This window comes from Chionomys nivalis, chromosome 5 (genome assembly GCF_950005125.1).
Source record: "Chionomys nivalis chromosome 5, mChiNiv1.1, whole genome shotgun sequence".
NCBI classification, from domain to species: domain Eukaryota; kingdom Metazoa; phylum Chordata; class Mammalia; order Rodentia; family Cricetidae; genus Chionomys; species Chionomys nivalis.
In genome coordinates, this window is record NC_080090.1 from 36,560,503 (window position 1) to 36,630,176 (window position 69,674).

At 46.4% G+C, this 69,674-nt stretch overlaps 5 protein-coding genes across 8 annotated transcripts in view; 2 read left to right on the plus strand and 3 right to left on the minus strand.

The window, feature by feature from the left end:
- Window positions 1–3,254: 3,254 nt before the first annotated feature.
- On the minus strand, window positions 3,255–13,742 carry Rgr (retinal G protein coupled receptor). Of its 4 annotated transcripts, none has more exons than XM_057770791.1 (7): window positions 13,664–13,742; window positions 12,077–12,233; window positions 11,075–11,196; window positions 7,666–7,819; window positions 6,506–6,623; window positions 3,831–3,944; window positions 3,255–3,377 (listed from the first exon to the last, which is right to left on the minus strand). In XM_057770791.1, the coding sequence occupies exons 1-7, from the start codon at window positions 13,740–13,742 to the stop codon at window positions 3,255–3,257; spliced, it is 867 nt and encodes a 288-aa protein (XP_057626774.1). The 4 variants fall into 4 exon arrangements, with proteins under 4 accessions (XP_057626774.1, XP_057626773.1, XP_057626775.1 ...); XM_057770790.1 differs by having other exon boundaries at window positions 11,075–11,223; XM_057770792.1 differs by lacking the exon at window positions 3,831–3,944.
- A 2,481-nt stretch (window positions 13,743–16,223) lies between these two features.
- Window positions 16,224–23,508, plus strand: Lrit1 (leucine rich repeat, Ig-like and transmembrane domains 1). Its single transcript, XM_057770922.1, has 4 exons — window positions 16,224–16,345; window positions 18,443–18,909; window positions 20,668–20,973; window positions 22,532–23,508. The coding sequence occupies exons 1-4, from the start codon at window positions 16,224–16,226 to the stop codon at window positions 23,506–23,508; spliced, it is 1,872 nt and encodes a 623-aa protein (XP_057626905.1).
- Window positions 23,509–31,110: 7,602 nt separating this feature from the next.
- Lrit2 (leucine rich repeat, Ig-like and transmembrane domains 2) lies at window positions 31,111–35,706 on the plus strand. The gene is made up of 3 exons (XM_057770972.1): window positions 31,111–31,220; window positions 31,511–32,292; window positions 34,949–35,706. Exons 1-3 carry the CDS (start codon window positions 31,111–31,113, stop codon window positions 35,704–35,706), a joined length of 1,650 nt encoding a protein of 549 aa, XP_057626955.1.
- Window positions 35,707–39,687: 3,981 nt separating this feature from the next.
- Window positions 39,688–63,417, minus strand: Cdhr1 (cadherin related family member 1). Its single transcript, XM_057770967.1, has 17 exons — window positions 63,163–63,417; window positions 62,552–62,647; window positions 61,497–61,642; window positions 60,283–60,333; window positions 59,007–59,096; window positions 56,686–56,772; window positions 54,471–54,587; window positions 53,281–53,424; window positions 52,829–52,907; window positions 51,214–51,314; window positions 49,176–49,379; window positions 48,500–48,652; window positions 44,848–45,012; window positions 44,044–44,111; window positions 43,284–43,512; window positions 42,396–42,653; window positions 39,688–41,877 (listed from the first exon to the last, which is right to left on the minus strand). Exons 1-17 carry the CDS (start codon window positions 63,215–63,217, stop codon window positions 41,341–41,343), a joined length of 2,580 nt encoding a protein of 859 aa, XP_057626950.1. The 5' UTR covers window positions 63,218–63,417; the 3' UTR covers window positions 39,688–41,340.
- A 6,025-nt stretch (window positions 63,418–69,442) lies between these two features.
- Gpr15lg (G protein-coupled receptor 15 ligand) overlaps window positions 69,443–69,674 on the minus strand; it is a 5,598-nt gene continuing 5,366 nt past the window's right edge. Inside the window, exon 3 of the mRNA XM_057769168.1 lies at window positions 69,443–69,528. Coding sequence (XP_057625151.1) covers window positions 69,443–69,528 — 86 coding nt within the window. The remainder of the gene's footprint in view (window positions 69,529–69,674) is intronic.

Here is a 69,674-nt window from a genome sequence, read left to right on the forward strand (position 1 = left end):
TGTGTGTGTGTGTAAAAATCAGTATCTCCTTCACTTTTAAGAAGAAATACGAATGCATGTAATTGATATTGTTTTTGCTAAGCACAGTCCTGTTCCTCTTCTGAAAAATTGTTGGTTCCGTGAAAGTCTTTTGGTCTGTTACTATGAAGACAGTCTGATACTTTGAAAATAATTTGCTGGTTTACTTGTGACTATAACTCACATCTATTTGGCAAGGCAGGGAGAGCAATGTTTCCTAGCAAGACGATATGGGTGATGGAAAGTCTTTTACTAGACTTGTATTTGTTAGTTAAAACACACTAAGCACAATGACTCTGTACCTGAGTCATTGTCTTAGGAGGCAAATTTCATATCTCATATCATAAATGCGTATTTTTGAGGATTGACCTAAAGAGTATATACATATATGCTGCAATGTCACACGGTGTGTGACACCGTGCCTGGCTCACACATTTTAGGATAAAAGGAATACAAGCTAGAATTCTGTACGAGTGGCCCTGGTATTCCAGGGGCCTCATTCCAAGCTTTTGTTTGCCTCTGTTATTAATCTCTTTGCAATGAGCTCCAATTGAAAACGATTTCTTGCTAGAGGTACGCTAACAAAAGCTCATAGATGCAGAGGTTCAGATCTCACACCTGCACCTCCCTTGGGTCCTGAGACTGGAAAGCCGAAGGATGTTCCTGCTAGAGGTGGTGTCTGCTGAGGTCTGTGCTCGAGCGTGCAGACAGCAGTTGTTCACTGTGAGCTCACAAGGACGTTACCTGCTGTGTGCGTGGGAGCGAACAAGTGGCCAGAGTCCTGACTCTGTGCTGCCTCCTCTTAGAAAGAGACCATTTGGGGGCATTAGGGTGCTTCTCTCACTTAACCACACTTCCGTGGAGACTTTGTATCCAGGGTGCTTTGGTTTTCGTTGCTGTTAATTGGTTGGTTGGTTGGTTGGTTGGTTGGTTGGTTGGTTGGTTTGGTTTAAGTTGGGAGGAGATAACTGAGCCCACACTAACATTTTGGTTGAGAAAGAGACTTTTTTATAGCCTCAGCACCTTCTGGCCTGATCAGAGTCCACTGAGATCAAGAAGACAGGAAACATGGAGAAAAAAAGTTTCTGCCCCATGGCCACCAAACAAGGGGGCAACACAGACAGATGCTGGTCATGGCACACACACTGGTCATGGCACAAGAGAGCATATACGGAGCCTTTTTCCTAACTGGTCTGCCCTTTAAAGGAAAATTGAGAAACCATGGTGGCATTTAAGTTTTCTGGTTAAACTTCACATTTTTTTTCTATTCAGAATGGGGCAATGGGGCTAACATGGAAACACATACAAATTCCATTGACATGCAGAGCTGAACTGTGTTGACTGAAAATTGGACGACATACTTCTTACCTCATATGGGGTAAGAAAAGCGGTTCCCTTCTGTGGTAGGGACTTAAAGAGAATCGGCAGGAACTCCAGCACTGTCTTTATACTCCCTATATCGTTCTGTCTAATTGCACTTGCATGGGTGCAATTGCTCAGTAATTTCTACCTGGGCTTCCGAGACATGTGCAAGCCCAGCTTAGACCCTGGGATTTCCAGGCTTCTCTCTCTATCCACAGCCTAGGTCAAGCATCCTTTGTGGGCCCTGAACTATGGTCAAGTGTAACCTTATCTGCACAGCACCCGGCTCAGAACATAATCCAGAAAACAGTGTCTTGGGAAGGCTACTCCCATTCTTCTCTTTCTCAGTTCATTCTGCAAAATGACTAAACAGGGCTCATTTTTGTTGTGTTGCTGTTTTGTTTTTCTTTTTTCCAAGTCATGGTTTCTCTGTGTGGCCCTGGCTATCCTGGAACTCAGTATGCAGACCAGGCTGGCCTTGAACTCACAGAGAACCACCTGCCTCTGACCCCCAAGTGCTGGGGTGAAAGGTGTGCACCACCATGCCTGGCTACAGGACTCTGTGTTACGCAAGCGCCTTCTGGATTGTTTTGATGTGTCCTGATTTTGTGCATCTGGAGAACCAGGAGGAAGACCCAAGTCTACAAGTTATTCTCATGACCACCTCTCATCCCCAGAAACTGGCCTGTTCAAATTCTTGGCTTCATAAGATGTGATTTCTATCTCTCACAGTGCCTGGGCCATCTGTTCCTTCCACCATTTGACTTTCTGCATGGGCTCCATCACCCTGTCAATCATCCCCACCTTCCTCCAGGACAGCGGTCTCACACAGGACTTTGCACCTAGTATGTCTTGATCCTGACCTGCTGACTCTGTAGAACATGCAGGTGAACATCCAAAGGTGGCTGCAACCCCTCCGTTAGTGTCACAAACCCAGAAGCACATGGGCTCTACCGGAAACATCTGAGCTGGAACAGGACCCTGTGTGTTCTGGGCAAAGGGCTCGGCAAAGAGGCACCCTGAGCTCTGAAAACTGTCACCGAGAAGAGGAAGGCAGAGCTGCAGGTCCACATCTCCTGACATCTGGACACTTAAACAATTGCTTCCATTTTTTGAAATATTGGCAATGATTTCCAGAACATTTTAAATCAAACTTCAATCCAAATCTCACATAACCGAGGACTCATTTTGAATTCTGGTGCTGGTGACTGACTCAGACAGGATGTAACCTGCATGATCTGCCTCAATCTGTATGGTCAAATCGTCATTACTGTCATCTCACAATACGAATCATGTCTTACAATATGGGACATAGAGCAAGGGGCAGAATAAGCCATCGATACCATTACAATAAGTGTTATTTGAAAGCTGGAAGCCTCAGATGAGTCCCCCCCCACTTCAAAAAAAAAAAAAAAAAAAACAAAAACAACCTCAGGGCTTTGTCTCCTTTTATTTTAAGACTGGGTTCATCTAGAACATGGCCAAGGCTGATTTCAGTAGCTCTGTTTCAGTAAACATTTTAAGTGCTTGGCGAGTATGTTAGCTTGTTCAACCATACAGCATCTTCCTTAGTTCATAATGATGTCTTTGCTCTGGGCTTCAGATATCTAAGTTCAGAGAGAGTTATGTTTCCAGGGCCTCTTTGTCCATGTGTAAAGGGCAGAGACTAGTACTCCTTCCACAAACCTAGTATCTGAATTCTTGGGTCCAGCCTAATTCTGGACTCAACAGGACTCTTAAGGCTGCTGGATAAGGGTCAGCATGTCTCTGGGAATGCTGGGAAGTATGCTAGGGCATCTTCCTGCCAGGGACTCAGCCCAAGCTTGCAGAGGTAGGCTTAACTGTGAGCAGCGCCTGGAAGACTCTCACTGGGCTCAGTTCTGCTTGTTCTTCTGTGGAGAAAGGCACTGCCAGACTCCTCTGTAGATCATCTCACTGGGCAAGGCGTAGCTGATGGCATTGACTGTGGGCATGGTTTTGGCAATGAGGGCAGGCACCTGTTATATTGGAAAAACCCAGGATAAATGCTCTGAAGCCTCTACGTCTCTCCCAGGCTCACTTTATGACTCATCCCCTTGCAACTGCCAATCATTTGATTCTTCAGCCTCTGAGTCTTTCCTGGTAGATGTCTATGTTTCATCAAATGTCACAGAACCCCCTACCACATCCTACCCATGCCCAACCTGGGTGTCAATCCCGGCCCCTGGACTCAGAGCACATGCTCACTCTATGTCTAACTGTCTCTATCATCTCAGTATGGTCCAAGGGTTGAAGGAGCATTTCGGAACAAAAACATTTTCTGTACTTTGCAAACATTTAAAAAAAGAAAGAGGGAGGGGAATGAAAGAGAGACCAAGTGGGTGAGTTAGCAGGAAGTCAGAGGTGTGTTACAGTGAGATAGACAGATGTGAAGATGTAGGGGATTCTTTGGGCTTTGGAAGAGTCTGTACCATCTGTAGCTTGGGAGAGATGAAGCCCACATCTGCGATGGTTGCATATAGATACAGGAGGGCATAGGGGCCCCAGCCCAGCAGCAGCATCCTGCCTGGCAGAGTGGTGTTCACCTAGGGAGGAAACATCATAAGCATCCTTCAGTTTAGGTGGCCATAGTCATGCAGAGACAGGGCTCCTAGGACAGGACAGGCTCTAGGAAGGGGTTGAACCAGCAGAATATCCTGGTAGCATATGAGCTCTTTGCCTTGAAAGGCTATATAGCCTTAAGCCTGGTATTTAAGCCTACCCGACTTCAGTTTCCTTGTCTATAAAATGGTATGATAGAGCTGAGTTGCCAGGAGGTAGGAATTGGGGTGGGATGGATAGTGAGCAACATTCTTTGACATGACTCTATAGCAAAGGAGATTTAACTGGATGAAGACACATTTCCTTCACTGTTGAATCTTTAAACTATGTTGAGCAGTGAGCCTGGTAATACAGCTCAGTGGGTAGAGGCTAGGAGGGAAACTAGCTCCTTACAGTAGACAGTTCCATCTCCAGAAGCTTTGCTCCCAGCTTTGCTCGGAACCTTGGTAGCCAATACCTCAGAAAGATGAGGAAATCATGGTGGTGGTCTTCTGGCTGATGGAATCCCCGATAAGTGTGAAAATTTCATGTGTACAGATCAAAGTTGGGGTGGGAAAGGCCAATGAAGCGGCTGAGTAGACAAATGCACTTATATCCAGTCCTAACAATCTGACTCCGACTCCCGGACCCACGTGGTGGAAGGTGAGAACTGACTCCCGCAAGCTGTCCTATGACCTCCATGTGTGTATGCCCATGTAGACCAGGATGGCCTTGAGCTTGCAGAGATCAGTCTGCCTTTGCCTCCCGTTAATTGTATTGAGTTGCAATGACATTCATTGTTGGAGCAGTGTGAGCTGATGCAGTCACTATGGAAACAGATCTACCGTATGACCTAATAATATTACTCCTGGGCATCCAAAGGACTCTGCTTCCTATCTCAGAGACACATGCTCACCTATGTTCATAGCTGTTCTGTTCACAATTGCTAGGACACAGAAACAGTCGAGAAGACAATTGACTGATGAATAGATCATGAAAACGGATAATAAAAGACAGTGGAATTTTATTCAGCTGCAAGGAAAATGAAATTCATAGGTAAATGGGTTGAACTGGAAAATATACTAAGTGAAACACTCAAGCACTTGTAGAAGTGTAGAAGAAAATGGAACACACACAGAGACACAGACACACACACACACCAGTTCAGGAATTATAGAGGAAAATGGTGCACACACTGTTAAATCCCGGGCTCAGGTAGGATGGGAGTAACAATACCTTCAGGGCATGACATGAGAACTGCACTCATGAAGCCACAGAAGCTGTGGCTGTCTGCATGAAACCAAGCCAATCAACTTTCTGGCATGGAGTGGGAAGTGGTTCATGAGCTCCACCCCTAAGAAGCTATGACCAGTTGGTGGCTTTCAAAGGTGTGGACTCAGGTTGACTGACCATTTTCCAGTTGATGGTCCCATGTGTGTAACTATATGGGCAGCACAAATTGGGGTTGGTGGATTAAGTTATTTAAAAAGAGAATGTGAGCTGGGGATGAAGAAAATAGGGGTGAACCTGAGAGAAGTTATGGGAAGGGGTGTGGATTGAATCAAATAAAACCACACTGTATGAAGTTCTCAAAGAATTAATACAAATAATTTTTAATGTTGAGGTGAGCAATGTGGAAGAGAATCGAGGAGGTAGCACTCTGGCCTCCAGGGTCGGGGTCAGGAGTTTTGTCCCTTGACACTTTAGTTAGACCCACAGATGAAAGTAATGCATAATGTTGTTTTCTAATTCACAGGAATAAATTTCAGTGGCTTGTCGTCTTACTAAAAAGAATATTTTTATGCACTAAAATTGAGCACTTTGTGGAAGAGCTCCAGGTCTGGGATTTGATCCACCTCTGCTGTTACTAAATGTGGGGCATTGGTGAGTCCTTTAGCTCCCTTCTCTGCACCTCATCCCAGTCTGTGACAAAGCTTCCACTCATCAGAAAAGATTCACAAAGATGAAGTGAAAATACATATAATGTCTATAATATCAATATTTGCTTTCCTTAAAAACAACCCTTTGCTGCCAGTTACGGCTCATTTGTTAATTGATTAAGGGGCAGAGCCAAATGAAAATCTCTGGCATGAGAGTTTTAATATCGGAATTCTAAGCTGGCCAGGAGGTCTTATTTTAAAGCATCGTTTTCTTGGACAAATGTGCTTGCAGGTGTGGTTTGATGTGCTGGGTAATAGCCTGTGACTGTGGTTAAATTAAACATCTCAAAGCAATTTAAAAAGCAGCATTTGAAGAGTCCTGCAATTTAATGCCAAGCCTCAAATCCCTAGGGAGACTGAAGCATAACAGCCTGCAGGATGTAATGTGGAGCCTGGATCTCGGGGCTACAAGGTCTGGGCAAATCGGTTGTTTGGGCCCTTGCTGTTTAAGCTTTGGAAATCTGAGCAACAGAAAGGTATTTTCTAGCCCTAACAATATATTATCTAAGCAAGCTGTTTTTTTCTCATGACTTTTGCAAAACCCTGACTTCTGTCGTGCCATGAATGTTGCCAGGGTCTCTGAGAGGACCCAGCGGCCCCCGCTGCTGCAGGAGCTGGCTTCTTACCGGAAGATGACCACTCCTGGAGAGTTTGTGTTCCATGAGCCGGTACGAAGTGAGCGTGATGAAAAGGGGTACCAGAAAGTTGAAAAAGGCCATGGTGAAGAGGAAACTGATTTCGTTTCTACAGGCAGAGGGGAGAAAAACAAAGGTCAACTCACCCAGGATACCAGCAGCTCAGTATGCTACCATGTCGGTGATGGACAGTGAGAGGCGGCATCCCATCTTAGACATGCGCTCATACTAGGTGCTCCTGTGCCCAGATGATCTCTTCTGGGTAGTCAGGAGCCATAGATCTTCCTAAAGTTTGTCTTTGGGAACCAGGAGCTCAGACGAAGAAAGGATTTATTTTCAAGCTCAAATGCTCAGCCCTGCTGTCTTGTTGGTAAAGGGTGGATGGAATTCTTCAATTTGGAAAATATAGTCACTAAATTCTGAAGGTATCAGTGGGCCAAGAAGAAAGAATATCCAAAGTCATTTCTTGATTTGCACAAAAATTCGAAAATAACCCAAGGGTGTTGGAGACTGGGTACTATCTCTTTAAGCAATCAGTGCATAGGTCAGTTTCACATGAGAAGCCTGTTATCAGGGGCAAATGTTTCATGAGTCTGCCTTGTCTGTAAAACACAAATCCAGTAACTGTGCTGGAAACAAGAGAGGGGAGAGGTGGGAGGCATGGAGCTAGAAGCTATTGTGACCAATCCCCAAATTGAACCTGATGGACTCTCTAAGCTCTCTCTCCCCAGAGCCACACAGATGGGATGATAGTATAAGAAGACTGCATGTATTCAATCCAATTTTGACAGGGTTTAGTCCACATTTCGTGCTGAGAGAAGACGGAAAACTTATCTCCATGCTGGGAGGTCCCCACCTACGCAAAGTCCTTATGTGCTTTAGATATGTTTGTCTAAGGGCCTGGGTTCCTCCCCAAATCAATGCATTCTGCACGACGACAACTCCCTGTGCTGAACAGGGCCAAAGGGTAGTGGAGTTCCATAATAGTCATGACTGACACAGACCAATGACCCACTGTGTCATGCTCCTTTGGGTTTCCCCAAAAGTTAACATTGTTCCAGTTGAGTTTTCAACTGAAACACCCTTCTCACAGAAGCTTAAAGTCAAGATCCCTGTAGAAGTGAGCCTCAAAGCTGCAAGTTCCACCTCACCTGTCACCTCTAGAATAGTCCAATGTACAACATGTCCCCAAAGGCTCGTAGTCATAGTGGCCCCAGCCCATCAGGGGCAGGGATGCCCAAAAGGCAGATGATAGCCACACAAACAGCACCAGAGGGATGGCCGTGTTCCATGCCAACTGTCTACCTGCAGAGATAGAGGAAAGAAAGATAGGTTGTAAAGAGATAGCTTGACTATGTGAAAAAGAATGGACTTTGTTGCTGCAGAGTCTCCAAATCCCTAGTCCAATAGTAATAGCATGGGTATCTTTGAACCTCAGTTTTTTCCATATTGAGCATGAAGCTGTCTGTGTTTGAGGACTATGATGAGCAAAAGAGATCATGGGGAGTGATGGTCTCCTCATATATCCTAAATAATCCTTAGAGAACAGAGAGGAGGAGGGAGGGAGTGAAGACAAAAGGCAGATGTGTCACCCAAGGCCAAGGTTGAGGAAGAGATCTATGCAGTAGTTTGGGTAGAGGCGGGGTGCTTGCTGAGAGGCATGTGTCTGCTCTCAGGATGCTCTACAGAAGCTCGGGGACCTGGATTCAATCTCAGGACTGCTGGCGGAAGCTATTGTACTGACAGCCTCTTAGGGTGTGATGTGGTCTAGCCTGACTGATCTGCCATGGTCCAGTTCTCAATCTTCTGCAGCCTCTTTGACTGGCCTGTCTTCAGCACATCTGTCCCAGGTGTCCTCATCTCTCTGTGGATTATTTGTTGAGCCCTTTTGACCCCAGGGTAGAAGACAGGGCCCCTGATAGGACCAGCAAAGAAGAGAAGGTCTACAACCTCCCTCACCCCACACCTAGCTTCTCTTGATAACACATCAGATGAACTTTGTTTGAATGTGCACTTCCCTGCTAAAGATAGGTTGTGTCCTCCAATGCAAGTGCTGAGAGTATAATATCTCGTGTGATGGGTGTTGAAGGTAAAACTTTGGGAGCTCATTCATCATGAATGGGGAGTCCTGAGTGAGCTTCATGCTCCTTTAGTATGGATCTTTCTAGACTGCAGTGTAGTTCACAATTCTCAAATTCATATAAGGACAGACATGAGAGCAATGACCTGTGAAGATGCAGTTTGGTGTGTGGTGGTGGTGGTGGCACACACCTTTAATCCTAGCACTCTGGAGGTGGAGGCAGGCAGATCTCTGTGAGTTCAAGGCCAGCCTGGTCTATAGGAGCCAGCTCCAAGACAGCTGGACTGTTAACACACAGAAACCCTGTCTCAAAACAAACAAACAAGCAAACAAACAAAGACGTAGTTTGGTGAAGATATACAAAGAGGAACTGCACCAAGCAAGCCCAGACATGCTGGCATAGTGATCTCAGGCTTGAGAGAAATAGCATTCTATTGTTTAAGCCATCTACTCTTTGATGTTTTTGTTATAGTATCCCAGGCCAATGAAGGCACCCTTTACACCATCAGAGAGCATGTAATTAACATCCAACTTTGCCCACGTGGGGCAGAAGCCTTTTTGCATGAAAAACATTTCCATGATAGAGTGTTCACTGTCACCCAATAATGGAGCAGATAAGCCTGGCCTCCCTCCTCATTAGTCCCTGTTTTCAGGCTGTTCTGTTGCACTCCCCAAAGCAGAAAGGAATTTGATGCAAAGGCATGGTGGGGTTGGAGGTTAATTGAAGAGATGTTTGTGACTCCCAGAGAAGACTCTCTCTCTCTCTCTCTCTCTCTCTCTCTCTCTCTCTCTCTCTCTCTCTTCCTCCCTCTCCCCTCCCTCCACATATGTGTGTATGCAAGTCTACGTGTGTGCGGGCATACATATGTGTGTGTGCATTGTGCATATGTGTGCATATGCATGTGAGTGTGTGTGCATGTGTGTGTATCTTTGTGTATGTGTTGTGATGATCCTGAGGATATTTGAAAAAAGCAATATGGAAGCCATAAAGAGGGATCCCCAAGGCCATGTTAACAGGAGAAGCTAGCTTATCATCACTCAGAATAAAATCAAGGCAATTTTTCACCAAGAGAGAGGCTCCTGATGCCTAAAGGTTAGGCTTGTGGGGGTCATGAACCCTAAAGGAGCCTTCATGCTGATAAAATCCACCATGCAAGACGTGGACTCAGTTGAGAAAGGAATTAACAACGTCTGGAGACATCCTGGCCGTACTCAATGCCAGCACTAGCTCTATTTACTGGGCTAGTGTCCTGGGGCTGGTTGCTTACCTTCTTCTCTATGCCTGTTTCTTAGGCTGCACACTGGAGGTTTTCTGTCTAGGTCTGTTGAACTACAGTTCCTCAAAATATGCTCACGTGCCTCTCTCTGCTAGTGGTAATGTTGTGTGTTTTAACATGTACTGAAATTTAAGTACACTACACCTGTGATTTCACAGCTATCATTTAGAATAGGACATTAAGAAGAACAAAAATTAGTTTTTTGTTGTTGTTTTGGAGATAAGGCCTTTTGTAACTCAGGTTGGCCTTGAACTCACTAAGTAACTGAAAACAACCTTGAACTCCTGATTGTTCTGGCCTTGTCATCCTCCAAGTGCTGGCATTAAAGGCGTGCACCATCACACCAGGTTTTTGTGGTACTGAGGTCTAGATCCAAGGCCTTGTAGATGCTAAGCAAGGGCCCTACCAGTTGAGCTATATAACCAGATCCTAAATAACTTCTAAAGAGAACTTGGCAAGGCACAGTGATACACACTCATAATAGCTGGTTTGGGCTAGGGACATAGCTCATTAACACAGTGCTTGCCTGGCGTGTGTGAGCCACTGGGTTTATCCCTAGCAGTGCATGAAGCAGGCTTGGAAGGGCATGCCGGTCATCCTAGCACTCATAGGGAGTCTGAAGCCAGCCTGCGGTACATAAGAGCCTGCCTCAAAACAAATAAAACAAAAGACAGCAGAGCAGGTGGCACACTAATGACAAAATCTACAGTGAGGCTTGGGAAATCTAGACCTGGGTTCATCTTCATGTGGCTCTGCCATGACCCATGAAATGAAAGGGTAGGAACACACCCAGACCCCACCTTCTGACACACACACACACACACTTCACCCTCTTTCTGTCCCCCAAATTTACCTGACTTCCAGGATGTTTTCTGTGCCCATGATCTCATTTGATTTTCGAAATGAATCTCTAAAGATTGCTTTTTAAAATAATATTGCAGAGAAGAGAACTGAGGTTTCAAAGTCTTGAAGGAAGACTGTACCAAGGGCAGACAGTCTTGCTAATGAGTATCTCAAAGCAGGCCTTCCCAACCTCCTTCTCCCTCCTCTTCTGTAAGGAAGGTAATATGTTATATGCATGTGCCCTCCCAACCACACTCTCCTGTTTGGAAATCACTGAGCTGAACTGAGTACTGACCACCTGCCCTCTCTTTTATCCTCCTACGCTCAGTGTCTCCACAGTCAGCAGGCCCACAGACATACGGGTGCAGTAGTGGTGGTAGCGACCCCAGGCGATGGCTGCACTGCCACTGATGCTTGCGAGAGCCACTGCAAAACCCTGGAAACCATGAGCCTGGCAGCCTTCTGAGCCATATGGCCAGCGCCTGTGGGAAACAATGGGTGTCGTCAACCTTCCCTCCATCCTTCCCCGCACCCAAACCTGCCCAGAGGAAGCTGGAAGGTTCCTGGATGCTATCCCTGCTCCCACAAGGAGGACCTTATTAATAGTGTCTTCCCATGGTGCACCCCAGGGTTTAGGTCAGTGGTATAATGAACCACCAATGGGCCAAAAGGTCCTTTGGGATGATCATCTGTCTCCATTACAGGTGGGTAAACTGAGGCCAAGAGAAACAAAATTTCTTATCCAGGGTACCACAACAGATGAAGGCAAACCTAGAGGGTAAACCCCCCAAATCTTGGATTCTCATTCCCATGGTGAAGCTGAGGGAGAAGCGCTGTGATGTAAGAGGAGGAATCCTTACTGATGTAGACTCCAAAGACACCTTTGCAGACTGCATGACAAGACCCTGGTGTGCACATGAGCTACTAGACGCTGGTCTAAATCCTGTTTGCTTTAACAAACACCTACTTAGGGCCTACCAGAGAGTATTAGTTCAAGCTGTTTGTAAATAATTAAACCAGTACATCCAACAAAACATATGAATTAGGTTGCAGTATGTAACTGGTAGACGTATCCCAGGACTGGAAATGATAAAGCAAGGACTCAAGGCTCAGCCCCTTGAACACAGGGCTCAGGTTCTGAATCCCTCCAGTCTACCATCTCTTTGGCCAGATCTGAGCAACCTCTGCAATTACAGACACTGGCTAAGTCTTCATCAATAACCAGAAATTTGAGTTTAACTTAATTCTGCCTACTTAACCTCTGACCTTGTGACAGTTTTCTATAGGTAGAAAGAAAGGCTCTGGTTTGCTTGCCCATGACCCTGAGGTGCCAGAGACTATGGAAGGAGAAGAGGCTGATACCGGAGGAGGCTGGATACAGCTGCAACAAGGGCATTCAGGCTGATCCCACTGTCTGCCAGGGCCAGGCTCAGTACCAGCAGGTTGCTGGGAGTCCGCAGATCTGGAGTCTTGCAGAAAGAGAAGATGGTCAGGCCATTGAGGCTGAGGCCAGAGAGCGCTGAAAGGAAGGGTGGTATTGAGGCTGGCACCAAGGTGAGGCCCATGTGGGCATCAGAAGCAGGGTCTGGGGTTGGTGGAGTTTCAGGAACCTCCCAGATTCCACCTCAGCACCCTCTTGCACATCTTTTCAATTGCTACTCTGGTGGGATGACCCAGGACACAAGGCAACAAGGTGAAGCTGCAGGAGGGATTTTTGAGAAGCAGAGATCCAACCTTCATTTTCAGCTTGGTCACTCCCTTGCTCTTCCTTGAACTTTTTAAACCTTAGCTTCTTGTTTTAAAAGAGCAAGAGCTGAACCTGGTGGACAAGATACTGAAGAATTTGAGGCAGGAGAATTGCACATCCAAGGTCAGCCTATCTAGCCCTGCCTCAAAGCTAAAAGGTCAAAACAGGACTAGGCATCTCCTTAGCAGTAGAGAACTTATCTGACTTGTGAAAAGCCCTGGGTTACAGCCTCAGTAGCATCCCACTCTTGCTAAAAGGGGGGGGGCAGGGATGATGGAGAGAGAAAGCTTTTTCCTTTAAAATTGTGGAGGTCAGTGCATGGGAAAGAATCCTAGAAAGAGAAACAATGTAAAGACATGAAGTAAATTTCCTAGCATATTAGAGGACCCGAAAAGCTGGCTAAGTTGAAGGGTTCCTAGAAAATGGGGCCCATTCTACCATGTCCAGGATCTGCAGGGTCTGATGATCACTCCCTCCCCTACTGCCAGTCCTCGCCGTGTGAATGAATGCACGGTTACTCTTCTGGGTCCGGTTTGAATGGAGACTGTACCCCACCAGCCTGGCTTTGGGGAGAACCCCATTTCTGTACTCACTGAGCATCTTAGAGATTCTAGCGTGAGGTAGGCATCTCTTGGACCTAAGTAGCTGTTGCTGGAGAAGAAACTCTGGTTGTCGATATAGACTGGTGGGGGTAGTGACAGACTAAGGCTGAGGTGGCCGGGGGGTAATGAACTTAAATTCCCTGTATATCTATCTAAACCATGGTTTTATACTAATGATTCAACTTTGCCTCTGCACACACACATTTATAGCTAGGCAATGCCCGGATAACGTCCCCCAGTAGGCAGTCAGCTGAACTGTTTATCTCTGGAGACTTCTGAGGACGTGCTCTTATAAGACAGTCTCAGCAAAATTTCTGGGGAAATGGATTAAATTTTCTCTTGGCTTGAGGGACATGAAAAGCACAGGCCTGGTCCAGTTACCTCCTGAGCGGCTATCTCCTGTCCAAGGGCCTCTGTCTTTGACCCTTGCCTGACTTCTTTATCCTGGCTTCTACACAGCATGCTACATCCTAAGGGGGATGAAAATAACCCCTGGATCCAGAGGAGAGGCAGCCAGGATGGCGTTCCCCTTCCACGACTGTAGCCTGGGTTCTGGTAACCACTGGGTCCTCGCCCCACCCAAGGTCTTGCTTAGCTCACCTTCTATCAACAGCACTGTCCCCACAGCCAGCACCTCGAGTTCCCCAAAGCCAGCAGGCAGAGCCCTGTTTGCTGCCATCTTCGGACACCCTCCTCGTTGGCCACCCAGCTCTCTCCTGGCTCTCTGAAGCCAGGCTCCTCCTTTATAAAGGGCTACCCCACCCGCTGACACATGGTGCTTACTCTGGTAGACTTTGAACACCTTCTGTTTTCCGCACCCTTCTAAGTCTTCCTCTTGGCTCACACAGAAAGAATCCTTTCAGTAGAAGGACAGTGGCGCCTGTGTGAAGCTGGAATGAGCCCGGCCTTGTGCATTTCAGCCCCCCTGGGCAGGATTAAGGTCTAGGATCTAAATGGTGTGTGACCAAAAGCCGAATTGGAAACGGGTTACATAACCAAGAGAGGGAAGCGGAAGAAAGGATTTGAACTGCAGCTGTCCCTGAGAATTGGATAGTGACCAGGTCCTTCTATGTGCACAGTTCCTGACAAGCTGAGTGTCTGGGCATTCATGTGCATGTGCGTGTGTGTGTGTGTGTGTCCGTCCATTAACAGGATCATTGGCATATACAGACAAACATCCAGGGAAAGGTGATGCTTTTGACATCATGTGCTGCCATAAAAACAAGTGTTGACAGGTATCAGACCCTCAGCTTCTGGTTTCAAAGCCCACAAGACCCCCAAAGACATCAAGAAAGAAGAGAAGGGACAAAGTTAGGAATGAAGTACAGAGTCAACTAAATGAAGTCTGAGTGAAGGCATTCCAAAGAAGAGGAAAAGGCAGCCTGGGTGTGGCAGCAGGCAGGGACATCTTTGATTTTGAAAGGAGGGTGAGAAGTACTGTATTAACACTAAAAAAATGCTACTGGCTGGATAGAAAGAGAAAGTATGAAAAGCGGGGGAGATGGTCCTGTCTAGATAGGCTTGGCATGGAGTTAGGCACTGTGTTCTGCACTGGGTTCTGTCTTAGTTAGGGTTACTGTTGCTACAACAAAACACCATTACCAAAGCAACTTGGGCAGGAAAGAGTTTGTTGGCTTACACTTCCACAGTATAGTTCATCACTGAAGGAAGTTAGGATAGAAACTCAAACAAGACAGGAGCCTGGAGGGAGGAGTTGGTGCAGAGACCATGGAGGGCACTGCTTACTGGTTTGCTTCACATGACTTGACAGCCTGCTTTGTTATAGAAACCAGGACCACCAGCCCAGGGATGGCCCCACCCTCAAGTAACTGAGTCCTCCCCTGTAAGCACTATTAAGAAAATGTCCTACGGGCTTGTATACAGTCAGATTTTATAACGACCTTCTTAATTGAAGGTCTCTCCTCACAGATGACTTCAGCTTTTGCCAAGTTGACATAAAACTATCTAGCAAGTCCCCAGGTGTCTTCCTGGGTCCAACCTCACCAGCCTAGGCTTGACTAGGCCATTAAGCATGCCAGACTGTGGAATCTACCAGAAAAGCCAGAGGATCAAGTATTCTGAGACAGAAAGCAAAGCCAATGAATGGGTGACTTTTCAGGAGATCTCAAATTCCCTCCTCCTTGGCATCTTGGGAAGGTTTTGTAGGATGGGGTTGGAGAAGAGAAAACAAATAAAAACCTCTGTGAGATCCAGCTCTAGGACCCTTCCTGGTGGGTGACTCTTGAGGAGGGCAGACCCCGTTCCCCTTGCAGTGACCCCTCTTACTGTAAGCATGGGTGGAAATGCCTCAAAAGGTAGCCCACTGATATATGAGACTGAGCTCTATGGAACGCTCAGGAATGGCAGTGTTTACCCTTGTTCATGAGCAAGGTAGACATCACTAATGTCTTCCAGCAATACAGAGTCTTCCCAGCTCCTCGGTGAGCAAGTGCCTGTAAGTTCCAGAAATTTACAGTTTGTGGGAAGGCTCTGTCCCCCAGACAGTCACAGATGGGCAAGCCTGGGCTAATTTTCAGCAGCTCTCAGGTGGAAAAGCTTTGCTTTCCTCTGTAACTGGTGATCTGAGATCTGAGTACAGTACAGAGGTTGTGCCCTGAAGCGTGGACTCTTGCTAATGCTTGCGTTCACTTCAGAAGGCCTTGCTTCCAGTCACTCCTACTTTTTTTCTAGAGACTGTCATAGGAGACAATTTTCAAAGACCTTTATTAGAGACCACAGTTCTGTTTGTTTGTTTTCCTTGAGCCTTGCACCCCAAGGAGACAGATCTGTTACCCATGGCCTGGTTGAAATGAAGTTCTCTGCAAACAGACAGCCCAATCCGCTGATCAGCTAGTCACATGCCTCTGGGCAGCTGCCCATCTGCTTTATCTTGCTGCGCCCCAGCTTCTTCTGCCTGGGGCTGTGGCTTTAGAGGGATTCTCCCCCCTCCCCTCAAGACTGGGTGATTCAGAGAGCAATAAGCTGCTGAGTGCCGGGACTGGGGCTCCCTCCCTAATCCCCAGCCTGTGTTTATCCCATGGCCTTGGGTGGGGGTTGGAGAGTGATGAGCAAGTTGGTAGCTGCTGGACTTACTGGACAAGCAGGACGGAGCATTCCCGGGGACAAGTTCCCTGCCTGGGCCCAAGAGGAGCCAGAAGTCATGTGGGTGGCCCTGGGCATGGTCTGGCTCCTAGCACTTGGGGGACCTCACCAGGCCTGGAGCTTCTGTCCCTCTCAATGCAGCTGCAGCCTGCACATCTTGAGTGATGGCAGCAAAGCCAGGTAGGATGCCTCCAGGTGTGGGATGGGCCATCAAACCTTCACAGATCCACCGGCTAGGCAGAGTTGCGTGGGGTTGGATGTCCGGCAGCTGTCCGCTTACTCACGAGTCTCGTGCTCCCACCTGAGGCTATCTGATACATGTAGACATGCTGGATCAGGGACCCTTGAGACCCAACGTCTTGGGAAAGCAGTGTGTGACAGGTCGTATTCAGTACTCAGGGGATTTACTCTGCCTACGAGGTGTGGGACATGCAGGGGCCAGGGTCTGGAAGTTTTTCCTGAGCCTTTCTTCGTGTTTCTGGTGGGGCGAAGCCCTCTTTTAGAAGTCTAGAGGTTTCTTCCTGCTCTCATTCTTTCCCTTCATCTGCTTCCTTCCGGTTTTCCTTCCTCTTTGTATCTCCCAGCTTTCTTTCTAGGCATCTCCCATTCTCACGCATGACCTCCACAAGACACCCAATCACATTCAGGTGACTTTGCCTCCTACCCCATGGTGGGACACATGCCTCCCCATGTGTTTCCTCCCACTTGATTATCCACAAGGCCAGAGATGCCCATTTCATAGCAGAAATCTCCCTCCTTCCTCAGCCCACTCCTTGATTTTCCATCGTGCTTTCTTCTCCTCTTCACGGACCTTGGAAGCAAAGCCACTGTGGTTGGTGGACTCTTGCCTTTCTCGTGGAGCTCATTTTCTTGCTGTCATCAGAGAACTTTAAGTCATCTTTCCTCAATGTCCTTGGCTTATTCAGGAGGAAACTTATAGTTTCTAATGGGTTCAGGGACTTCAGCCCGTCATGTGGAGCTTTCCTACCAACTTCTCAACCTTGTGGAATTCATCGTCCTTTCTTCTTTGCCTCGCGTGAATACTGGAGAACCACTCATTTCTGAGCATGGAAATGATGTTGTTGGAACTGCCTTCCTCTCGATGTTGGCTTGATTGGGGTTGATGAAGGCTGAGAATAGAGAGAAACCTCCAGAAAAGAGAACTTGTCTGTTCCGGAGGAAAGAAAGCATTCTATTTTTGATGTGTTTGATGACTTAATTCCTATGGGAAGTAAATTTGCTTTTACTAAGTAAAACAGGCTGATGACTAAGGACAGTGTGGTGAGGGTGCTTTTGTCACCCTGGTCACAAAAGTGACACGATCCACAGAGAGCCAGTGCCTCAGTGTCGCATGCCATTGGTGATGGAACCAGTACCAGAATCGATGGATCTAGTTCTTTCAGTTGCTTTTGGTTATTAGAGACAGGGTTACTCTGTAGCTTTGCAGCCTGTCATGGAACTAGCTCTTGTAGACCAAGCTGGCCTCAAACTCACAACTCAAACTCACAAAGATCCATGGATCTAATTTTTAGACTCCAGGAATTCTGCCATGCATGGGGAGCAGGACATTTAGCTATCTGCACATTGTCCTGCGAGGGCAGTGAGGCCATGGAAGGCCGCAGAGAAGCCCCAGTCTTTAGTGGCCACAGGCACAGACTGCACACTGAGATAAAGCTCCTTCTGTATCTCAGATGCCTTCCTCACACCCAGTTCTCACCTTGTAGAGCAGCACCCCAGCTCCCTTCCTGCTTCACGTTCGGATCCTGAACACAATCAGTGAGCCTCTGGGAATTACAGCTGCAGCTGTGCATCCTAGGAGGCGGCTTGGTCGGGGCAACATAGGCACCTAAATAGATGTTTCTCTTTCTCCTAGTGCCCAGTTTTTTAGGGTGACTCATATTAGGCTCTTTTGACCCTGTACGCCCTTCCTTGACCATATCCCTCCCCGGGGCCGCATTAAGGGACAATTTCCCTATGAAGTCTCTTCCTTTACCTGTATCGAAGCTGTCTTCCTTGTTAACATCCTACCCATACACACAGGCACTGCATGTCTATGTATTACATATTAGGGTCTTTCTATGTATGTATCCAGGTCTCTATTCTTTGGCTAGATTATCAACAGCAACGGGCAGGCACTGTGACTTTGATTCCATGTTCTGGGGTGCTCTCTCCCGAACCTACCAGACACTGCGGTTGCTATCTGTGCTAACCAGCAGATTTGGGGCCTCATAAGGGAAGAATGCTTGTTCAAACCTCCGCCCCCATTTCTGTGACCAGGACAGTGGTGTGCAGCGACCCTGACTTGACCCTGCCCCCAGCTTCAATTCCTCCAGACACCTGCAGGCTGCGCCTGGAACGAACCGCCATCCGCAGGGTGCCTGGAGAGGCCTTCAGGTCTCTCAGCCGCCTGGAGCAGCTATGGCTGCCTTACAACGCTCTCAGCGAGCTCAGCGCCCTCATGCTCAGGGGCCTACGCCACCTAAGAGAGTTGCGTCTGCCTGGGAACCACCTGGCTGCTTTCCCCTGGGTGGCACTCAGGGATGCTCCACAGCTGCAGCTGCTGGACCTGCAGGCCAATCGCCTGTTGACCTTGCCACCTGAGGCTGCACACTTCCTGGAGAACCTTACTTTCCTGGACCTCTCCAACAACCACCTGATGAGGCTTCCTCTGGAGCTGCTGGACACCTGGGCTCACCTGAAGACCGGACCCTTCCTTTCCAGCCACCGTGCCAGGCTAGTCCTAGGTAATCAAGATGGCATCAATCATCAAGAACCATCCCGGTGCATGTTGGGTTTTTTAGGCAACTCTTCAAGCCTCTCTGAGTCTGATGATATCATGACCGATATCATGCTCACCTTCTATACTTGAGGGACGATGAAATGATGTCGACATTACTTTCAGGTTTAGTAGTTCCAGGCAAACCGAGCCAGCTCAGATTCCAGAAATCAGAAAACTGAGACTTAGGAGGTCCCTAGTCACACAACCAGTGTGTGGCCCAGTTAAACTCAGTTTCCCAGCTCAGGATGGAATGAGTCAGTGCAATATGTCAGCTAGACCCTCTGCCTCTCTATCCTTCCTTGCTCCTGATAAACCAAAACTTTACCAAGTAAATAAGCAGGCCTTTGCTGCCCAGAGCACCTGCCTGTTCCTGGGGCTGATGGGTAACTGGGAAAGCCATGGAAAACAAAGCAGAGGCTAATGATCTCTTTGTCCCTTTTCCTAGCCTAATCCCTCTTTCAAGGACAGCTGCTAATTATCATGTTTACTTACAAGATTCTTATCTTTTACACCATGTTTACATGTGCATACAAACATATATACACACACAAAGAAAAGCTGTGTATTTTTACAATTTTTGAAGTATTTGTGTATCACATGTGTGTCTGGTGCTCTCGTAGGCCAGAAGAGGCCATTGTATCCCCTGTATCTGGAGTTACAGATGGGTGTGAGCCTACATGTGGGTACCAGATCCTCTTAACCACTGAGCCATCTCCAGTCCCTGCTGTCATTTTTTTTCTTGAAAATCATATTGTATGTATTAAGCAGCACCAATTTTCTCATCCAACAATACATCTCTGAGATCTTCCTAAACAACCGCAACGAGCAGGTTCATTTTCCACAGTAAAGCAGCCATTCCGCCCTTCACAGGTCTTTAGATTGTTTTCACCGTCTCATCAACACCTTCAGTACTGGAGACTATTCTCAGCCATGCATTCTTAGTATGTGTGTGCAAATGCATCTGAAGGATGGATGGTGAGAAATGAACTTGAGAGATAATCCAGTACACCTGTGAAAATTTTTATCGTCAATTTGATCGCTTCTAAGGCAGATGGTACAATTTTCAGTCTTTCCCCTAGTGTGTGAGACTATGATCATATGATCACTAAGTCTTTTTGCATATTTATGTGCATGTAGCATGTGTGTATGCATGCTTGCATGTGTAGGGGCATATGTGTGTGCAAGCAGGTGCCCACATATATGAATGTGCAAACCTGAAATTGATGTCACTTGCCTTTCATGGTCAGTCTCCATTTTATTTATTGAGGCAGGGTCTCCCACTAACCCTCACTGGTTCAGCTGGTTTAACCACAGCTTGCCCTGAGGATTCACTGCTTCTGCCTTCCTAGTGTGAAAACTGCAGGCTTCCACCAGGCCTGCCTGGCTTTTATGTGTATTAGGAAATCCATACTGTTCCTCAGGCTCATCCAGCAAGGGCTGGATTATTATTCACCGAGCCATCTCCTCAGACCCAGGGAGTATTTTTGAGTGTCCTCTAATTCTTGATATTGTAAACAGTTTATTTATGAAGAAAGAAATAGTGGCAGAAAATGGTGCTGTCACAAAACCAAGTCTCAGGTCACATATTAGCAAGGCAAGGAGCTGGAATTGGAGGTCAGTTCTGCTGACTTTGAGCAGAAAAACTGCTTCATTTTCTCAGAAAACATACAGCTGGACCTGGAGATATAGCATGAACCTCTTGCTTGCTTTCTCCCTTCTGCAGGGTTACAAGACAACCCCTGGGTATGTGACTGTCGACTCTATGGCCTAGTTCATCTGCTAGAAGGCTGGGCTTTAAACTTGGTCTTCATCGAGCCTAGACTGAGGTGCGCCAGCCCACGCACCCTGGCTGGGGTGGCCTTCAGCCAGCTGGAGCTGAGAAAGTGTCAGAGCCCAGAGCTCCGTCCAGGGGTGACCAGCATCATATCCCCCTTGGGTAGCACGGTATTGCTACGCTGTGGAGCAACTGGGATCCCAGGTCCTGAGATGAGCTGGAGGAGAGCCAATGGACGCCCACTCAATGGCACAGGTGTGTGACCAACAAGGCCATCTGTGTTGAGTGCTGGGTTCATACAGGTGGGTCAGCTTCCCAAATGGAGAGCGGATAAAATTAGCAGGGACTGGAGCAAGCCAGGTTGGACTCTGATTTGTCCGAATGAGGTTGGTTAGAATCTGCTCGCATGCTGGACATTGGTTGTGACAATGGTTCTCAGTGCATCCTGTCACTTCTCCTTAGTTACTTAATTATCAGAAACTCAGGGCCCATGTTAGGAGCAATACAGAGTTAATTTGTTTTGTTTTGTTTCTTTGAGTCAGGGTTTCTCTGTGTAGCCCTTGTAGTCCAGGCTGGCCTTGAACTCAAAGATCTGCCTGTCTCTGCCTCCCGAGTGCTGGGATTAAAGGTATGTGCTGAAAGCCCAGCACAAAATTGATATTTTTTTTAGGAAGAAAATACTCTTACTGTACTTAACAGTTTAGCAAGTTTTTCCTTTTAAAATATTAACCCAGAAACATTGGGGATAATTAGTGATGGAATTGCCATCTGTTGAGATCTTGTAATCTTATGGGTCTACCATTGTGTTAAGTAAATTATGTCCATAATGTCTTTGATTAAAAAGTCGGTGAGGTTGGTGATCTGAGTCTATAGTCCTAGCATTTGGGAAGTGGGAAGATCATAAGTTCAAGGTCAATCTTAGCTACACAGAGAGTTACGCGTTAGTAAAATGGGCTACATGGGACCGTCTGTCAGAATCCACCCCTCCACCGAGCCAAACCAAACCAAAATTGTAAAAAGCAACCTGATTATCTTTTCTTTTTTCACACAAATAAATGGAAGTGCTGAGAGGTGAACGCTTGCCCCATGTTTCACAGCTCATACATGAAGAAGCTGGGATTCCAGTCAGTCTAGGCCTGGCTTCCTGGTGTGTATGAAGTGTCTATTCTGGCTGAGTGGTGTGGGCAGAGATGGATCATTTCTGTTATGATGACATCAGGGACCAGAGTCACAGCCAGACACAGGCAGAAAACAAGTCGAGCAGAAATCATTTCTTAGCACCTAACTGGAAAATCTCACATCACCCCCAGCTTTCTTCCGGATCCTCAACAAGGCTGACTGCTGTTGCTCTAGGATAGGAATTTTAGGTCAGTTTGGTGTAGAAGGCTTCACTGTGTAACAACACAAAGGTAAAGATGCTAATTAGATGGGTCAGTTGGAGTGTGCAGAGGTGGTTATGGCAATTCCAGATTGTCCTCTCTTCCTCATACTCGCCCCTGAGCCTACCTACCCTCAGGGCACTTGCCTGTGTCCCAATGGGACCCCTTTGCTGTGCTCTAGAACCTGAAGGGTAAACTCTGAGGAGATTAAACTTTGCAGGCAATTCGTCACACTTAAGCAGTTTGTTCTTGAGTAACCCAGTAAAGTGGGCCGTGAGGAGCTTGAGATTTGAGTGCACGCCACTATTTTCTTGGAATGAGTGGTTTTCACTATAGGGTGTGTAGACCACTACACTGTGTGTGACATTGGCCTTAGAAGGGAGCCCGTGAAGATAATTCATTAATTCTTTCATTCCTGCCTCTTCTCTCTCTAGTGCACCAGGAAGTTTCCAGTGATGGCTCAAGCTGGACTTTGCTGGATCTGCCTGTTGTGTCTCTCTTCGACTCTGGAGACTACATCTGCCAGGCCAAGAACTTTCTAGGGGCTTCTGAAACTCTTATCTCCTTGATTGTCACTGAACCCCAGACTTCTACAGAATATAGTGGGGTTCCGGGGGCCCTGTGGCCAAGGACAGGAGAGGGGGCTGAAGCTGCTGCTTACAACAACAAGCTGGTGGCCAGGCATGTCCCTCATATTCCGGAACCTGTAGCTCTGGCTACCAAGCCCTCGGCGCCCAGCGTAAAGGAGGAGTTGGAGCTCCAGCACTTTCAGATGGATGTCCCAGGAGAGTTCTCCAGAGAGCGAGCAGAACACCAGGGGACCCAGATGGTCAGGTCTCTCAAGGTGGTTGGAGATTCTTACCACAGTGTGTTGCTGGTGTGGAAGGCCCCTCAAGCTGGGAACACGACGGCCTTTAGCATCCTTTATGCCGTCTTTGGGCAGCGTGACATGCGAAGGATGACTGTGGAGCCTGGGAAGACTAGTGTTACCATCGAGGGGCTTGCTCCAAAGACCAAGTATGTGGCATGTGTCTGTGTGCGGGGCCTGATGCCTACGAAGGAACAGTGTGTCATCTTCTCTACTGACGAGGTGGTAGATGCGGAGGGCACCCAGCGGCTCATCAACATGGTGGTGATCAGCGTGGCAGCCATCATCGCCCTGCCTCCCACCCTCCTGGTTTGCTGCGGGGCTCTCCGAAGACGCTGCCATAAGTGCCGCACTGGGGGCTCCGCGGAGGCGTCCGGTGCCTATGTTAATTTGGAAAGACTGGGCCACAGCGAGGATGGCTCAGAGGAATTGTCCCGGAGCAGCCTCAGTGAGGCGGACAGGCTTCTCTCAGCGCGCTCCAGCCTGGACTCGCAGCTTTTGGGAGTCAGGGGTAGCAGACGCATCAATGAGTACTTCTGCTGAGCCCGAGTCTCCATTGGCACCTGCCTGGTCACTCTCCCTCTTGAGTCTCACACACTTTCACACCCTGACTCAGCCACCCTTATGGTTCGGGTACTTACATGTACATTTACTTCAACGACAGCTAACACAGCTTATTAAGCCCTTACTATGGTCCAGCAGGTGTCCAAAGCACTTCATAGGTATTAACTTACTTAACTCTCATAACAGCCATTAGTATCTGCAGGCACCATCGTTCTCTCTATTTTCCTGGAGAAGAAGCGAGTGTTAAGTGTTTTGCTTGTATCAGTCAGTTTCTGCTACATAACAAACAAAAGCAAAAACTCTGGTTTGCAGCACTAAGATACTTACTTTTTCACTATGTGTCTGTAGGTTGGCACGACTCTGCTGTGTGTTCCATTGGGCCCCAAGGTGGAGAGTAACAGTGGCTACCTAGGGCAGACTTTTCTCGGATGATGTAAGAGGAAGGAGTTAAATCATGCAAGGCCTCTTTGTATGAGGTTGGTACCTTGCTGCTTTTGTGCTCGTATTGTATCTGCCAATGAGAGTCTCACGGCCAAATGCAACTTTAACCAGTCAAACGAAGTCACTAATCTGAAAGTGATGATGGAAGACAGAACATCTGCAAAATGAATTTACTGCATGGTCCACTGTAGCACTACCACTGGGGAGTAGCAGCTCTAGCTTTGGACTGGGCAGTTAGACGGTTGCACAGGGAAGTCCTTACCTGCCTTCATTGAATTTGAATATTTAACCTTTGGGATGCTTGGGGATAAACATTTTATTGGCAATAAATTATCGGGAATACTGCTCATTTGCTCTCAGCACGGTAGCCTGGAGAGAGCCAAGAATCATCTACAGCAGAGGAAACTGTCATACGCATCCTGTCTCACACCCAACCCATTCCCATGGAGCAGCCTTTACAATGTTTTCTGAACTGTTCTTGGTTTGGGAGAAGATCTAGGAGCTTTCCTGGTCACCCAGCAGGCTACTTCAGAGGAGAATTCCTGCTGAGTTCTGTCCAAGGCAGCAGAAATGTTTGTGCACAGAAGTGGGTCCCTGCTCTTAGCAGGAAACCCCATCCATCCCTTGTCTACAGAGGAGTGAGTGCTCTTAGCAGAAGGCCCCATTCATCCCTTGTCTACAAAGAAGATGGCTATCAAATCTTCAGGTAACAACTGTAGACTTTAGAAGTGATCCAAGGAAAACATTTAACTGGTACCACACAGGACAATTCACATGATGTGAATGTTGACTAGATTATAAATCTCCTTCCTGTTTGCAAAAGACCTCACAAAATGCTCCAGCAGCCCATTTTGGAGGCCGGGATATTTGATTTTACAGAACTAAGAACAAGGTAAAGATGGAGTGTCTTTCAGAATCCATATCTTTGGCAGATTTCTGGACATTATTCCTTTATTCATATTAATCTCTGAAATTCAGTTCACAGCATGTTTACTACAAAAAATGAATTTTTTGGCAGCCACCAAAACCTGGGATCAGAACCACAGGAACATATGTGCACATGATTACAGATTCACCAAACTTAGGTGGGTTTTTTTGGATAACCCCCCAAGGTTGCATTTAATTATAACTTATGAATCATCACCATCAGCAAGAAAAATTGTCTGGTTAGAGAATAATGGCCTTGTCTACATCAGGGAGCAACATAATTTTTTGTAAACAAAACCAGATCATGAATATCAACAGACTTTACCTTTGCTAATGGAATGAATGGAAGGCAAACACAGACCACATTTTCATTAATGCGCATGGATGTGGTCCAGTAAAACGTTGTTTGCAAGAACAGATGACAGACTGGAGACAGCAATGAATTAGCTTTGTTGAACTTCGTGGAAGAAAAATCAGGAACTTGAAACCAAAAAAACAAAATTAGTACATCCAATATTGACCAAGAAACAGAGGAAGAAGAAGGAGAGGAGAAAGAGAGAAAATGGGGGTGGGGATCAAAATCCAATAAAACCACCTTCAGTGTGGGGGTGATCATTGCCTGCAAGGTGGCGGGCCTCTTAATGTCCATGTATCAACTATTCTTTGTATGTTCTGTCTGCCTTGGTTTTTCTCTTGTAGGGAAGAGTCATTCTGGATTGTTCTCATGAGTATTTATCCTACTGAAGCAAACTCCTCTGGCAAATGAATAAATAAACGATGTCTGGTTTACATTTTAACTTTCTAGTATAACTCATCCCCTGAAAACTGGATGTTCTCTACAAAGCCTAGAAAAAGAATTCTTGGTCTTTCTGTCCTAAAGGCCAGCCGCCACCTTGGCTATGGTGATCCTGTAGTCCACGGCCCCTGGATGGCTAGTTTAGGAGCCACAAATCAATGTCAATAAAATTACATGTTTCATGGCATCTCTGTTATACATTTTCCAGAATACAGCTTGACTGTATTCCTCATGCTTACACAGATGGTTTGTCCAAAGTCACTTATTTTCAGTTGCAGGATACAAAAAGGCAAAACCAAGTTATGTGCTGGAAAGAGGATTATAAGCTAGCAAGCTAGTTGTTAGTCTAGGGTCCCACAGAGCTCATTCAGAGGGCTAGAGCTGAATCTACTGAAGATAATCACCAGTTCCCAGGGTTTCGAGCATTTCGTTTACTTGCATGGGTAGGACATATCCAGCAGATGCTATGGCAGCAGCTTCCACATTTCAGCGGTTTGGCACGTAGTGATTCATTCTTGCTCTAACAGTCTGCTCATTGAGTGAGCGGGAATGACGGAGAAAAGGTTCTGTTTCACTTCCTCCAAGACCTAGGCTAAGAGAACCCACCATCCGGAATACCAACAGTTGCCTCAACAAGGAAAACCCAAATGAAACTAGTGAGTTGTGGAGGGGCTTTTCAAACATCTTTGCTTCTAACATCTCAGTAGCCAAAACATAGGTCATGTGGCTTGAATATTTCAAGGGGGCTTTGGAATGTGGTCTTGTGCATTTCCCTCAGTGGCATACTAGCCAGCATGAGTGGCCAAGAGACTATCTCCGTCAAATATTGTCAAAAGTTAGAAAGGGAAGCCAGGCTATGGTGACATGCGCCTTTAATCCCAGCACTTGGAGACAGAGACAGGCAGAACTATAAGTTCGAGGCCAGCCTGATCTACAGAGCAAGCTCTAGGATATCTAGGGTTAAACCTCTGCTTTCAAAAAAAATAGAAATGGAAAAGGCTTTATCTAGAGAAGACAGAGGAGCGTCTATCTGCTACTTAGTAACTCACCCAGTTCTCTGCTCTAGGCTTTCTCAAAGTGACTCACACTGGGGAGTTAGGGGCACTTTCCGATTGAATAGGATATTCTCTTATTGAGAGTCTATTCAGATAAGGCAGGAACTGTCTCCCAGTAGTAATTTATATCTATGCCACAATCCCACAGTAATCCTCCAAAAACTATCTCTTGAAACAATTCTACAATCCAAAACCCTAAAAGCATCCTTCAGGAGGGGAGATAAAGATGAAATACCTCTCTCCTTTGATGTCAGGGTCTCATGATATTTAAGACTGCATTTGGCAACAAGTTAATTAAGCTGAACAACAATGCTAGTCAAGTAAGTCAGGGTTCTCCAGAGAAACAAAACTTGCAGGATGAATCTTTATATCATCTATGTCTATCTAGATTCTAATAAATACCCTTCCTATTGCTATATCCATATCTAGATAGATATAGAAAGGGGACTTATTAGAATGACTTCTAGGTTGTGGTCTAGTTAGTTCAAAAATAGCTGCTTACCAACGAACGATCCAAGAATCTGGTAGTTGTTCAGTCCACAAGGTTGGATGTTTCAGTTGGTCTTCAGTATACACTGGAATCCTGAAGTAGCAGACCAGTGAAGGAATGGGCTTGCCAGGGAGAGTGAGAACAAGCAGGCAAAGAGAACCAACTTCCTTCTTTCATGTCCTGTATATATGCCGCCAGCAGAAGGTGTGGGCTACATTAAAGGTGGATCTTCCTACCTTAACAGAAAGTTAACAGAAAGTTCCAGGTTAAAAGTGGATCTTCCTGCCATCAGGCATTGTGGCACATGCCTTTAATCCATGCACTCAGGAGGCAGAGGCTGGCAGATCTCTGTGAGCCCAGCCTGATCTACAAATCAAGTTCCAGGACAGACAGAGCTGTTACACAAATAAACCCAGTCTCAGAAGAAAAAAAAAGAGTAAGTTTTCCTACTTCAAATAATTTAATGAGAAAAACAACTTCTCACAGGCGTACTTAACTGCTTGGGTTTTAGTTAATTCCAGATTAATCAAGTTGACCACTGAGACTAGTCATCACAAGCCCCCTGCCCCGTCAACTTGACAAGCATTCATACCTCCTTATGTCACGCTTAATTTTCAAATGAAAACAATAATGAGGTCATAATTATGCCTAACACCATATAATTGTTCCTCATATAACTGCAAACACATTATAAATTTTAGAATCGGTGGCAATGTCCCTTGAGGGACACTCTTTTGTTATTTCAAAAATTAATTATGATAACCACTGATATTCTCTTAATTGATGTTACATTATAAAAGAAGTAGAATGTTTGCTGTATTTCCTAGCCATAGCACTCTTGTCCTTGGAACCAAAACTTCTAGGCCATCAGAATTTAAGGTCATGGGAACAGGAAGGAAATATTTTTCTATTGGGTCACTAGGGGTGATGGTGAGTGGATAATGCCCTTTTCCAACTCATGATTCATCCTGGCTATGGAAGAAATCATACCACATATTGAATACTGATTCAGAGCATATATCACCTTCTGGAGAACCCTGCCGAAGTACCTAATAGTTCTGTACTGAAAGGCCAGCTGCTTCAGGAGGGTGGGAATATGGTAGGGCCAGTGGGTTCTATGATCATGGGCCTACGGTCACTCTTCTCCACAGGTGAAGCAAGTTCTTTTATCAGAAGCAATATTGTGTGAAATACCATGGTAGTGGATAAGGCATTCAGTGAGTCAATGGATGGTGGTTTTGGCAAAAGCATTAAATACAAGAAAGACACATCTATAACAAGAATAATTGTCTTTTCTGTGGAAGAAGTGGTCCAAAATAGTTAACCTGCCCCCAAGTCGCTGGTTGGTTGGACAAGCTGGACCACAGTCTGCACTGTCCAGAGTGGATGGCTACAAAATTACAATTTTTTTCTAGGGCAACACTGAAAGACGTGAGTAAAGGGAAATCTTCACAGTGTGAAGATCTTCAGACACTACACATGGCCTTATATTTTGTCTGCAAGGAGAAATAGCCAAATGTATGAGTGTCCACTGGCTCATGGGAAATAGCAGGTGCATGAATGTTCACTGATTCGATTCATGGGTGATAGTCAATGGATTGGCTGTATGATCAGAAGTTTGAAATGAGGGTGATTAGAAAATTGGCAAGAAAGGCATCTAAGGATGAAGCATGTGGATAGATCTCTCCAAAAAAGTGAAGGGTGTGAAAATACTCGTGTCCCGTATAAACACTCATCAAAAGGTGACTTCAGCAGAGGAAGAGTTCAATAACTAAGTAAATAAGGTGACCTGTTCTGTGGGCACACAAACACAGTGCCATATTGGCAGAAATGGAGATTATGCATGGACTTGATGACATGGACTACCACTCACCAAGGCTGACCTGGGTACAATTGCTGCCAAGTGCCAGATCTGCCACCAAGATAGCTTTAATTGTTCTCTCCCCTCCCCCACAGCTACTTCCTATGCCCTTTTGCAAAATGGGGGGGGGGGGGAACTGATGGTTAGAAGAGGAGTTGCAAATGTGAATGATCCAGAAGACTGACATGGCAGTAGGTGTTCTTTACAAGCTCTATGACAACTCGTAGGAAGGTGAGTAGATCTGAATTTATGTTAAGTAGCACACTGAGTAGACATTGTAGGAAAGGGTTCTCTTTTAATTTTTGGCTGCTCTATTTGGATACAAGAGGAAAGAAAGCAACTTACTTGTGCCTTCAAGATACCCACCCATTGAACTGCAGAGTCCTGTGAAGAAAGCCTAACTAAATCTTGGGAAATTTGGCAGAGGGTTCTGGAGAAAAAACATCACTTTTGATTCTTTGAGGTCAAAGTGGCCAGACAGTGCGTCCTCCCCACCTGCCGCTGGAAGCGTGCTGCTTTGGGAAGGAGCTTGCTCTGTGAAAACCCTCCTTGCAACTGTGGGTCAGCTCCTCATCTTTTGAATGTAATGACAGCAACACATCTCACAAGGACTTTGTGTCCACAACACACTCTGTCTTTGTAATTTTTTTTACCTTGAAAGGAATTGCAAAGATGTAGTGACATGTTGAGTTAAATTGGCTAGGAATGCCCACAAATGCCTGTGGCGTGAGTGGGAAGCCCGGGACATAAGCAGCTTAGTTGGTGACCCATTTCCCCTCACTGGTTAGCTACTGAGAGGATTTGTTCTCACAGAAGCCTTTTGTGGGGTATAATTTATATTTGAATTTTTACAAGGACCCATGGAAAGTTGGTATTTTTTTAAGTTCCCCCAATTAATAAGAAATTTGATACATCTGTTCCTCTAAAGACTCTGTCATCATAGGGAGTAGATTATTGGACAACTACTGTGTGCTGGGCACTTTAGTTAATCTAAACATTTCCTGGACAAATTGTGAGATTTTTTTTAAATATTTGGTCCTTCTGTCTATATGTTCCTTTCATTGATTAGTGAATAAATATTCTTATTCTGTAGAGAATAAACATGGATTCACAGGTTAAAAAATACTTCCCAAACCTCCAGACTCAGAAACATAAGCACAAAGAAGACTAAATAAGGAAATATCTATAGCGTTTTTTTTCTCACCACCATCGTGCCTGACAAACATGCCTTACAGCGAATAAACAATAAATATTGGATGAGTGAAGAGTGTAGAACAATATGGATTACCATAGACAACATTTACAAGCTTGAGACTTGATCTTTGTTGTGTGAAACAGTTTTGGATAAGTCAAGGATATGCTATCAAGCTTCCTGCCTCATACCCCCAAATTTTGGCTTTATGTTCTTAAACTGCCACGTGAAGGAGCATCCTGATGTATAGCTGATTCTCATGATGTGAGTTCCAGAAGCAGCTATCATAATGCAATAGAAGTGTGACTAAGTACATTACCCATGGTGTTAGCAGACAACAAGCAAGGGGCACAATCACACAATTGCTTCGTTGCTCACATCTGCTTTCACTTCTATAAAATAGCTGGAATTTGGGGGTTATTTGTGAATTGGGAAGTATGCGATGCATTCTGGCTAAGTCCTGACTCATGGTGCTCAGGATTGCAACATCTGATTATTTCCCTGGATTCTTGGTAAGATGCAGAGAGAAGGTAGACGCAAAATAGAACTTGATGTCTGACCTATACTTCTCTTTCCAATCTCAAGAGCCGGAGCTTGATGGACTTTCTCACTTTAGTTAAGAGGCCCCACTCCTTCCACATGGAAGGAGCTCACATGGCCTGAGCCTGGGAGCTGGGTTGTAACAGAGCCCAGAGCATTTGGGGCCTTAGTGCTGCTGTGCTGACCTACATCTTCATGGATTATCAATAATAGGATTTGCTACTCAGAAGCTGAGACCATACCTACTGAAAACACATGAGGCATTGCCTAAAGATAAATATGGCTTTTGTTTTTTACTGTTTCTTGCAAGTTCTGGTCTCTTGGGATACGCATGCAGCTCAGCCTCTCTGTCTGCCAGGGTGCACCTGCTCAGAGGAGAGTTTTGGCAGGTGCGATGTGCTGAAAGGATTCCAGAAGGTGAACAGGGAGAGGGGGGAGTGGGCCTTCATTAGGAGTCAGATGGAGTGACTCAGGCTTAGAGCTTGTGGGAAATCAGCTAAATCTCCGTGGGATTCAACTTAATTGGTTCTGCAGTTTATCGAGCAGAACATTTTTACCAATATCAATCTCTTTTATTTCAAGTTTATTTTTATTTAATCCCCATGTCTAATGAGAGTGTCCACCCAATACCACCTCTAGGCTCCCTATGCTAATCAAAGTTTTCTGCTTTCTTACACAGGAGTCTACAGTGCATGGCAATGCCTTTGGGAAAGATTCCAGGCAACTTTCCTGACGAATTCAAGCAAGTGAGAATTGAAAACTCCCCCTTATTTGAACTTCCCCGGGGGGCTTTCACCAACATGAGTACCTTGAAATACCTTTGGCTGAACTTTAACAGTGTCGCTGTGATCCACCTAGGCGCCCTGGAGGACCTGCCAGAGCTGAGAGAGCTGAGACTGGAGGGGAACAAACTCCGTTCAGTACCATGGACAGCGTTCCGCGCCACCCCTAGTCTACAGGTCTTGGATCTCAAACACAACAGGATTGACACACTTCCGGAACTGGCTCTCAAGTTCCTAGCCAACCTGACATACCTTGACATATCCTCCAACAGGTTGACAGTTGTATCCAAGGCTGTCTTCTTGAACTGGCCAGCCTATCAGAAAGGCCAGCAGCATGGTTGTGGAGCTGATATTGTCTGCAGCACAGTGTTGGCACTACATAATAATCCTTGGGTATGTGACTGCCGGTTAAGGGGGTTTGTTCAGTTTATCAAATCCATTGGGCCCCCACTCATACTGGTGAGTTCTTACCTGATATGCCAGAGCCCTGTCTCTAAGGTGGGGCAGCTTTTTCATGAGACTGAACTTAGTGTTTGTATGAAGCCGAATATCTCAACTCCTAGTGCCAATGTCACTATTCAGGCAGGAAAGAATGGGACCCTGCAATGCTTGGCACAAGCCAGTCCCTCACCAACCATAACATGGAAGTATCCTCTGAGCACATGGAGAGAATTTGATGGTAAGTCTGGTGTGTCCTCTGGGTACATGTTTAAAGTAGGTACATGCAGATCTCAGAGAAATGGATATACTGGAACTGGTGATTTTATAAGTATGTAAATATGTTCATATGTTAATAAAATTGAATATGAACAAATACATTTTGGGGGAACCTTCTAGATAAAAAGCATAATACTAACATTTTAGAATCCTAAAATTTCTAGTTAAAGGCTATGTTAACAAGAGTCACCAGAATTACACATGGGTGCTTATTTGAAATAAGCTTTATAAGACCCTGCTCTGGATATTTGAACTCAGTGAGTGAGTACAGGGCCAATATATGTATTGTTACATATGTACTTCTGTGGTGTCCCCTTGAGTGATACCCTTAAGATAAGGATAGCAAGTCCTATATATCGACTGACTATATACTCTCTATTATTGTAATCAGACAATATTAGCTCAAAATTATAATAGGGCCTGCAGGGAAGAAATGACTTTCTGGGACCCAAAATTAGGACCCAAGATTGCAACTCCTTTCTTAGAGTAGGTATCAGCATTTTCCAAAATCACGCAAGAGCTCCCCAAAAGCTTGGTAGAGCTGGAAGGACATTCTTACCTTCTTAACTCTTCCTCTGTCTAGAAAAGTTGAAATGGAGGGGGTACAGCCAAGTCACTTGTCATAGTGATAATGAACCCAGGTGGTTAAAAAATACAGAGTTGACTGAATTTCTTCACTTTTTATTTTTTAAGATTTTTGTTTTGTTTTGTTTTTTGAGACAAGGTTTCTCTATAGCTTTGGAACCTGTCCTGGAGATAGCTCTTGTAGACCAGACTTTCCTCAAACTCACAGACATCTACTTGCCTCTGCCTCCCGAGCACTGTATTAAAGGCATGTGCCTCACTTTTCTCTTTATTTTGCTCTTACCCTGTTGACTGGGGGTTAAATGTTAACAGCAGAGAAAGACATGACTCATCAGCAGAGAAAGACATGACTCATCATTGTAGTTTTCTTTTAAAATGAAGAAATATTTCCAGAGATGCACTAGCATCATTCAGCTTTAAATTTGTATTTGTTTATTTGATGTCTACGGCATCTTACTCCAGGTTCCTTCTGCTGCACCATGACAAAAGCAGCTTGGGGAGGAGAGGATTCATTTGGCTTATGGTCTCTCATCACTGCTTCTCAATGAAAGAAGTTAGGACAGGAACTCCAACAGGGTTTGAACGCACATGGAGGCAGGAGCTGGTGCAGAAGCCATGAAGGGGTACTTCTTACTGGCTTGCTCCATGTAACTTTCTCTGTCTGCTTTTTTTTTTTATAGAACCTGAGACCACCATCAATATGACCCCATCCATATTGATCACCAGTTTTAAAAAACTGCCCTTCAGGCTTGCCTATAGCCTGATCTTATGGAGACATTTTTCTCAGCTGGTTGTTCCTCCTCTCCAATGATTGATTCTAGCTTATGACAACTTGTCATAAAACTAAGCCTGCCCAAGGACTGTTTTACCTTCATGTATGCCCGTGAACCACATAATGCCTAGTGCCTACAGTGGAGAGTAAAATCACTGGATTCCCTGAAACTGGAGTTAAAGATAGCTATGAGCTACCATGTGAGTGCTAAGAGTTGGACCCTTAACTGCTAAGGTATCTTGCTGGCCCCACTATAATCACTCTTAATACTCTGCTATCTCTAGTCTCCCAGAAATAATAGCAGGTAAGACTTGATGAAATTTTCTGTGAACTGTGTAGAGTACATGGCATCTCATTTTCTTGCCAAGAAAATTGAGGCTCAGAGAATTTAAGCACTTTGCCCAGGACCATGTACTTGAAAGAGGCAGGGGCCTACATATTTGATTTCTAGGTTCTGAGGAAGCTCTGGGAGGTAAGAATTCATCTGGAGCTCACAATATCTCTTAATTACCCCATTTTGAAAAAGCTCCTAAAGCCATGATATTAGGCTCAGCAAGGCCAAAGTGGGCATAGCTAATGTTAAAAGAGTATGCTCTCCTTAGAGGGAAGGATGGGTTCCACCTGTGTGACAATGGTTCTACCCTGTAGAGATTTGTTTCTTGTACTTGTTTAATAAATGCCGATTGGCCAGTAGCCAGGCAGGAATATAGGTGGGAAAAACAGACAGGAAGTAGAGGTGGGGCAACAAGAATTATGGGAAGAGGAAAGTTTCAGTCTGCAGTTGTGACCAAGCTGCGGTGGAAGCAAGGTGTGACAGCCTCACTGAAGAAGGTACCAAGGCACATGGCTAACACAGACAAGAATTATGGGCTAATGTAAGTTATATGAATTAGTTAATAAGAAGCCTGAGCTAATGGGCCAATCAGTTTATAACCAGAAAGAAAGAAAGAAAGAAAGAAAGAAAGAAAGAAAGAAAGAAAGAAAGAAAGAAAGAAAGAAAGAAAGAAAGAAAGATAGATAATGGCCTCCATATAATTGCTGTCTCTGAACAACCATGGGTAAGTTAATCAGCTGCTCCAACCCTCAGCACCTTATATACAAATTAAATGCATACTCTATAGTTTCCAGAAAGATAACCTCAGATGCAAGGTACAGGCTTAATAAATAGTAACCATGATTTTAACATGAGGCCTGGTATTGCTAGAACGTCCCAGCATCTGTCAAAGAAATGCACAGCTGTTTCATTCTTCTTTTTACCCAGTGTTGGCCTCATCCATTGCCGAAGACACCATTCTATCCCAGCTTGTCATTACAGCGGCCCACCTGATAGACCGTGGTGATTATACTTGTATGGCCTCCAACTCCATTGGCAGAAGCTCCCTAGTAATCTCAGTCCACATCCAGCCGGTCCAGGTCATACCTGCCTTGCATTCTCTTTCCATCTCCTCAGAGGGCAGTGTCTATATTGACCTACGGGTGGTCAAGCAGACAACGCAAGGCATCTTGCTGGAGTGGCTCACAGTGCCCAGCCTCCCAGAGGAGCAGTGGTTCACTCTCTACATTGCATCTGATGAGGCTCCCAGGAAGACAGTGGTCCACATTGGCCCTGGGATCAACACCTACGCCGTGGATGACCTTCTCCCTGCTACCGAATATAAAGCATGTCTCAGCCTGGGGAGTCAGCCTCCAGGCCAGGGCCGGTGTGTGGTCTTTGTGACAGGCAAAGACAGTGGTGGGCTGGAGGGTCGTGAGCGCCTCTTGCATGTCACTGTGGTCTTGTGCATTGTGCTCCTGGCAGTGCCTGTGGGTGTTTATGTGTGGGCAGCCCAGGAACCATACAACTGCTGTGAATGCTGTTTAGGCTGCTGCTCTCCGCACAAGAAAGCCTTCAGGGGTCCCCAAGCCATACCAGAGTGCAAGGATAGCTCTTTCAAAGATCTTTCAGCAGTCTGTGAGGATGGTGATGGTCACAGAGTCATGGAAGAGAATGAGGAACTAGAAAAGGGGGGTAATAGCTAACAACTCACCATGGAATAAGCTCCACCTAGCAAGCTTTTTTGTCGGACTATGTTTGGTCAAACAGCTTGCAAATAATGACCCAGAGACTTATATTATTATATTAGCTTAGGCTTGTTTTTAACTAGCTCTTACAATTTAAATTAGCCCATTGATGTTCACCTGTGTTCCGTCACATCCTGTTTTTTCCTTGTCTCCTCTCCTTGTCTGGCTGGTGACTCTGCCTTTCTTCTACCTTGTAGAGGCTGTTCTGTCTCCAGAAGTCCCACCAATTTCTTCCTGTCTAGCTATTGACCGTTCGGGCTTTTTATTACACCAATTAGAGCAATACGGGCTGGAGAGATGGCTCAGAGGTTAAGAGCATTGCCTGCTCTTCCAAAGGTCCTGAGTTCAATTCCCAGCAACCATATCGTGGCTCACAACCATCTGTAATGGGGTCTGGTGCCCTCTTCTGGCCTGCAGGCATACACACTCACAGAATATTGTATACATAATAAATAAATATTTTAAAAAAAAATTAGAGCAATACACCTTCACACAGTGTACAAATATCTCACAACATCTCCAACCCCTAAAACAAACCTTCTATGACAGAACAGCTTGACTCCACCCATTTATCGAACAAGTATTTGTTGGGCATCCACTGTATTCTGATCAAGGAACTTGATGGACAGAGTTCAAACATAAGAAAAGGAACACAAGCCGGGCGGTGGTGGCGCACGCCTTTAATCCCAGCACTTGGGAGGCAGAGGTAGGCGGATCTCTGTGAGTTCGAGACCAGCCTGGTCTACAAGAGCTAGTTCCAGGACAGGCTCCAAAACCACAGAGAAACCCTGTCTCGAAAAACCCAAAAAAAAAAAAAAAAAAAAAGGAACACAGTATTTGTCTTCGGAGCTAAAGCCAATAGAGCTCTGTTCCATTAAACTGATCATTTAATTATGCTTGACATAGGCTAGAAATTAATAAATGCTATTCTCTGTATGCACACATCCCTACAACATTTGCACAGGACATCTCATATGCATTATCCTGAAAAGGATGGCAGAATACACTATACTTTAGCTAAAGAAATTTGACCTCAAAAAAGTCAATGATTTGCCCATCACATATCTAGCAGGTGACAGGGCTTTCGTCTATAGAGAATGTATCCCGTTGTTCTACAAATGAGTCAGAGACTGACCTTACTACAACCACTGTACTCATCAAGATGTACTGAGAACCAATGGCAGTTCAAATAACATTTTAAAAACCAGTGGCAATACTGATATTGAAATTGATCCTCCATAATTTCTTTAGGTTCTTATTTTTTTCTTCTAAGAAGAAATAAACCTTTTAAAATGGAAATTCTGTATTTGTGCTGGATAGTTTGCTAAAGTCATGATGACACATGCTAAAGTCATCTGAGAGAAGGGAACCTCAATTAAGAAAATGCCTATATATGATGCAAGCCTTAGGGCATTTTCTTAGTTGTTAATTTATGGGGGCAGGCAGCCTATTGTGGGTGGTGCCATCCCTGGGCTGGTGGTCCTGGGTTCTATAAGAAAGCAGGTTGAATGAGCCATGTGAAGCAAGCAAGTAAGCAGCACCCTCCATGGTCTCTGCATCAGCTCCTGCCTCTAGGTTCCTTCCTATTTGAGTTCCTGCCCTGACTTCCTTTGATAAACAGTGATGTGGAAGCATAAACCAAATGAACTTTTTCCTCCTCAACTTGCTTTTTAGTTATGGTGCTTCATTGCAGCAATGGAAACTCTAAGACACCATTATACTAAAGGTGGGGAAAAAAAAAAGCCACATTGTCACCTCATGCTGGAAACTGAGTCTTTTAGAGCAGCCGACCCCTCCACCCCTTAGTTCTTTCTAATCCTCCAAAAGGGACCTCCGTGGGTCCATATACCAGGCATAGCCGTGGGCCTCATTTAGGATCTTCTCATTTATCTCAGTCCATTTCCCTATGATGAGAGTCTTGATAACTATCAGAGAAGAGGAATTGCTTGCCAACTGATGCCAACACACATAGAAGGTTTTCAAAGTCTAGATTCTCTGAAAGTTCCGATTGTGACAAACATGGAGTCTGTAGTATCAGCTACTCAGAAAGCTGAGACAAGAGGATTATTAGAGCCCATGAATTCAAGACTACTCGATCAGCACAGTGAAATCCTCTCATCAACAACAAAGCACCTTTGTTCATGTAGACAGAACTCTTGAAGGTCTTGAGAAACAAGGACCGTTTTCTCATCCCCACCTTTTACCACATTTGCCAGCTTGGTTCTGAGGAAGAGCTGTTGCAAGACAAAACCTCTCATCCTCTCTTAGTAATATATCTTGTGAGTTCTTGGTTGGAGTTTGGGTGCCAAACTGACAAGATGCCAAAACATCTTGCCAGCTCTTGCTTGGAGTGAAGATGCCAAAAAGCTCCAAGTTACAGATGGATTACAGAGTGTCTACTTGCTTTCTTCCAGTTCTTTTCATCTGTCCTCCTCTGTGGGTCATCCACGTGTAAGGCTCTGTACAAAGGTCCTGTCCTCCAGAACATGCACTCTTGTTGTGGGCCATGGCAAGCCATCTTCAAATGCACCTTATACATCTAAGAATAGCAACTGAGCTCTATCAGTAGCTACAAGGTAGACACTAGGTATTTGCATATATTTGCTCTTGCTGCCCTCACAGCAACAAGCCTTCACACCCCGTACTGATGATAAGAAAAGTGGGAACCAGACAGCCTTGGTCTTTTAAACAAATTCACACATATGTAGCAACACCTAAGACTGTCAAACTGCAAAAGCACCTTATTATTTCATAAAATTAGAAAAGTCTGAGCTTAGAGGGCTGGGAAGATGGCTCAGTCAGCAAAGGGCTTGCTATGCACTTTATGAAGACCTGAATTTGAGCCCCAGGATCACATTTTAAAAAATCGGGCAGGCATTAAGGAGCGTGCTTGTAATCCCAGGTAAGTGCAGATCACTAGAGTTTGCTGGCCAGCTAGTCCAACAGAGTGGGCAAGCTTCAGGTAAAGTGAGAGACCCTGTGTCAATAAATAAGGTGGAGAGTATTTGAAGGAGACATCTGAGAGAGACCTCTGACCTCATGTGCATGGGTAACTCTCCCCCCAGTATATCTACATACACAGTTATATGCATGAGTACCTGCTTACAGGGATGGAAAAATGACTTCAGATCACTTAGAATCACCCCTACTGATTGGGCATGAGGTTAATACTCCATTTGTAGGTTTTGGAAAGAAGATGGCATTCCCAGTTGTTTTTCCTGTCTCCTTCCTACTTACTGACTTGGAAACATATCGTCAGGCCAGACTGTAGGTCAGGGCCGATCTCGGTGTGCTACAGTAGGCTGCCCTCCAGCTCGCCCTTTCCTCATGCTGTGGGACTTGCAGGCCTCGCCCCACTGACAGTGTCCCCTTCAGTGCTAACCACATTTGCTGGTCTTGTTTGGCTCTATCCTCTTCCCTCCCAGTTGTCTCCTGTTGGCTACTAGGCCCTTCCCCCTTCTGTGATCATTTCCAAGACTATCTCTCCTTGGGTCAAGTTCCCGAGTCTGTCCAGAAACCCACCCTCCTCCTAAGGACCGCAGTGCTGAACAGAACTTCCAGTCCAGGCCCCTTCACTACCTCATCCCCAGAGATGAACTGCTTTCCTGGTGTCATACCCACACCAGGGCCTTGCTCCCACTGGACTACTTTCGGGGTCATTAGCCTGTGCTTCCGACCTATTTCTTCCTCGAAGCAATGCTGATTGAACCCTTCTAGATTGAGCAATGCAGAATTCACATCCAGGGCAAGACAAGGTCTTGTAATTAAGATGTAGGCAGACAATTTAGACAAAATGCCGCCATGTCTCTTAGTGTGAGAAAGGAGGTCACGAATGGCATCATCACTGAACGAGCTATGAGTCAGGGATATTGGACCCCACAATAAACATCAATAAAAGAGGGCCAGGAGGTCAGCTTATCCTTTGAATGATAGGTTTTATTTAGCATTTACAAAAGAGTTTGACTGCATGCATATCATAGGATGTTGAACTCCCTGTGATGCAAACATGGTCCAGGCCAGCACTTTCCTGAACCATGGGTTAGACAGTGCCTTTCAGGCAGACTCGGGTTAGACAGTGCCTTCCAGATGGGACTCTTGCTAGACAGTGCCTTCCAGATGGGACTCTTGCTAGATAGTGCCTTCTGGGTGGGACTCTTGGTGTGCAGATGGACAGCCAGTGTTCATCCCTCAATACTGTGTGAGCTAGTGACTGCAGACCTCCAGATGAGGACTCTACATGCTAGCACATCTGTGTAACACCTCAAAACACAGTGGGGCCTCAAGTGAAGCACATGTTCATACAATCTGATCATATCAGAAAGCACGGAATCCTGGAGGGCACTGAAGAACGCACGTATCTAGACTTCCTTAAAGAGTTTCCTCAAAGGAAAACAGAACTTCTATGTATTAACCGTGGCAGAGTGTAAGGTTTCTCTCCTGTAAGATTATCACCTGCTAACAAGGTGTGTCCCAGCTAGAGAAAAACGGTGTGGACGTGGAGCTCGCGGACTAGATTCCTGCTACTGATCCGCCGTGTGCATAGAGCCAATCACTCTGGGAGACTCGTTTCTCAGAGTTGGGCTGAATATTACCACCTGACTGGTTCTTTGTGAGGGACATGGGGTGAGGGTTGTTGACACGGGTGGGAGGAAAGTTGTGTGAGTCCAGGGAAAGTAATTATCAGGCTATGACTGTCTGGGGCAGTGGCTGTCCCTATTATAGCATAGTCCCTCCTGGGGACACTAGGTGGTGCCACTGAGGGTGCTAATACTTTCTGGATGAAGTGTGGCCAGAGAGCTGGCCTAGGACAAATACTTTGCAATCCTGTTGTTCTGTACTTGGTTAAACAGGTCACTGTTTTTTTAGGGTTTGCTTGCTTCATTTTTCAGACAAGGAAGAAGACAACTAGAGTTTAAACAATATCTCTAAGGTCATGTCATTTGAGAAGAGCTGAATCAAAACTGGGCTCAGGCCTGATATCCACCTACCACCGTGCCCTGTCTCTTCAAGCCAAACTGAGAGACATCTGCGCCCACCCTTGGGAGAGATGGCCTTACACCTACATGTCTGGAGCACAGTCTTTTCCAGATGCCAGTTCTATTGTTCCCTGGCTTTGGGCATAGAATCTTATAGTTAACGTGGGTTTTCAGAGCTTCAGGGCCCTCTCTTATAGCCCACAAAGCTCACTGATTTTCAGTTTAGCTGAGAACAGACCTTCATTAACCTGCTGTTAGCTGAAGCTTCAAGATCTAGATTCTTGACAGTCTTGCTACCTGTGGTCTGGGCCCTACTTCTCAACTAAGGATGGCAAGGTCCCTGAAGGTTTTCAATGGCTGTGGGGTCTAGGCTTGGTGAGTAGAACCACACAGACTTGATTCCTTGTGGATTTCTATTCTCTGAAGAATAGGGAGCATTGTAGCTGTGCCAAGGACTTGGGTAGTGGGCCTGTATTTGCCAACTGCAACCTGGCTGAGGAATCTTTTGCCCAAAGCCCTTTGCAGAGCCCGATATACAAGGTGGCAACATTGTACAAAATAGAGGTGACCTTGAGAGTCGGTACAGGAGGACGGGAAGAGAAGAATCAGGGGACTTCTAAAAGTAAGCCTTGTTGTCAAGACTCTTCTTCTCAAACTTTTGCTTGAGCTCAGAGACCAGAGAGGACTGAACGGGGCCTCCTAAGTGCTTGTGGTTGGGTAACTGTTGGGGCAGCTGTGGGGCAAGGGATCCAGAGACAGTAGGCACCGTCCGTTGGGCCACTGTACTGGATACCATTTTGGGGGGTGGCGGGAGAGCTGGAGCTCTGGGGGGCACTGTGGTTTCTGCCCTGCTGGTATGGCAGTTCTCACTGGGAGGCTCCTCTTTGAGTATGAATTTGGTAGCAGCCTTGGCCCTCCTGAATTTGAGCCATTCTATGCGAACTTTGTGGGGTGCAGGGCTGGGCCTTCTACGGAGCACACGCCTCACAGGCAGGACCTTGTTGGACTTCTTGTTACGCCAGAAGGTGGCGGTGGAGATGAGGACGGTTATGGCCACAACAATAGTCATGACGCCAGCCAACACACCTACAGCCTTCATGGGATTGTCCTTGGTCTGTATGAGGAAGGCAGCCATGGAACCTCGGGAGATCGTCTGAAAGAGAAGTCCGTGCCCTATGTTAACTACTTACTCCTCTTCCCTGGAGGACAGCTGCTGTGTGAGCTTCTCTGAGGCTGACAGGTTTAAACATCCCACCCCAGGCATCCCCCGGGGAAAATCAAGAGAGAGAGAGAGAGAGAGAGAGAGAGAGAGAGAGAGAGAGAGAGAGAGAGAGCATAGTAGCCTCCTACAGACTTCAATCTCCTGCTTCGCTGGAGTCTTCCCTTGGACTAACAAAATAGTGCTTATCTTTGGTCACAGGGAGAACCATAAACCAAAACGAACCAGGAACCTGCCAGACACTGAACTCCACATAATGCTTTTGCTTCTACCTTCTAACACAGAAAACGTAATGGAGGCTTAGACAGCCTAGAGTTACATCACTAATTAATACTGAAGCTAGAATTTCAATTTGATTCCCAAGCCTCTGGGTTTGATTTCAAAGAAAGTCCTTTGCACTTTCGGCACAAGTTGCTCTCGCCCCCTTTTCCTGACCACAGCATTGTGCTCACCTCTGTGTCTGTAATTTCGATCTTGAGTAAGGCTGTTGTGCTGAAAGACGGGGAACCTCGGTCCTTGGCCTGCACCTGTAGGGACCACGAGTAGTCCCCGCTGGGCGTGATGTTGTGGAGAGCCTCCAAGGAGCGGATGGAATTCTTAAGCCAGATCTCTCCCGTGTGAGCATCAATGTCAAACACATTGGCTGGCTCTGCACGGGTGATGGAGTAGTCAACCAAGTTGTTTGGCTCCTCCGCATCCTTGTCCGTAGCCTGGGCAGAGAGGGCGGGAGGATCACTTGGGGAAGATATTCGTTGGCTAAAACAGTATATAAGGTTGGGGGTGCGGGGAGCTTTCTGAGTTGATGGGAAAGAATTCTAATCCTATTTGGATGGACTAGAACAGAGTTGGGGAAGGAGACTTTATGTGCTACTCTGAGCCTTGGTCTATGTTAGGTCTATGTAGGTGTTATGTAACTCCATTCTCAGAATACGTCTATGGAGTGCTTGTTGGTGATGCCTTACTCTACGTGCAAAGATGAAAGCGTGGATGCCAAGTGACTGGTCCATGATGGAAGGGGGGTGTCTGGTATCAGATCGTGTCTGTTGGGATTCAGAACGCATGTCTTTTCTGCATTATGAAGGCAGTGTACTGTGGGAAAAGCTTGCTTTGAAGGTATGCAGGTCAGTGACATAAATTCATGCAAGCACAGAACTCAAGCCCTCTGAGCCTCAGGTGTTTCATTGGTGATATTTTCCTTCCTAGGCACGTTTTCTAGTCGGGGTAGAAAGCAAGCTATGTATAGTGGCATGCAGCCCAGTGCCCTTAGCAGGACACATTTAATCTAACTTCAACGCTTATGGCCCAGTCAGGGAGGGTGCTCAGCTGCCTCTGAAACCCACCTCAATTTTCACTGAGGTTCCCAGCACCATCGTCTTCTCCTGGATGCTCTGCACAAACTGAGGGTAGTGGTCATTGACGTCCAGCAGAGTGACAAACACCTCTGCCAGGCTGTACCTCCCGTCCATGTCTTCGGCCTTCACGTAAAAGTTGTACCGCGACGTGCCCTCAGCATCCAGGCTGGCCCAGGGCTGAGTGTAGATAAGCCCCGTTGATGGATGAATCAAGAATCTGCAAGGCACAGAAAACAGAAGCACAGGTACTCATGTACACGTGTACATGCCTGCTTATGCCTACACACACACACACACTGCAGCAATAAGATGCATCTAAAAGTCCTCAGTGAGACATTGGGCAGCTTCCCCAAGCATCCCACCAGCTCTTGCCCCTTATGATCTGACTCTAGGACTCAGATCCAGCCATTGACAGGCAGCCCACACTACTGCCTGTTCTCCTTATCACAGCCAGTCACCCTACCCCAACCCCATCCTGTCCCTGCTCATCTGCCTTCTGAGGTCACTACCTATGCTCCAGGCTATGACCACAGCCTTCTTCTTTTCCAGTCTAGTGGTCCCTTATCTCTCTCTACCTCAGGTTCTCCATGGCTTCCTTCCATTTTTCGCCCCTCTCTACCCTGTACCCTGGGATGCTCATATCCCTAACCTGGCTCTTATCCTTTTACTGGTCCCTCCTGCTTAAGCAGAGGATTGCTTCACCCAGAGCCTTGCAAACTGCTTTGTCTGGTGTTCTGGACCTACTTACAGGTCTGACCCAGTCCCGTAGATGGAGTACTGAACTTTGCCCCATGGTCCTGTATCTGGATCCACAGCCTGGAAAAAAAAGAAAGCTCTGAATGGCACCAACACTATAGTGAGACAGGCAGTAAGTAGTTCCTGTAGCTGAAGGCAGCTTGCAATGGAAAGCTGGAAGAGCCTGGGGTATGTCCAGCTGGGGAGGGAGTAGCCTAGAGGTTGCCCTGTGCCCTGGTTTACTTCAGGGAGGTGTCAAATGTAAACAAACCAAAAAGGTTTATGTCTGGAAGATACTTTTTTCTTTCATAAACAAGGGGAAGATGGGAACGGGCTTCAGGCCCTGTGCTTGGGGCTTGCACATGTATCGCCATTATCATTAGCAGGAAGTGGCCTGGTGCTTGCTTCTACAACACATGGCAAAGGTAAGGAGATACTCCTTTATGAGCAGACTGTAAGAGTTTGTGCCTTCTGCCATATCACAAGACCCTTTCCTCATCTGGCCCCGGCTACATAACAGTGAGGGAAGATACAGATTATCATTAGGTGAAGAATTAGAGACATACAAAGGACAAGGACACAGCTTGTTCAAAGTCACAGCTAACAGTTGGACAGGTGGTGGTGGTGCACATATTTAATCCCAGCACTCAGGAGCAGAGGCAGTGGATCTCTCTAAGTTTGAGGCCAGCCTAGACTACAGGGCTAGTTTCAGGACAGTCAAGGCTCCACAAAGAAACCCTGTCTTGAAAAATGAAACAAATAAACAAACAGATCACAGATAATGACTGTTGGTCTTATGAACCAGTCCCCAACCTACTGTGACAGCCACCACGTTGGAACCCCCTGGGGCATTCTCTGGGATCCTGGCAATGTAGTAGTGAGAGGTGAACTTGGGGACATTATCATTGGTGTCCAGAAGCTGGATCACAATGTCTGCGGTGGAACTGAACTTCTCTGGGGTATTCACTTCAATGGCCAGGAGCTGGAGAAAGATCAAGAAACACACTTGTCAGGAAAGGCAGTTATCCCACTGAGGGCCCACTACCACCCATCCCCCCAGAACTGGTCATGTGCTCATCTCTCCATCTTTCCTGCTGCTGTGTTTCTTTTTCTCTTTCTTTCTTTTTTTTTTTTTTTTTTTGAGTCGGGGTCTTACTACAAACTCCAGTGGTAACTGCCAGACTTCCTTCCTCAGCCTCCCGAGTGCTAAGAACATGGGCGTGTACCACCACACCCAATGGGTACTCCATTCTTACTCTGGCTCCTGATGGGCTATCCCGGCTGCCATCTTCACAGTCCCTCATCATTCCTCGCTTGTGAGTCTGCAATGTTAGTGATCCTATCACTCCCACTTCCCAGGTCTGGAATTGCTGTAATTGTTGTCTTCTTCTAGGGGTCTACATATTCTCTTCTAAGCCACGTTTCCAGCTGTTCTTATAAGCTGATTTCTCCAGATACAAACCAGTATAATTTTGTCAAGTTTTCTCATCGAAGGAAATTCTAGGTCAGAGTTAATTTGACTTTACTAGCTGTAGACCGCCTCGACGGGTTACTCCGTCTAGAGTTTGTAACCCGCCTGGCTGGTCAGTTATTCCAGGGTCACGGAGAGGCACCACCTGAAAGACATAGGCTGATAAGAAGGAAGGAGGCTAGGCGCCCATGTTCCCAAATATGGTTTATAAATGTTCTTTTACATTTAAAGGGGGATATGATATAGATATGAATAATTTACATCGATATGGATTTTAAGGTCAATTTTAGTATATGTATATGTATTTCTGATCTTGATTACTGTATTGTGATTGTCTAGTTCATTTAAAATGTAATGTATAATTAGGAAATATAAGTTGTTAATGGATAATTATCAATAATAGTCAAGCTTGTAGTCATATTAGTTAGATTTTCTAGTTATATAGAGATATATTTCAGTTAGATAGGCATTCTTCATATCTTTCAAAGGCTACAGAATATGGCATTAACTGTTTTAATAATTTAGGGCTTTTCATGATAATGAGACACGTCTGCTCCTGGCAGCACCAATCTACTTCAAGAGGAAGATGGGCACCGAAGAGGCTCCTTAAGGAGTTTGATAGCCATTTGGGCAAGAAACTGCTCTTGCCTGGACTGTTGCATAAACTGGACACAGAGAACCCGCAGAAAGAGGACTGCTGAACTTGCCTAAAGGTGAGATGGTTTTTCGGGGTTCCTGACTCATAAAAGAGTCTGCGAGACATTCTGCAGGACACAGCAAAAAGTGACTGAACTGTCTTTGGAATTTCCTGCTTGATGAAAATGTCTGCTGGATACTATGGGCCTGAAGGCTGAAGATGGATGCCCCAACAGTACAAAAGAACTTTGGGTGACTGTCCAGGCAGCAAGATGTCTCTGTCATTTCTAGAGTTTTGGATTTCTTGTTTACTTAGGTAATATTATATCCTCCTGGAGTCTTTGATGGAGTTGAAGAATGGATAGATAGTTGTAGTTTTCCTTAGTTATGATAAGAGATAAAATAGATATAAATATTGTAACTGTAATTCTTGCTTGATAACCATTTTGTTATATGTAATTTTACTATGTTAAAGTTAAAGCCTTTCTTTTTTGTTTAAACAAAAAAAGGGGAAATGATGGAGGAGTTACTTTCATTTAATAAAGAAACTGCCTTGGCCCATTTATAGGCCAGCCCTTAGGTGGGTGGAGTAAACAGATAGAATGCTGGGAGAAAGGAACAGAGTCAGTGAGTCGCCATGATTCTCCCATTCCAGACAGACGCAGGTTAAGATCTTTCCTGGTAAGCCAGCTCGTGGTACTATACAGAATATTAAAAATGGGTTAGATCAATATGTAAGAGCTAGCCAATAAGAGGCTGGAACTAATGGGCCAGACAGTGATTAAAAGAATACAGTTTCTGTGTAATTATTTTGGATAAAGCTAGCTGGGTGGCGGGACGCAGCACCGCCGCTCCACCAACAACTAGCCATAGTGGCACGTGCCTATAATCCCAGAACTCAGGAGGCAGAGGCAGGAGGATTGTGGGTTTGAGGTCAGCCTGTACAACACAGGGAGTTCCAGGTCAGCTTGGGGGATATGGCAAGGCTTTGTCCTAAACCAAAACAAAATAAGCACAGCAGCAGCAACAACAACAACACACATAGGGGGAAGATTTGCAGTTTTAAAGGCAGGAACACCTTTCTAGCCTTATCTTCCTTAGAAACCTCTGGGGAAACTTGCATTTTTTTCACTGAAGAGCTGCCTGTTTCTCGTTAGGGTAATTCCTAAGAATGTTGTATTACTTACTTTTGCAAAAATGTCTTTTATTCCACTATATTCATATCCTCTCCCCCTCTTCTCACTCCCTAAGAAAACCATTGAGTGTAGAAAGCTAACTTTGTGTAGTGGTTTTTGCTTTATTTACGAAAATCTTTCAATCATTTTTCTTAAATTTTTTTCTAAGGAAACAATAATACTCCTTTTTGGCCCCTTCTTTCTGGAATTTGCAGCTCATATTTCCTCTTTATCTGGAATTATGTCATTCCAAACATTGAGTTAAACTATCTTGGTGACAACAGGCATTTGTGTTTTATTCCTAACATCTGACAAAGCCTTTAATATCTCACTTTTATCACGACGCTGGCTACACACTGTGATCATATAGAATTATAAATAATGATAAGTTAAATACTCTTAATGAAGTAACTTTTCATTAATATATTACTCACATGTATATATTATTAATTAATTATATTAATTAATTGTTTATATGACAGGTGTTATTTATATGTATTCATAGTGTTACATAATTATAAATGACATCAAAAAATGTATTTCCCCACTTCTGTTAGGGTTGTTACTGGAAGATGACAAATGTCAGAGGCACATGAAAATCACACAGTTTCTCTCTCTCTATCTATTAACACAGCCAACTATACTGGTAGCATGCCCTTGACTCCCCCGCCCTTACATTACATGGTGGTTTAGAAGCTGGCAGCTCAGTAAGGATGAGCTATGAGAACTTTGTAGAAGCTGTGGGGGGAGGTACCATCCCCACCCCCAACCTATCTCCTATTTCGCATGCCCACAGGATGCGCAGAAACTCTGGGGAAAAAAAAAAGAATAGAACCATTCAGGACTGGGAGTGACAATGGTCCTCCCACATTGAATCTGGAAGTGGTGTGAGCTAGCCTACTTCCAGCTCTATCTTCCCATCTCTGCCCCCATAATTTATGCCCTGGCAATGCTGAAGCATATGAGGGTTTTTGTTGAACTTGTCCATATCAGGTTTCATGGTCTAAGTTGATGAGGATGACTGACCAGGTCTCTTCCTCAAGAGAGCAACCAGATCATATTACAGATGGTTGTGAGCCACCATGTGGTTGCTGGGAATTGAACTCAGAACCTTTAGAAAAGCAGGCAGTGCTCTTCACTGCTGAGCCATCTCTCCAGTCCTAGAACAGTGCAATACCATCACCTACCTTAAAGGTTAACAACTTAGACTTTTCAAAGTCAATGGCGGCTGAGTTCTCTACTATGATGGTGACTTGGGCTTCATTCAGTACTGTCTGTGGCACCACTCGGAAGATACCTCCAGGTCCCACCAGCCGCAGGTTGAATTTGGCATTTGCTCCCTGGGCAATAGAATTTGGAGAGAGGAAATAGACAATAAATAAGAACAGAAATACATTATATATTTGTACTAGGTGGGGAGCCCTTACATCCCTTTAGCCCTAAGCAGTGAGTACTCTTTCTCTACAAATGGGAGTTGATTAAGAATCAAATTTAGTTGGTACTGGAGAGATGAATCAGCCATTAAGAGCACTGGCTGCTCTTTCAGAGATCCTGAGTTCAATTCTCAGCAACCACAAGGTGTTTCATAACCATCTGCCTGGTACTGTGCTGAGCACTGGAGGAGCAAGGACATTTACTGATGTGCAATTGGAAGGTCAGATGCAGAGGACCTTTTCTTCGCCTGCCTTCTACTTTGTAGCTGATTATTAATATCTAAGCAAATAGCATGGGATTGACTACCATCCCTCCGCTACCTCTTAGCTGCACCATCTTGTGTTATTCATTTTGTGACTTCTCTGGACCCTCTCTCTGAAGCTGAGCACTGGTACAGACCCAGTCAGTTTTAAGGCTCTGGCCACGCACCTGGTCAGAGTCGTTGACAGTGATCTTGAGTCCACGGAGGATCTCCCCCTGAGGTGGGTGCTCGTACATGGAGAGTTCAAACTTGTTCTGGGGCCCACTTTCTCCATAGAAGGTTGGGGGGTGGTTGTTGAGGTCCACAATTCTGATGGTGACTGGGACCGTGGCCTGAGCACCTGGGCTTCCTGGAGAGTTGACTTCTGTCACCTAAGATGGTAACGGATGGTTATGGCTGTGTGGCAGGCACACTGCTACTGGCCCTAATAATTTTTCCTCCTGATGTTCATACCCTTGCAATTCCTCTCTTAAAGTATGACCTGTCCTGACAACTTGCTTTTGACTGGTGGTATGGTTGGGTTATTAGAGATTATAATCCACTTTTCCTGCATAGCTTCTCTTTCCCAAGGCTTTCATGAAGCAGGCAGCAATGCTGGAGAGGCTATGGGATAAGGAGTTAACCGTAGCTAACCCATTGGCAACAACCAGCAAGCAACTGAGTTATACCAAAAAACAGGTGAGTCGTAAAGCTAGTCCTTCCCCAGCCAAGTCTCTGATGAGATCCCAACCCTGACTATCTCTGATTGCAGCTATGTGAATGACCTTGGAATTCAAGATCCAGTCAAGCCGAACCTGGACTTGACTCCCAACTCCTGTTTATTGCTTTAGGCCACTAAGTTTGGGGTGATTTCTCATGAAGCATTAACTAACTAATTATACAGGCTGTAGAGCCAAGACTGAGTGTTCATAGGCACCCCACAAAGCTTGTAACAAATATCCCTTTTCCAATGACTCCTTCCTGCGTTGTATAAGAATGTTCTACTTTTTTTGTTTTGTTTTGGTTTTGTTTTTTTGTTTTTGTTTTTCGAGACAGGATTTCTCTATAGCTTTGGAGCCAATCCTGGAACTAGCTCTTGAACTAGGCTGGCCTCGAACTCACAGAGATCCACCTGCAGGCGTGCACCACCACCACCCGGCTAAAAATGTTGTATTCTAAAAAGGTGCTCTAGATCAATGATTCTCAACCTTCCCAATGCTATAACCCTTTCTTACAGCTCCTCATGCTGTGGTGACCCCCCCCACCACAAAATTATTTTCATTGTTACATCAGAACTGTAATTTTGCTCCTGTTACGAATTGTAACATAAACATCAGTGTTTTCCAATGATCTTTGGGGTCATGACCTACAGGTTGAGAATCACTGCTCTAAATGACCCTCCCAGACCCCATTCCACACCTCTCTGTAGGCCTTCTCCTTCCCAGAAGCCTCCGCCTGCTGTCTCTCTTTCCTATCCCACTCAATTCTCACCCATCCTCATTTGGAGTTTTCACAGAAATTTCCACACTGCAGCTGGCACTACCATCTCAGCGTCAGAGGCTCAGCTCCCTTGGTTCTGTGAGTCAGTCCTTGGCAAGTTCTCGCTGACTTCTGCATCCCCTGCTATTTCCTCTACCTGCTCCCCACAGCCTCCTCACCCTCAACCTCTGAAGCTCTGCAGTTGTGGGCGTTGCCCACAGCTCCCCTTCTGACGCAGTCATCCTCTGGGAGGGAGGGGGAATAGTTCGTTCCCTCCGTGCCTGCCCTAGTTTTCTTTCAGTTGCTATCACAGAACACCCTGACTTAACGCATCTTAGGAGAGAAAGGGGTTTGTTTATTCCTGCTCCCCCTTCCAGGTACAGATAATCACTGCTGGGAAGTTAGAGAAGCAGGGGCTTGAGGCAGCTAGCTAGTCATGCCACACCCACAGTCAAGAGCAAAAGGAATGTATGTGTGCATGCTGCTAGCTCGCTGCTACTTAGAACACTTCTGGCTTTCTCTATTTGTATCGAGTCCAGGGTCAAGCTGCTGATACTCCCTCTGCATTCTCAGCAACCCTGCTTGTGATCTCACGCTTCTCTTTGCAAGCATTTGCTGCCGCCTAATGCAGGTGCTCCTTAGAGTAACCTTTCAGTCCCCTCTGAACAGAGCCCTTGGGTCTCGTCACTTCCATAGCTCTCCAGGACTGGACAGTGGGTGGGATAAGCCAAGCAAGTGGGGTGTCACCTGGACGTGAAGCTCATACACCTCTCTCCGGAGCTGTGTGGGGCTCTGAAGGACAGAGATGGCTCCAGATGTCTCGTTAACTGCAAAGACTCCATCACTTTCTGTCAGAGAAAATTGTCCTGCAGCTTAGCACAAGGTCACAGGAGGTAGCATAGCATGGGAATCATGCCACATATTCTTTCTTATTATTATTGATTTTTATTGAGCTCTGTATTTTTTTCTGCTCCCCTTCCTGCCTCTTCCCTCCCCCCTTCAGCCCTCCCCCAAGGTCCCCATGCTCCCAATTTACTCAGGAGTTCTTGTCTTTTTCTACTTCCCATGTAGATTAGCTCTCTTAGGGTCCTCATTGTTGTCTAAGTTCTCTGGGATTGTGGTTTGTAGGATGGTTTTCTTTGTTTCATGTTTAAAAACTACCTATGAGTGAGTACATGTGATAATTGTCTTTCTGTGTCTGGCTTACCTCACTCAGAATAATGTTTTCTAGATTCATCCATTTTCCTTCAAAATTCAGGATGTCATTATTTTTTCTGCTGTGTAGTACTCCATTGTGTAAATGTACCACATGGAGAGCTCCTCATAGAATGTAATACTGTCACCTCTCTGTGTCTTGCCAATGAGGAAACTGAGTCTCAGAGGGGCTAAGTAACTTGTCTAAGGTCCCTTAGCCAGTAGAGATCTGGACTTGAACTTTTGGCCAGCTCTCAACATTCATCCCACATGCCTTTTCTTACACATGAAAGTGTATGTGCGTGTGTGTGTGTGTAAGAAAAAAAGGAACAAGAGATAAGAAAGAAAGATGACGGGGGCCATGGAAGGAAGGAAGAGGAACACAGACAGGAACTTGAAGAAGACCTAGCAGTCGGAGGGTGAAAAGGAGAGGTGAGGAGGAGCGTGGGATGAATGTACTGTAACTGGGGGCTGGTTTCAGAGGTGGGGGGGAGGGAAGACACCCAGAAAGGGAGCCCATACATAGGTGATTTCTTGGTGGTCATGGCATGGTTTTATTTGAACTCCTGGAAGGTGGCCACGTACCAGTGTGCCTCAGGGGAAGGGTGGCACACGGCAGATGTAAGCGCAGCTAGGTTCAGGCTCCAGACATGCTGGCCTGGTCTCCTGAGGATATGGAGACCACCCCAGGGGACACTGTGGCCTGCTTGGCTACTGTCCAGTTGTGGTAGAAGAGCGTGCTAGAGTCATCTGACTTAGATTAAAATCAATAACCAGTAGTTGATACCTAACCACCTTCTGAACCTCTGTTTTCTACACACAGGCCTAGTACTACAGAAAAGCCACAACATCATTGTATCTAATTCAATTATCTGCCCCAGTCAATCAGAAAAGAGAAAGATTGAGAACAAAACACAGAAATTCTGAATGTGTAAGAAATGTTGCTACTCATGCTGTTGGTGGCTATGTCCAGGGCAAAAAGAGTATACATTTCTCTCAGGATTCTGCGGTGTTCTCTCTCACTGGGTGTCGTGACAAGCAAGGACAGAGCAAAGTTGTCATCTGAGGAAACTATCCCCACCTTCTTGTCATCCTGGTCCCATAGGCGAGGAAACCAGGATCCAGTTGCACAGAACCGGAAATGTGTCAGAGAGTTACCCTCACTTACCGTTCAAGAGCCTGTAGAGTATGCGGTTGGGTTTGCCTCGGTCTCCGTCTATGGCAACTACAGTCAGCACTTCTGAGCCCTTGGAGAACAGGAGCTGTTGTGATGAAAGCGTCTCCCCTAACCCAACACTGCCGCCCCATTATGGACAGGAGATATACTCCCACTCAGAAAAGTAGTTGGGCTTTGGGTGGCACAAGAAGGTGACTCCACTGGGACCAACGTAGGGCTCTCTGCACCTGGCCTCCCAAGGCTGAAGGGACCACCTGAGTGAATTTTGCCACTCCCTAGCCCCAGGATCAAAGTGTGACTTTCTAGAAACTCTTGACCTCTTAATTGACTCCTAACCAGCCTTCCACTGGGGAGACTGACTAGTGTGTGGTGAATCCAGCCACCCTCAGGGTTGTCCCAGGGAGTCACACAACAGAAGCCAGGTAGGCAATGCAGTCACTCACCGGAAGGGTGTCTTCGTAAACATAGCCATAGTAAGGTGTACCCACGAAAATGGGTGCCGTGTCCTGAACATCTTCCACGTTGATGGTGACTGTGGCGGTGGCTGAGAAGACCACATCAGCCCCTCGAAGCCTGCCGCCACCATCCTGGGGAGGAATCGGGCCAGAGAAGGAGGGTGAAGACAAGCTGGGCCTCAAGGTGACAGGCTCCACTTGAATAAATTCCTGCCACCTCCTGGCTGTGAAGCCAGCTGGCTCCTCCCAGTGTCTATCTGTTCTTGGGTCTCTGGAACCCATCCTCATTTTTCCGTGGTATTGGGCAGCCAGAGAAATGACACACGGAACCTTTAAGTCAGGTGTCTGACAGCTTTCTTTGGATATAGAATTAATTAACTCTCCAGGTACATTAGGTGTGATTAGTGCCAGACGGGGAGGAGTCAGACCTAAATTCTACCCCTAGCTGGAAACCAAGCCTCTAGCAACTCCCAAGAACTTTCCATATGTCCAGCCTATGCTGGTGGCTATGGAGTCCCAGGAATACAACTGAGCAGGTAGGGTGGTACCCAGCCTCCCAGCACAGACTGTAGGAGGGTGCCTACAGTCAAGCAGTAATCTGAAAGGGGGTATCCTGCGATCCTGCCATCCTGCGAAAGAAACCAATAGGCCTAATGTGGCAACTGCGTTTTCCTTCTCCCTGGGGCAAGAGGTTTGGCTGAGTGCCTGCCAGTTCCCAGCTTCCCACCCTGTGCTTCATAAACTGACAGGAGGAACTTCATAAAGCTTCAGAAATGGGCACTTGAGGACATTGAGTTCAGAGAGGGGATAGCTGGTCACCCAGCAAGGAGGAGAGTAGCATGTGTCATTCTGGCTAGAGAGATAGAAACATGGAGGTTGTGAGAGGAACACAAATCTCTGTGTCATAGCTCCCTCCCCTATGAAGGGACTAACCTCTAAGTGTCTAGGGAGTCATATGACACCCCCTAGAAGGAGATGTGGTCCCTCTAGCCTAGAGACACCAGCCTCCCCGGAAAATGTGTTCAGGCAGAAGAGTTTCCAAGCAGCTGCCCCCCACCCCCTTTGTCCATGTCTCCTGTTCTGGAAAATACCCACTCTTTAATAGAACCTCACTGTGCTCCAACCTAGCAGAGGCTGAAGTTACCACTGGATGTTCCCCCTACGTCCTCCTTTGTTACCTTGGCGACCACAGTGATGAAATGAGCCCGCGACTTCTCGTAGTCCAGTGTGGCTCCAGCCTGGAGACGCAGCACGCCACTGTGACGGTCCACGGTGAACTTGGAGGAGTGGAGGTTCTGTAAAGTTGGGGACCAGCTGAACTCAGGGTGCAACCAGGCAATGCCAGAAGTTTTCACGTTGCCCATTGAAGGAGTCACTGACCTTTATCCCAGAAACCCTGGCTTCCAGGCTTAGATTGCAGGTTCCAGTCCCCTGCTGTCTGAACTCGGGGTTTTCCATCAAGGAAACTTTTGTTCAGGTTTTCCTTTTTTTTTTTTTTTTTTTGGTTTTTCGAGACAGGGTTTCTCTGTGGTTTTGGAGCCTGTCCTGGAACTAACTCTTATAGACCAGGCTGGTCTCGAACTCACAGAGATCCGCCTGCCTCTGCCTCCCGAGTGCTGGGATTAAAGGCGGGCGCCACCATCGCCCGGCTTCTATATCTTCAGTCAAACCCAGCTCTCCCTCACAGCAAAACCTGTTGGCTTGTAGCAGGAAGAAACATTCACAGAGTATTCTGACTTGGTTGAAGCTAGGACTTAAGTCTAAGAGCGAAAAAGAGAGATCTGCGGACCCTCAAACCACACCAGGTAAAAATGGCTGTGATGTGTCTGCTCCTGGCAGCACCAATCTACTTCAAAAGGAAGATGGGCATTGAAGAGGCTCGTTATGGAGTTTGATAGCCATGTGGGCAAGAAACTGCTCTTGCCTGGACTATTGCATAAACTGGACACAGAGAACCCTCAGAGAGAGGACTACTGAACTTGCCTAAAGGTGAGATGATCTTTCGGGGTTCCCGATTTATCAAAGAGTCTACGAGACATTCTGCAGGACACAGCAGATAGTGACTGAACTGTCTTTGAAATTTCCTGCTTCATGGAAATGTCTGCTGAACACTATGGGCCTGAAGGCCGAAGATGGATGCCCCAACAGTACAGAAGAACTTTGGGTGACTGTACAGGCAGCGAGATGTCTCTGTCATTTCTAGAGTTTTGGATTTCTTGTTTGCTTAGGTAATATTATATCCTCCTGGAGTCTTTGATGGAGTTGAAGAATGGATACATAGTTATAGTTTTCCTTAGTTATGATAAAGGATAAAATAGATATAAGTATTGTAACTGTAATTCTTGCTTTATAACTGTTTTGCTATATGTAATTGTACTATGTTAAAATGAAAGCCTTCCTTTTTGTTTAAACAGAAAAAGGGGAAATGATGGAGGTGGGTCTTGTATCTTATCTGTTGCTTTCATTGGTTAACTAATAAAGAAAACTGCTTGGCCTGAAAAAAAATGGCTGTGGTGGTCATAAGTAGTGTCTGATAAAAGATGGTAAGTGACCAGAAACAGGCTCTAAAAACACTTGCCTCTGCTAAGGTCCTCTGAGGCTCTTCCAGTTAGGGAAGGTTGGGAAATGGGTTCCAGATACTGTAACCTTTGCTTTACATATGTTTAATCCTCATGATGGTTGAATAAGTAATGTTTCTCATTCCCAGTAGAAGAGTTAAGGAACATGTTGGAGGAACATGCCATTGTGTGTTTGTTTGTGGGGGAAGTGTTCACCTCTAGTTCTTAGGAGTTCAGAGGATTTCTCTAGAACTAGTAATTTAAGCAATGATGACATATTGTCTTGAGAATCTGAGATTAGGTGGCCAGATTTGGAAAGAATAGAATGTGCTACAAAAACAGCAGCAATGTGAGGTGGATAGTGTTTCCTGGGAGACCAGGAGAAGGCAGTGGTCCAGGGCAGAAGCTCCCATCGTTGCCAATGGAGCATAGAGGGATGAGCGCGAGGGCTGGGGCACCCTGACTCTCTTCTTTGGCAGAGTACCTGACTTCTTCCTTTTGACCATTTGAGTCCTAAATGAATTTCTTGCATGCTGTGAGGGTACTAGGTGTCTAGAAATTCTTTAGGGAGAAGGGTGGGGGAAGTAGAGAACTGAGGGTTCCAAAATCCTAAAGAGAGAGAGGGTCTGGCCCAACTCTGAGGAAGTCAAGATGGACCAGTTTGGGGAAGAGGTTTCCTGTATCCTTCTGGTCTTCATCCCTGTGGGGTACCCTTGAGAACAGAAACACCGGCAGGCATGAGGGGAGGGAGTGCTAGCTGGTGATGGAAGTGGAGGACACCCAGGTGTCCTCTCTGTCTCAGGGCCCCGGCTGCACAGTGTATATTCTGTCTTACCTGTAGGAAGTAGGTGACACTCCCTCCAGAGCCGGTGTCCTTGTCCTCTGCATGGACCTTAAAGATGCTGCTCCCAGCCGGTGTGTTCTGAAGGGCCACACCCAGAGAAGGGTCAGTATCGATGACAGGATGGTGAGGGAGGCAGAGGCACGGGGGTCATGGAACAGAGAGGTCAGTAGGGTGACTGGACAGGGATGAGGAGTGGTGACAATGCACCCAACAAGTGACAGAGAGGAGCTGAGGGAGTGGACACAAGGACAAGGGTGGGAAGGGGGAGAGCGAGAAAAGAGAGGTCACCTGAAAGGGGAGAGGGAGAAGCAAAAACTAGGCCCCTAAGAGCTAAAAGATTTAAATATAAAATACTAATTGACAGCCGGGCGGTGGTGGCGCACGCCTTTAATCCCAGCACTTGGGAGGCAGAGGCAGGTGAATCTCTGTGAGTTCGAGACCAGCCTGGTCTACAGAGCTAGTTCCAGGACAGGCTCCAAAGCCACAGAGAAACCCTGTCTTGAAAAAACCAAAAAAAAAAAAAAAAAATACTAATTGACAAACAAAGACACAGCTCATAAACATGGAGATATTCAGGATCACCAGGGAACACATATACACAGTTTACTGCAAGAATGGAGCATCTTCCACCAAGGACTTAGAAGACATGTTTATCGAGGGGTGTGTGTGTGTGTGTGTGTGTGCACGCGCGTGCATTCGCCCACATGCCACAGTCATTTGTATGTGGGTCAGAGGACAACTTGCAATTCATTCTTTCCTTCACCTTGTGGGCTTTGGGGATCAAGCGCAGATGGTCAAGCTTATTGGCAAACACCTTTACTCACTAAACTGAGTGGCCCCTTAGCAAACATTAGGATGGAGACAATTGTTCTCTTGCGAATTTATGTGAGCGACTCAGTATAGTAACTTCAATTTTTTTAAAACTCTATCTTAAGGATGCTTTTTGCATTAGGAGGCAAATTCAGGGCCGCAAGCATTGCTGGGAAGTCTTCTACCACTGAACTATACCCCTAGTCTGAAAACAAAAGAATCTCAAGTAGAGACAGGGGGACCAGAATTCAAAGCCATCCTTTCTATAGAGCGAAGCTGTCAAAAAACAAAACAAAACAAACAAAAAAGCAACAAACAAACAAACAAACAAACAAAAAAACCAGAACTTTTGGTTTGAGCTACACTCCTGTCTCCCAAATAATACGAATATGGATTGTCACCACTCTCAGCTTGAAAAGAATCAAAATTAAAGGGGGAGTTCAAGCAGTGGTGGCGCACGCCTTTAATCCCAGCACTTGGGAGGCAGAGGCAGGCGGATCTCTGTGAGTCTGAGACCAGCCTGGTCTACAAGAGCTAGTTCCAGGACAGCCAGGGCTGCACAGAGAAACCTGCCTTGAAAAACAAAACAACAAACAACAAAAAGAAAATTAAAGGGGGAAAACATGTCTGTATGGGTGGAAAAACAGCTCAGTGGTTTAGAGCAATTGCTGTTCTTGAAGTGGATCTGGGTGCTGTTTCCAGCACCAACACAGCATCTCACAACCATCTGTAACCCCAGTTTCAGGAGACGTGACCCCTTCTTCTGGCCTGTGTATGCACGTGGTACACACATAATCACATACAAAAAGCAAGTGAATATTTTTTAAAGCTTTGCTTAAAGGTGGATATTTCTTGGGACAGTAGAAATGGAAAGCTTAAATATCTAAATATAAGGGGATTCTTGACTTCCATCAGTGTATGCTGGCTGTTCACTTGATAGAAGCTTTTACGATGATGCTAATGACCTAAGCTTGACAAGGAAGGAACAAAATTCTTATGTTGTAATGAAATGAAGAAACGAAATAAAGAGAGCATATTTTTAGAATCACAAATACACCAAACAAAAAGAATAAAAACCCTATAACCACACGTAAGAATATTAAAAGGAAATACAGTGAAATTTAGTTAGGTCTCAAAGTAGGGGCATGAGAATGGCTTTAAAATGCATTTAACAGCCGGGCAGTGGTGGCGCATGCCTTTAATCCCAGCACTCAGGAGGCAGAGGCAGGCGGATCTCTGGGAGTTCGAGGCCAGCCTGGACTACAAGAGCTAGTTCCAGGACAGGCACCAAAGCTACAGAGAAACCCTGTCTCAAAAAAACAAAACAAAAAAAAGCATTTAATATTAATACACAGGCATTTTCAGTTATAGTAAAAGCGGCAAGTGGGTGTAGAGAGTAATGGACAGGTTACTACATGCAGGATTCGGTCAGAGGGTAGCTTTGGGATGAGGCCATGGGCCCAAGTGGGAACTTTGTCCCTGCCTAGGGGTCCCTTGCTCACCTCTGGAACCAGGACAGTGTAGGGCTCCTGGATGAACCTAGGTGCCTCGTCATTGGCATCTGTCACCAGTATTACAACTTTCTCTGCCACCTGAGGAGTGGAAGAGTCAGGAATTGGGGCAGGAAGACCTTCTTGGGAGATTAAAAAGATGTCCCTAACGTCCCCAGCTATATGTTTCTACTACTATTTCATTCTCTCTCTCTCTCTCTCTCTCTCTCTCTCTCTCTCTCTCTCTCCTCCCTCCCTCCCTCCTTCCTCCTTTCCTTTCCATCCTGCTTTTGTTTATTTATGCAACAAATGTCTTTAAGCAACCCCTTGATGACAAGCGCTTCGTTTCACCCTAGAGACAGAGGAACATTTGATGGAGCATTTTTTAGTGACCGCAGTGGCTTAGCTATGGGGAGAAATCAGCATATAGAGATACCATTTAGAATGGCAATGTAATATACAAGTCCTGAGAGCAATGCCCCAAATGTAGAACCACCTGAGAAAGTACGTCTATGACCTCTGCCAACGTGTCCTTTGTGCTGAATACTGCAGCCAGAGGCCCTACAAGGATCCTGAATTGTGGTGGTGGACACCTGGGGACCTCTGGGACCAGAAGTATTAACCCTGCAGCGAGTTTGCCAGAGGGAAGATGCAGTAATGAGCCGGGAAGCTGGGATCAATGGGCAAAGCCAAGAGGAGACAGACACAAAAAGAATTCAGAGCACAGTAGGAGAGTCTGGCTGCATGGTTGGCAGGATGGGTGGGGGAGAAGCGTTGGGAGAGGCAGATGGCACCTGACAAAGAGGCCTTGCAGGGCCACTTGGATTTCATCCTGAGGGAGGTGAGGGCCAGCTGTCAGTGCTTTCCCAACTGGAGAGCAGCCAGATCTATGTTTCCCAGTGAAGGTCTTGACAGCACTCTGAATACAGATTGGATGGTCAGAGAGCCCCTGGGGCCTGTCACAAGCATGTCAACACTGAAGTGGCTGGCAGAAGGTAGAGTCCATGGGAGTGGAGGAAAAGGGAGGGAGAACACCTGGCACCCTGGGGCTAAGAGCCAGAAGCTGGCAGATGGGGAATGAGAAGACAGGTCTGAGGAGATGCGTGGTGTAGGTGAGACCCATCAGAAACGAAGCTGAGAGGCCTTGACCTCTGCTTATCCCTTCTCTTCATTCACCCAAGACCTCACTGTGTCCCCTTAGACGTGGGCACTTTGGCCAGGCCTTAACTGTCCCGGGTTTGAGTACCACAGCTGAAAGAGGATCGGTGCCCCGTGCAGGCTGACTCACCAGGTTGAGGCCATCGGAAATGCTGATGATGGCTTCAATCTCATCTTCCTTCTGTGAAGCAAAGGAACTGAGTGACAAACTGGGAGCAGCTTAGATTAGAGGCTGCGCTAAGCTGCAGCCCCGTCAGAGAAGGCTGTTTTAGGGAGTCGGGAGCTGAGCAAGGCCGTCGTAGAGCTTTATGAAGCTCCACCCTATGGGGTGTGAGACCTTATTTGGGAGGGCTCTGTGTATCCAGAGTTCTCCTAGATCCAGAGGATTCCTTGTGTCCCCCAAAAGATGCTGTCCTGCTAGAGAAATGGGGTGCAACCCTGGTGTGGTGTTCCCAAGAGAGGAGTTTTCCCCAGTTCTCCTTTCTTCTCTCCCTTTTCTCTCCACACCTACAGTCCAGGATTCGGCAACGGTCCATGTTCATGGTGTCCCAAGTGTTCCCTAGGGCTTGCTGGGATCTCGAGGAGATTACCAAACATATATGTATGCGTGTGTACATATATATATATATATATATATATATATATATATATATATATATACATATATACGTATATACATTCAGGGCACAGGGTAGTGTGTTGGCAGCAGTCTGTCTCCACTACAAAATCCTCATCACCATGCTGAGTTCTGTTGCTTATCCCAGCTCCCCCCCCGCCCCCTCTTCTGACCTGTGGTTGGTGGGGTTTGCCGTGGAACCAGAAAGATGAGTAGCAACAGCCGTGACTGAGTTATGTAGGCAAGTGAAGGGAAAGGAAACTTAAGCCATATCATCCCAGGGTTCAGAAGTACCCAGAATCAGGGCTGTCCCAAACTCAGATGCTCTCTCTCTCTCTCTCTCTCTCTCTCTCTCTCTCTCTCTCTCTTTCTCCCTCTCTCTCTCTTTCTCAACCGCTCTCTAGCCTAGACTGTGGAAGTCCCTGGGGTTTGTGGGGCTCCTCCAAGACCAGGCTTAAAAACCCAGTAAAGGGGGGGGGCTCTTTCAGAAACTTCACAGCACAAATCTTGATTGTTTGCTAATAAAATGGCCGGCAGCTGCTGCTGAAGGACCACCACTACCTACCCTGGAAGGATAAAGAAATCTTTGCTAACATGAAGCAGGCTGGGGAAGAGCTGCAGTATGGGGATTACCCCCTACCTCACCCCATCTTCCACAGAGAGCAGCACAGAGGTTTCTGAACGCTAAACAAATGGTAACCTCGATTTTCTCCCATGCCTCTTTGTACCTCTCTGTCCAGCTCTTCCACCAGGGTGATGTTTCCAAAACTGGGATCGACAGAAAAGACACTTCTGGTGCTGGGGTCGAAGCTGATGTGGTAGGAGACAGGGCCTCCCTCAGGGTCAGTCCCATTTAGGGTGTATACGTGAGAACCTGGAAGGAGACAAAAGAAATATCTGGAACCTGGGACCCAACTTTTCCTGAAAGTAGAGAATACTCCGAGCTAGAGATTTCACTGTTAATATTCAGTGCCTTGGGGACTGCTCTCTTCCCAAGGCCTCGCCCCTGTTGGCTGCTTCCTTCTTTCTCTTTATTCTCCAAATATATCAGATGTTATCATCAGCCGCTTTACTGTACTGTAGTACAGCTGCAGAAGAGGAGGCTAACGGTAGAGACTATTCTTCTACCTGAAATGAATTCTCTCCAAGAAGTTAAAACTGGAGGACGGGGGTCCCTGGGATCAGGAGTCATCTTCCCAAGAGCTAGGGAAACCTTCACTAGGTAAAATACAGGGTGTAACCATTCCTGTCTCTTTCCACCCACCACTCTGCACACCTCTTGGTTGGAAGTTCTTGGGTGGCATTTTTTTCTTTTTTAAAAAATTTTATTGATTTTTATTGAGCTCTACATTTTTCTCTGCTCCCCTCCTTTCCTCTCCCCTCCCCTTCAATCCTCTCCCAAGGTCCCCATGCTCCCAATTTACTAAGGAGATCTTGACTTTTTCTACTTCTTGGGTGGTTTTTAAGTAGGCTTGCGGAGGTTAATATGTTTGCTCAAGGTCACAGCCTAAAGAGCAGCAAGCACCTCATGACTATGCTTCAAAGAGAGTCAGCCCACCCCATCTTTGTGTCCTCTTCCCAGTCTCCAGGAGGGGTTCAGTTTAGGTCACTGTGGCAGCAATGACCTCCTTCCTTGTCATTACCCTGGGGCATTCAGAACACAAACAGAGTTCCCATGGGGCAAGGAGTCACGAGTCCGCTCCTTGAGTTCTGAAGTTCTTTTCCCTCTGGGGAAACTCACTCTGGAGACCTGGGGTGGCTGCGGCCAAGGCTACTTTCTTACCTACAGGAGTGTCTTCTGGGAGGCTGAACAGGGCCATGTTTCCATTAGTGCTGCCCACTCCATTGTCAAAGAAGTGAGGGGCAAAGTTGGCCTGGGCTAGAAAAAAAATGAAGACAGACACCTCGATAGAGCTTCACACCAGCAAAGTCACCTATCTGGGCCCAGCTAATGAAACAGACGGTTTCTGTCTCCCTGCAGAATTCCTCCCTGGGGTACTTGGTGAGGGTATGCTTGGGCTAGGCTCAAGTGTTTCAGGGACACATTTTACCGAAGGCACGTAGAATCAGGGTGAAGGCAATCACACTCCATCAAAGAGCTCAGAGAGAGGCTCTGTGTGCTGGGCCAAGGTCACACTTCTGCCTTGTTCAGGGCAGCCACCAGATCAGTCCCCTAGCCTCCCGGCGCGAGTTTAAAGGAGCCAAAATATCTAGTAGCAGAACCCCAGACTCCCGGGATGCTGGCTTCTAGCCTCTGGAGAAGTGCCAAGGGAGCATGCCTCCCAGTTGGAAGGCTGCTCTCTTCCCAAGGTCTGCAACTGGACAGTGCAGCCCCAGCACCCCTGTTTCCTCAGGACGCGCCAACCCCCACTTTCCAGGGCCCTCGCCACTCACCCAGGTAAACGTGCAGCAGCCCCAGAATCAGGGCGGCCCGAGCGCCGCGCCTCATGTCTCCGCAGACTGGTTGAGAGCCTGGCCACTGCCGGGGCCGGGTGCTGGACCTCGAAGCATGCCCTGGGCGCGGGAGGAGAGCAGAGGCGATGATGTGGGTGACAGTGGCGGCAGCAGCAGCGGCGGCAGGGAGGGAGCGCGGGTGGTGCGAGGGCGCTAAGCCTATGCCAGCGCTCTGGGATCTGCACAGTTAGATGGCTCAGGTCAGACAACTAATAAGACCAATTAAGGGGACCAACTTGGAGCAGCGGGCGGGAGGGCGGAACAAGACTGCCTCCCTCCTACCACGCCCTCTGTGTCCTAGCAACCCAGGAGCAGCAGGTGCAGAGGTGGAGCTTTGCAGAGGGACTGTGTGCCTGCCTGAGACTACCTTGAGCAAGCCACAAGAAATTCGGGGTTTCCCGTGGTTTGGTGGGGCTTCGGCTGCGCAGGAATTTTCCTGCTTTATTTAACTTTTTTTTTGAGACTTTCAGGAAGGTCAGACCTTTCTGATCAGAGCATTCATGAACGTAAAACAGTGAGCAGTAAAACAGCCCAGCCTCTTCCAGGGCAGAGAGGACGGCGGTGGTGAGAGAAAAGAAAGGGCAATGAAAAGCAGTACAGCCTTGGCAGTTCAAACAGGTCCCTTTGCTTTGAGTTAGACCAAAAGAGCAAGAGTCTAGGGGATTCTATCGGAACAGAGTTGGAATGCAGAAAATCCCACGAGTGTTCCTGACTTGGACCCTCCTTCCCCACTAACATTAGAGTGTGAGCAGAGATATCCCCTGTACCCTTCTCCGTGGTGGGTCATTCATCAGGCGGTATGAAGAGTAAGGCAAAGCTTGAGTGATGACTTGAAACTAGGTTGCTTTCAAAGCTGCCCACGGGATGCTGTCTGTGCCGGTCGACAAAGGAGACCCTCTGCAAGCTCCCTGGAGCTCTCAGCATCCCCCCTGCCTCCCCGCTCCAGGGTACTTCAAGAAGCAGGGTACCTATATCCCTTGGACCAGAGCTCCCTGATCAACTCTTAGCAAGGATGAGCACCGGGGAGGTGCTGAATCAGGACACCTGAGAAGTGCAGCAAGTTCTGGGTAAGTCTGACCAAAGGACTTTCTCTGAACTCTGCTGGGCCTTTGGCTGAGAGTGGGCAAAGTGCATCCCACTGATACTTCTGAATCTTAGCTTTCCGAGATGCTTGGAAAAAGGCAGGTCCTACACGGAGTGTGCAAGACGGGCGGGCTTGCTGGAGATTGCTCAGACTTAAGGGTTCCTGAAGCAGGTGTCTTGCTGGTGTGCTGAGAAAACCTGATTCTCCCCACATCTTGTCTACCATCTCCTCCCTAAGAGCTCCTTCTGGCCTCCGACTTCTCTGCTGTCACAGTTCATTCTATCAATCGACTTGCACTGGAGAGGAACTGAGAAGATGTGTAGGCCACATGCCTGCTGTGTGTGTGTGTGTGTGTACATACTCTCAACTTTGTGTCTCATTTAGCCTGTAGTGTTCCTGGTGTGATTGCTCATGCTTTACAGAGTAAAAATTTAAAACCATGAAAAAACTTACCTAAGCTGTCTTAGTATGGGCTTCTGTTGCTGTGAAGAGACACCATGAACACAGCAACTCTTACAAACGAAAAAGTTTCAGTGGGGCTGGCTCACAGTTCAGAGAGTTAATCCATTGTCATCGTGGCATGAAGCATGGTGGCATGCAGACAGACATGGTGCTAGAGAAGGAGTCAAGAGTTCCTCATCTTGATTGGTAGGCAGCAGGAAGAGCAAGTGACGCTTGGCCTGACTTGAGCTTCTGAAACCTCAAAGCCTACCTCCAGTGACACACAGATCACAAATACTCCAACAAGGCCATACCTCCTACTAATGCTACTCTCTAGGATCCTCTAGGGACCATTTTCATTCAAACCACTGCATAGACTCACCTATCCAAAGAGGGGCAGAGGTTAGAGTCATATCTGCTTAGTGTTGGCTGTCAAGTTGAAACTCTCTATGATTTAGGTACATAGTCACAAAACTATTGAAACTTTAAACTTCAGACCCTTCTGTCCTTCCAGAACTGTAATTTCATACTTAGCATATAGTCCTTTCCTTAAAGAGGCTTCCCTGTCCACAAATGTATAAGATCTGCGGGGAGGGGGGGGTGTTGCCACTCATCTGCATTTACCCATGACTTGGGGATTTCCAGGAATGGAAGACTTCTAATACTAAAATCAGGGAAGTCTCAGGTAGCGGGGAAAGGGGTACTTGAGAAGACTTGATGTGGCCCTGTCCTCAAAACACACAAATGTAGCAGCTCTCCCTAGTGGCTCTGATTATGTCCCATAATCCTGGTCTTACAGTGTAGAGAGTCTGCATGCTGCCTGCAGGCTGGTTTGGTGCCTCTGGAAGGGAAATCGCCTGTGTGGCACTCAGGGATTGATTGTTACATATACAGCTTCACATATACCACTTCGCCCGACCCCCTAAATGCCCATAACCCCTACAGGGTGTCTCATGAGCCCTAAGACTCCTCGCATGAGCCGGGCGGTGGTGGCACACGCCTTTAATCCCAGCACTCGGGAGACTGAGGCAGGCGGATCTCTGTGAGTTCGAGGCCAGCCTGGTCTACAAGAGCTAGTTCCGGGATGGGCACCAAAGCTACAGAGAAACACTGTCTCGAAAAACCAAAAAAGACTCCTCGCATGCCCTTCTGCCCATCACCCCTGTTCCTAACCTCCTTGTATGCCCTTCCAAATTGGGCCATCTTTAATTCGGGTTCTCACCGCTCTTCTTCTGATGGATTTACAGCAGCTGGCCCCAGCTGTTGATAAACAAGACTTAGAATGTCGGCTCCCAACCTGGCATGAATGTGTGTTTCAGGTCACCCCGTCAACATGTCAACACAAGCCCCTACACCTTTACCTTCATCTGATCTACTAATGCAATGGTTCTCAACCTTCCTAATGCTGGAGCCCTTTAATATGGTTCTTCATGCTGTGATCACCCTGCAGCCATAACATTATTTTCATTTCCCCTTCATAACTGTAATTTTGCTACTGCTGGGAATCATAATATAAATATTTGGGGGGAATAGATGTTTGCCAAAGGGGTCACAACCCACAGGTTGTAGTAGAGTGTGCTAAGACACAGTCTCTTTCCCTCATACATGTTCACACAGCTTTCTCTAATCATATGAGTTCTATCCTATTTTAAGACACATTTGTACACACACACACGCACACACACGCACACAATCTGCATGTGAATTGCCTCATCTACATGTGATCTTATCTACGTAATATACGTTCCCCCCCCACACACAACACACCAAAGGGAGATGGGCCAGGTTCCCCAGTCTCCCTCTAGTGCTGAGGAGGGGCAGGCGCTCACTATGCTGCCAAGGCTTCTGGTCCTGATGACCACTGCCATGCAGAGAATCCGGAAGATGCGATGGTAATTTACAGATGAGGTACTCGGGTTCTGAGAAGCCACCTGACCTCATCTAATGTCACATAAATATATGTGTGACAGAGCCATTGCTTGATCCCCAAATTCGTCTCAGACATTCATGCCGTTCCCCCCCCACACACAACACACCAAAGGGAGATGGGCCAGGTTCCCCAGTCTCCCTCTAGTGCTGAGGAGGGGCAGGCGCTCACTATGCTGCCAAGGCTTCTGGTCCTGATGACCACTGCCATGCAGAGAATCCGGAAGATGCGATGGTAATTTACAGATGAGGTACTCGGGTTCTGAGAAGCCACCTGACCTCATCTAATGTCACATAAATATATGTGTGACAGAGCCATTGCTTGATCCCCAAATTCGTCTCAGACATTCATGCTCCATCAACTGCACCAAGCATCCCAGCCCTTCAGGGACCATGGACTCCTTTAGTTATCATGGAAATCATACACATTCTCTAATAACCCTAATCTATCCTCTAAGCATGCCTAGATTCTTCAAGGAGCTAAAAAAGGCATCAATATGTGACTTGTAGAGTTATTGAAGTATGAATAATAAAAACCCGGATATTGGGATTCAAACTGAAGATCAGAAAAGCAAAGCAACCAACCCCTAGAAAGTTCTTACCTCTATGAAATCTTCAGATTGAAATGAGATCAAGTTCCTGTCTCATTCCACCTGATTTTTTTCTAGTGTTGGTATTAAAGGTGTGTGCCATCACTGCCCGACTCTGTGGCTAACTAGTGTGGCTGCTGGGATTAAATGTGTGTAACACCACTGCCTGGTGGTATAGATGATTAGTGAGGCTAGTATTGCACTCTGATCTTTGAGCAAGATTTATTAGATCATAAGCAAAACATCACTACGTCTTATTATTTTACAATCACTTCTATATGTTTGGTTTCCTGTCTGCTCTTTACGAACAAAACTCTTCACTACTGGGAATGTTTAAATGTCCATGGTGCTGATGCTGGAAGCCAGTGGAAGAGGAAGGAAATGCTTGGTCTGTGAGAATCAGTATCCCTTCTGGGTTGATGGACCTTGGTGAAGTCTGACAGTGAGTAAATTCCAGGTAGAAACTATAGTAGACTCAGGATTTCCTTTATTAACTGGGCAAAGGATATACGTGAGGCAGAGGTAGGGGTGCGTTGGGGAGGAGCAGGTACTTGATCATAGTTCCTTTTTGATTCCTAAGACCTTGGCTGCTCTGGGGCTGGTGTCCCCAGAAGGCGAACCTCCGTAGTAGCCTTTGTCAGGAAGTAGCTTTGAACTGCGGCACTGTAGTCCCTACTGCCTCCCTCCCCACAAAACTGCTCATTTCTCCAAGGACCAGCTGAGTCCTTCTGTAACTTAGTTATGCTAACTATCTTGTCCCCCTCCCCTCAGGGATACTGAGGCTTCTATCGTGTGCTTTCCTCGTTGTGCCCATTGTGAGAAAGGGATGGGCTTGTCCTTGAACTCTTATCTTTCTTTCTTCTAGTAGAGCCAAGTGGGTTTCATTGTTTCTTTCAAGGGAGAATGGAGGGGATATAAGGATGAGAAACAGAAGCTAACAGCCCTCCCATTGCCAAGAAGGTAGGGATTTCAGTCACGAGGAGCTCCTGAGAGGGTGTGAAAGCACTGTGAATGGATCTTACACTTGTCACCCCCCGTTCTTCCTCTCGGATGTCAGAGGACCATGCCCTTTGAGCCTTGGGACCCAGTGCCACATCTGTTCTCCCTAGGAATGGGTAAGTGGAGCGGGGCAGGAGGGAAGGAGGAAGGGGACAGCTATGAAAGGGAGGTGGAAAGCTGGCTCATGACAAGACACAGGCTCTGATTAGCCTGGGCCTGGCTGTCCCCAGAGAAGCTCTGCCTATCAGACTCACACCTGATGGGCCTGGTGTTTTCACACAGGCCTGGCAGGAATAGAGGAAAGGGGGTTGTCACCTTACTGGGAGAATCCGCTTAGAAGGAGCTTTACTGAGACAAGCCTCTTAGACCTGAGCCACCTGTCTCCTTTGAGCTCTTTGCTCACTGTGGAGCTAAACACTGCTCCAGGATGGGGCATTTGCTGGGCCTTTCTAAGCCTAGCACTTTGCAGGGACTCTACCCCTGGCTGCTTGTTCCTCTCATGTCTATTTTACAGAAAATTGGACTGTCAAGCCTACAGAGAAACCTGGCCAAAGACTGGGCTCTGTGTTCGAGCTACTGTCTCTTTCTTACTGTAAGACTGGTCTGTGATGGAGTAGCCACCAAGCTATTCCAGACACTTTCCTCTTAGCACAATGTTGTAGTTCAGGCCACATTACTTTCCCAGACAATGATGCTCCACGCATAGTGTGTATGCCAATTTATTATTTATCATTTTTGGTGCTCTCCTGATGACGAACATCAGGAAGTTACAGGAGTTGGTTCAGAGACCATTGGTTAAAGGCTAGGCATTTGGGGCTGTCTGTGGGTGCCTGAGATGCTGTAGTTCTGGCTGATCACACAGAGGTCTTGCTATTCTGTACTCTGGCCACCTTTGAAATCTCTGGAGTTGTGGCTCCCACAGGAGGAATCTTTAACTTTCACTTTGGAGGAGCCATAAAGACATGTGGGCTGAGCCTAGATCATGGTGACTCTGAAGGTTGGTGGTACCATTGGAACCAGAACTTAGAGAATTCCGGAATGTTCCTGGGTCTCTGAAGTGAAGTCTCCCAGTGTTACAGTTGACTGGTGCCATGAACATTGGCAGGGAACAAATCAAGGCTTCTGGTGTCTCCACAGCTGGGCATGAAGGTCATCTGGGTGCAGCTAGGCTTCAGGTGCTCTATACCTGTGGGAGCGCACCAGGTACCACCCAGGACTTGGATGGTGGCTTGCTTTTGCATAGTCTGCAGATCCTGGTGTAGTTTCCTGGTGATGAGTGACAGCCGACAAGAAGAAGGGGCATGGGAAGGCAAAGTGAAGTGGATAGAATAGGGTGAAGAGAAGAAGTCATAGTTAAGACTCATTCTTACACAAAAGAGTTTAAAGAAATCAAATAAGTGGATCTTACTGCC

Bases quoted from the DNA above. Each gene is read 5' to 3' on its own strand.
- Cdhr1 (XM_057770967.1), bottom strand. From the start codon at position 63,217: ATGAGGCGCGGCGCTCGGGCCGCCCTGATTCTGGGGCTGCTGCACGTT. The intron at 52,908-53,280 runs GTGAGTGACTGC...CTGTTCTCCAAG, and splicing joins TTTACGAAGACACCCTTCCG to GGCTCAGAAGTGCTGACTGT. The intron at 44,112-44,847 runs GTAGGTTGGGGA...TTTTTTTTCCAG, and splicing joins CCAACGTGGTGGCTGTCACA to GCTGTGGATCCAGATACAGG.
- Lrit1 (XM_057770922.1), top strand. From the start codon at position 16,224: ATGTGGGTGGCCCTGGGCATGGTCTGGCTCCTAGCACTTGGGGGACCT. The intron at 18,910-20,667 runs GTAATCAAGATG...TCCCTTCTGCAG, and splicing joins CCGTGCCAGGCTAGTCCTAG to GGTTACAAGACAACCCCTGG. The intron at 20,974-22,531 runs GTGTGTGACCAA...TTCTCTCTCTAG, and splicing joins ACGCCCACTCAATGGCACAG to TGCACCAGGAAGTTTCCAGT.
- Lrit2 (XM_057770972.1), top strand. From the start codon at position 31,111: ATGGCTTTTGTTTTTTACTGTTTCTTGCAAGTTCTGGTCTCTTGGGAT. The intron at 31,221-31,510 runs GTGCGATGTGCT...TTTCTTACACAG, and splicing joins TCAGAGGAGAGTTTTGGCAG to GAGTCTACAGTGCATGGCAA. The intron at 32,293-34,948 runs GTAAGTCTGGTG...CTTTTTACCCAG, and splicing joins CACATGGAGAGAATTTGATG to TGTTGGCCTCATCCATTGCC.
- Rgr (XM_057770790.1), bottom strand. From the start codon at position 13,742: ATGGCAGCAAACAGGGCTCTGCCTGCTGGCTTTGGGGAACTCGAGGTG. The intron at 12,234-13,663 runs GTGAGCTAAGCA...CCTTCCTTTCAG, and splicing joins GACAGTGCTGTTGATAGAAG to CGCTCTCTGGCCTCAGCCTC. The intron at 6,624-7,665 runs GTGAGGTGGAAC...CTCTGCCTGTAG, and splicing joins GACTATTCTAGAGGTGACAG to AAACGAAATCAGTTTCCTCT.